General features: G+C 35.3%; 3 protein-coding genes across 7 annotated transcripts in view; 2 read left to right on the top strand and 1 right to left on the bottom strand.

Moving 5' to 3' along the window:
• The first annotated feature begins 18400 nt into the window (after positions 1-18400).
• On the top strand, positions 18401-46699 carry LOC137405961 (putative ferric-chelate reductase 1). Its single transcript, XM_068092447.1, has 12 exons — positions 18401-18545; positions 24353-24499; positions 26364-26503; positions 32118-32312; positions 32903-33127; positions 34923-35018; positions 38586-38772; positions 40211-40330; positions 44025-44146; positions 44827-44913; positions 45782-46073; positions 46203-46699. The coding sequence occupies exons 1-12, from the start codon at positions 18512-18514 to the stop codon at positions 46379-46381; spliced, it is 1824 nt and encodes a 607-aa protein (XP_067948548.1). The 5' UTR covers positions 18401-18511; the 3' UTR covers positions 46382-46699.
• A 1477-nt stretch (positions 46700-48176) lies between these two features.
• Positions 48177-71411, top strand: LOC137406013 (post-GPI attachment to proteins factor 2-like). 5 transcript variants are annotated; one of them, XM_068092518.1, is made up of 9 exons: positions 48177-48272; positions 48722-48927; positions 49870-50021; positions 54709-54815; positions 55029-55135; positions 61326-61434; positions 66847-66956; positions 69940-70047; positions 70252-71411. In XM_068092518.1, exons 2-9 carry the CDS (start codon positions 48784-48786, stop codon positions 70258-70260), a joined length of 846 nt encoding a protein of 281 aa, XP_067948619.1. In that variant the 5' UTR covers positions 48177-48272; positions 48722-48783; the 3' UTR covers positions 70261-71411. The 5 variants fall into 5 exon arrangements, with proteins under 5 accessions (XP_067948619.1, XP_067948620.1, XP_067948618.1 ...); XM_068092519.1 differs by having other exon boundaries at positions 48184-48239; XM_068092517.1 differs by lacking the exon at positions 48177-48272 and adding an exon at positions 48298-48453.
• An 11-nt stretch (positions 71412-71422) lies between these two features.
• Positions 71423-72089, bottom strand: part of LOC137406732 (beta-1,3-galactosyltransferase 5-like) — a 14762-nt gene continuing 14095 nt past the window's right edge. The window contains exon 6 of the mRNA XM_068093349.1: positions 71423-71808. Coding sequence (XP_067949450.1) covers positions 71423-71808 — 386 coding nt within the window. The remainder of the gene's footprint in view (positions 71809-72089) is intronic.

A 72089-nucleotide genomic window follows, 5' to 3' on the forward strand; every position in this document is an offset into this window, starting at 1 on the left:
CAGAAAAAGGCTAAAATTCATGCTATGGTCACGTTTTAGGTCTTTACCATGAGGCTACGGGCAAACTACATCCTCAGTGCCCAGACGGCAAAATTCTTGAATGTTAGTATGCAAGTAATATTGGCGGTCATAGTTTACACCTTCAAGTTTTATCACATTCGGCAGTCCATTGATACCTTCAAGTCTTACATCATGGCAGGGGAGTCTAGATACGTCCGAACTTTTACTTTTCCTAAACAAAGCAAAAGCATGGCTGTGCTTCAAAGTGACCCTGGTAGCGTGGTTAGCAAACGGTACACACAACAATCTATGAGAATAACCTGTCATCGTACCAGGGTAAGCTTGGCTGAATGAAAACTCGTGAAAGCTTAATTCCGTTAATATAGAATTAAATCCTTAAATTCCTTTAAATTAAAATTAAATTCCTTTAATTTAGAATTTCTTTTAATTCCTAATTAATTTAGAAAAAAATCTAAAGAATGAGCTAATGAGGTGATTGACAACGGATTCTGATTCTGAGACACTTTTACGAGTAATAGTCTTAGTGGCCTAGTGATCGTGTGACCAAGGGAATGATTGCTCATGTCATAGGGTTAATGTCAGCAGGCAAAAAAATAAATACACAAGCATCGACACATTGAATTGAAGTCATGTGGCAACTGGCAATCAATTATGAGTGAAGACACACTTAACTCAGGCCAGTGAGTACGACTGATCACTGAGTCATGTATTGTATGATCTAATTTTATTATTTTATATTATTTTATATATATATATATGTATATTTATGTATATGTATATTTATGTATATATATATTTATATATATATACAATGTATATATATATAGTCCAACGTGATTGAAATAGTCCAACATGATTGAATTGTTTATTAGGCAACATATTTCATCGACCATTGATTTAGTTTCAATATTTGAGGCTCAGCGACCAGTTTTTAATAGAAACAACAGTATTGGTTGTTGAATTTACTGAAAAAGCTTATCCCGGCTCTTCATATTTTGTGAATAAAGAGACTAGCGACCATTAAAATTTTATAAAACCAATTACAAATTTTACTGTTGGCCACTGTTTCACACTCGGAACCCTAACCCCCCCCCCTCCCCCGCGCCTCCCCCTTCCCCATAAAACAACATTTTGTTTGTTCTTTAGGTGATCCTACTACAAGGATGTTTCAAGATTAAAATCGATAACACTAGGCTGCAGTTAAAATGCTCAGGAGAAGAAGGCGTGCCCAGACTTATTCCATAATGGCATCAGCTGTTGCCTGACTGCAGGTCCCTCTCATTAATGGCATCGGATATTTTGTGTTGATTGCGCAGTGTTTCGTATCTCCTGTTCGCATATATTTTATTTTGCATTTGCTCATGATTGTTGAAATGGCGCTATAAATATAGCCTCAGATACAATACTACGATTTCCATTAGGTTGGTCATAATTTGTTTCAGTGTTTTTCTTATAATAGTGAGCAAACATATGAGTAAAATATTTTTTCCTTTGAGTGTTTTAACTGCTTGTTGATAGATCTTTGTAAATTTTAATCTTGAAACATTCTGGTTGTCAGGTCACAAATAAATAACAAGGTAAGTCACAGGTAACAAGAAAGATAACTTCAAATGATAGAAAAAAATCTATTCTTTTTAATAAAATATTCTAGAATTTGATGTGATCACATCTTTAAACCATTTCTGTGTATCTCAACTTTTGCTTCTTCAAATGTCACTTGTGATGCGACAGTTTTAGGATCAACTGTAGTTCAAGGATTAGGGTACTGACTTGTGATCAATAGGTCAGTGGAGCAAGTCGCATAGGAACCAATGGTGGTGTTAGCAAAGGCATTCAACTACAATTTCTTCTGTACCAAATTGAGCCATCAGCAACTGGATGAGCAACTGGATCAGCACTCCAGCCTGGATGAGGAGGCTGGCTTGCAATCCCACAAAGGCGCTCCACTGTGAGCTAGCTAGATTTGGTGTCTCAATAAAAACACCCAACAAAAGGCAATGGTAAACCATTGTTAAAACCTGCTAGGAAAAGTCATGGTTACAGGAAAGGAGGGTTGGGAAGAACCATTATCCCCTACGCCCTCACAAGACATGGCATTTAGAGAGAGAGAAATAGTTTTAGCTGTGAAAAGTTTACCACATGGTTGATAAGTAACATTTGATATGATTTCCATTGGGAGTATTTAACTCAAAGACAAGCCTACAAAAGATTCTCAGTAGGTGTACCGTAATCCATACTTGTATAGGCTATTTGAAATCAATCGGACTATAATAAACTGCCAAAATTTAAGATAAAGTTGCTGAATCACGTTAGTTTGTCATCAAATTTCAGTGAGTTAAACAAAAAAGGAATTTTCAAACCATTACTAAAAGTTCTGATACTATTAACAACATCCTACAGAAGAGCCAAGAATGTAGATTGTACATATTACCAATAATCAGTAAATATATGCAGTCTAGCAGCTATCAGAATATTTGCATTCAAGGGTTTAACATTTGTGTTTTCAACACAAGCAAGAGATAATGCTCAAAATTGGCGGTTAACTATCATTGATATTAGAACTGTTTAAAAACACAATTGAGTCTAGTTTTATTTTTACATCGAAAAAGTTATGAGCTGTTCTTGGTTTTCATATTCTGCACACAAAGTGCCATACCCTGGGTTCACCATTAGTCGAAATATGATAAAACCAAAATAAATTCACAGAGGCCCAAGAAAAAAGGTCAATCAAACTAGAGTAAGAATTGTCTGCACATGTATATTTACCATAGAAAACACAATTGAGTACTGCTGATATGATTTGAGACACTTATGCTTATGCTGTTTTGAAATTTCCTTAATTGCAAGCAGAATAATTTGTTTCCTGATTTAATTCTGAAAAAGATTCACTACGGTAGGTGCTTGTAAATAGGCATGTTTGATAAAAACTTGGGCTGACTTTTTTGTTAAGAAGGCAGTGTTTTATATGTCTGTTATCTAACCATTGCAATTATACAACATGTAACAAAAAATATTGACCAGTACTGAAACCACCGCAAATAGCATTGACTCAGTTTGCATATGGTTATTTCTAAAAATCTGCAGTTTTTGTTGCATATAAAATGTGCAGTTGTTTATTATAGATATAAAATATTTACTAATGTAGATAATTTCTACACCCAAAATAGCTATAGCATTGTGTTTAAATTTTATTTGACTCTTTTTGACTCCTTTGAAATTAAATACAACTTTATAACCTATTGCATGCATCTTCTTCGTCTGTGTAACCACTGTATCATTTGTTGCAATATTCTTTAGCATGGCTCTTCCGATGCATTGGCTTTTTAAAGTATTCTAAAAGGTGTTGTTTCTTTTTTCAACATAACTTTTATAAATAAACTCTTACTGAAAGCAACCAAACATACATATCTTTACTGTCCTGGCTGTATCAGAATTATAGAGTCATTAATAAATACATATTGCTCAAGTATACAATTCCTAAACTTGTGGTTGTCTTATCTAAAGAGGGGATAACTCCTGAATCGATAATTTTGCTCTCATAACACTACTCTTCATCAATTATGTAAAACAAATGCTGGTGAATTCCATACGACTACTAATTTTAGCTTATTAGGAATTTTAAAATTGGTGAAACAAAAATATAAAACTTTTTTCAAGTTTTTAAATAATTATAAATAAGTCTTCTCCCAAGAACACAAATAGAATATGTACAGAACAATCTTAGCATTGAGCATAAATTGAGAAGAGTGTTAGGTAATTTAGATGAGCAAACATTTATTTTTTTTGATAGTTACGCGTCTTGTATCTACAGTTTAAAATTAAACCTTTTAGAGTTCATTTGGCAGAACTAGCCTATTAGGGTTGGTACCAAAGGTTGCTGTCTTTCAATGTGTCCAATCAACCACTGTCTAAAATTCAATTTAATAGACATTCGAAAACATCTAACTTTTTAAATTGCATAATTATCAATAAGGCATCATAAGGTTGTCTTCAACCAAACCCCTGGTGACTCATTCTAGTCTCTAATAAAACCTTCAAATCAAAACTGTAGTAGCTCCACAGGCCTTGTGTCAAGGTCATTTGCCTGAAGATCATACTTCAGATGTTGCATACTTTCATTTTGTCCCTACATTTATTAAAATGTTATCATTTACCGAAGTTCTTTTTTACAAGAAATACCTTATCACATTGTAACGGTAGCAAGAGACATGGGAATAAAAATTTTGTATGAGCTCTGCGTAAAGAGGTTAGACTTTCTCATCAAACCACATAAGCTTGCCTAAGGACAGATGTATAGATTTAATCAACAGAAAATGCATTATCATTCATAACTGTCAATCTATTTGTGATAATAACTTAATATTCTTAGATGCTTGAGCTGAACACCTGGCAGTAAACCACCTGATGCGGTGCTCAGAAATAACTCATTTCTAAATAACTAAAACTATTCCAAACAACTATTTCAAAACCTGTTCTCATGACCAACGTCGTGAGATGGCATGGAATAGTAGAAACAACCTACTCTACATATTTATTAAAGATCGAACTTATCCAATCTTTTTGATGACATAAATATTTACGCTAAACAATCATTAACTTAAAACTTTGAAGCCAGTAAATGTTCAGGGATGTTTTCCTATCTTGTCGGTCTTCCGAGTAAATTTGTTCGGTAGTTTTGCTTACTTTTATGCACTTCTGAACCAAATAGGATAATAAAATTTTAATATCTTTGTGCATAACGCTATTTCATTAAAATCGCAAGGTTTGAGATTGAATGGACGTTCGGTTCTTGAGATAATATCTCAATTTTAGTGATATTATCGCTAAAATACCTAGGTCACTTCTAATCATCAGAGTAATGGAAAATGGCTGCTAACAGAGCATTAGTTTCTAGTGACCCGCTGATTGAAATTCTTAGTAATGAAGGATAGAAAAGAAACAAAACTAGAAAGTTTCTTCTTCTCAATGACGAGAGCTTTTTTACACTAAAACCATTCGTTGTTCTATTCATAAAAACTATCATTATCTGCAATCGTTATGTTTTTTTCAGTTACCCTAGGACACTTAAGTATTCGCGGCATCTAACTTTCGCGTTTTCGCGGAGTCATCATCACGCGAAAAATTCATGCGCGAAACTAAACTATCATAACGAACTAGCGAAAATTCGAAATTAAATAGCTATGTTCTACACAGGCCTGTATTCACTGGTTGCAAGTTGGGGGGCTAATGTTAGACGACTAGTTATGAACATCTGGGGTGTGGAGAAGGAGGAGGGGGGGTGCTGTAAGCTCCCAACAGGTTTCTCTTATGTAGGGCCTCAGCCGGGCCTCTCACGTGAAGTTTTAAAAAATTTTATTGGCAAGTATCAACATTTTTCTATTTTTTGAGATTTGCTTTGTTTTAGCTGATGTGACTGACAAAACATTTTAAAATTAAAACAGGCAAAACTTGTATGCAGTTAAAAAGCTCAGAAAGAAGACATCTTTTTCTTTTAAGCGTTTTAACAAAGATCATTTTTGCCGATTTTATTTCAAGTTCATTAAGTAGGATATGGGCAAGCAGATGTTTGCTAAAACTTGATATTTTGCAAACCTTTATAAAAGTCGTTAACAAGAATATTTTGCCGCTGATGAAGATAATAATGACGCCTAAGAACTACTAAAAGTTGATGTTTGTATCTATGGCTTCGAATAAAGTGATATTCTACAGCGATAAAAACCTTTCTATAGCCGTTGGACTATGAAATTCCTAAAAAGTTGGGGCGTCTTAGCCGGCCAGCTGTCCAAGGGAATACGGCCCTGTAGTTCATTGATATCCACAACAAAATCGTGATATTAGAAATGCAGATAATTTTGTGTGTGATTGAGCTCATTGGGAAATTTCTAGTAAATTCGTTAATACACCGAATGAGCAGCATGGCAAAGCAAATTAAGATAACAAGTTTTTTTGGAAAAGCCAAGACAAACGAAGAAGATGATGATATCAGTTTAGTCACCGAATTTGTAACTGATGAGGATGAAAGTCTGGTAGGTGAAGTCATACAATTAAATAATACTTATTGTAGTGATGAATTTTACTGCCAACCAAAAACGATAACAACCCTCACCAGGTCCAACCATGTTATACAGTTCTGGTTGTGATGTTGGTTGTTATCTATTTTCTTTTTTATGAGACATGTACTGTATTTGATTTTTTTTAAATTTGAAATATTGTGAACTCAAAACGTGCCATGGCCATCGCTTGCTATAAATACTTGAGGTCTGATATCGGTACCATATCGGTCACGACGGAAAGGACCGAGACGTCATTGATAGTCCAAGAAACAAATGGCAGCAAGCGATCACGTTGAATTATCGATTTCTGCCATACATTTATACCTGCGGGTTACAAATACAAACTAGTCGCAAATATAAAAACTTTTTTTACTAGAGGACCGGACCTGAGGAATCTAATTTGTTTGTTCCACTGTATTTATTTTCACATCACTATATTTTCGCACTCATCAGAGCTGCGAAATTAAGTTGCAGCGAAATTTTAGTCTGTGTGCTACTCACGAAACTAAATACTAGCGAAATATAAGTGTCCTAGGGTACTTCCAAATCATCACATAATTTAAAGAGTGTGAAAAAAATTTACTCTATTTGATTTATGTTTTTTCATTGAGTTTTACAAGCTCATAACTTCGATATGATATTCAGTTAAAAAGAATTGTGCTATTTTCAGTGCTTATACAGTCAATTGAAAGTTGTTAATGCGGTCTATGATCAGGAAACCGACCCGCTTGTATATACACAATGTTGGGCTTCATATCATAAATTACAATTGTTTTAATCAAATTGTAGCCATATATTCTAATTAAAGATGACCAAACTTTTATTGAATTTTATCAAAAAATATCGGTATTTTTCTATCATTTACAATTGTTTTGGATGTTTGCGGTGATCAGACTGCCAGGATGTTTCAAGATTAAAATTGACAAAACTTGGTCGCAGCTAAAACACTCTGAAGAAAAATACATGTGAAATGACATCACTAATTGCTATAATTGCGATAGTTGTAATCGGTTATTGCATTTAAGCTATTCCATCAGTCTGTTTACAAATATAGACGCCCTAATCGCACTTTTGCTTGCGTTGAGCATTTTAACAGTGATCAAGTTTTATCATTTTCAATCTTCAAAATAACAGTATTCTAACTATACCTTGCCTTACATTTAAACATACGTAATTAAATAAAACATTGTGTGTAGTAGAAGCTAAACTTATATTCTGTTTAGCAAATAGAGCTCATTGCCAGTCAAACTAAGATTTTAGTCTACACCCAATGAATTGAGTTGCTGATAAGAAGAGCCCCATCTTGATTGCTACAGGCATGCTCGTGATGTGGTCAGCAGCAGAATGCTGTTGGCTGTCATATGTGCTTGTATGCAAGGTATGCTGGATACCTGTATGTTAAGCCTGGTAGCCATCTACGCCGCAAAGCACCGGCGACAGCACCGCAAGCTATCAGCGGTGAAATGAGAACCTACGCGTCGGATACCGCCGAGTAACACCGAGTACTGCTGGTAGTTGCCGGTGGTCAACGCAAGAGTTTAGTGCTGCTCAAATTTCGCGATGAGCCACAGGCAAAACCTTCCTGAAATGCACTGTACAAGTGAAGGTCAGCATTATCGAAACGGCATGGCAAGCGAACATTTTTTTGTGGTTATTAGCTATGCAGTTTTATGGGAACACAAGCCACCGGGCCTAGCATCGCAAGCGTTTTGCTGCGCAAGATTAGTAGATTACCGCGGGGCCTCGCAATCGATATGGGAACCAGGCTTTAAGTAAAGCTAGGTTATATTGCAACGTTAATAGACACAGGAGCAAGGGGCAGCATCAGCATGTTTGAGAATGGACTAGTACCAAGTTTTCATACCATAATAGCATAGTCACACACCAACATATGTCGCTGCACTGCCAGCAAGAAAACTGCCATGTCACGTTTGGAAGTTAAATATTGGTGTGATGTGAAATTTTAGTGCCATGTAAGTGGTCTTAGGTACCAACTCAGTTGCACTTGTGACTAGAGGTGGAACGAGACAGGTTTTTTAAGCTCGAGACGAGACTCGAGACACTGTCTTGTAAAAATTCGAGACTCGAGACAGTAAAATAATGAGCATTTGGTGATGATTTTACTACACAAGTACTAGCTACTTGGTATATATAAAATTAATAAAACTCTTTTTAAATTGAATTTTCACCTGGTGTAAACGATTTAAATACAACATTTTAATAGTGATATGCATGTAGTTTTTGTAAACAAAAGTGACACAAACAGCTCTAAAATACCGAAGTTATATATTCTAAGAATTTTGAGCTTGATTGATCATAATTATTATAAACATATTGCTTTGTACATGTATATTTTTACCATCTATTGAATACTTCTTACTTTTTAATGTAATGTGTAATGAAACCGATAGCCGATAGAATGTGATGTGTAATGAAACCGATAGAAATGGTGAAAATGGGATGGCAAACACTTGCAGAGAGAAGACGCATCAAGGACGAAAGCACACTGCAAAAAATTTTAAGCCAAGACCTAATGGTCGATTTTAATAGATTTGTAATTAAGAACTCATCCTATTTTACTCGAGGCTCCAATATCAGACACACAATCAATACAAGTGCAATGAAACACTCTTTTTTTAACCGTGCGATGAAATTTTAACATCTGATTCTCTTATAACTAGACCAAGCGATCTTATACTTTTATCCTTCAGACTTAGATAAATAAGTCTATGCTTATTTGTGATCTTATTTTTATGCCTAATGCACCATTTTATTTCTACAGGCCTAGCGGCCACTTGAAATATTTTACAGAGATAGATAGATAGATAGCCGTCACTCTACAAAGAAATATCGCAACTAAAAGAACACACGATAACACTTTCATTCTTATCGTTTCATTAAAGTTTGCTTTGTGTATTAGCTGTAGTATGTGAATTATATTTAAATTGTACTCATGAAATTATATTAATTACTGTATACATGTATATTCTTACATTGAGCTAACAAAACGTCATTGTTAACCGAGCACGGACTATGGTCGACACAGCCTTTCGTTCGTTTCTCCGTGTCGGGGCAAGTTTTACCCGCGATTGGTAGTATATACGTAAAAGAGGCCCGAATTTTATGAAGGGCAGTTGGTGTTTAGACACGATACGATAAAATACAGACATTTTACCCGCAAAAGTCTTATTTATTAAATTGGAATATCCGAAGAGTAATTAGATACGACCCGGTATCTGTTTTAACGACACAGAACCGAACTAAAAAATAACAGGGCCGTTGTCCGGACTACATGATTAGACTCAGTGGCCAACATAATCAGTAGCAACAGGTAGTAACGGACCGGGTATAACTTTAAAGGCAGTTGCCCGCAATCCATTACAATATATGGAGTTGTTGCTATCGCAAGAAGCCATGTTTTAACAACCGTGCGCAGGCGCTTTAGTTCTACTTCCTGTCTCGAGTTTGGCAATAGTTAACTCGAGACGAGACCGATACGAGACGAGACAGGTCGATACTCGAGACGTCTCGTGTCTCGTTCCACCTCTACTTGTGACCTCTTAAAGGTACAACCTTGACATTAGGCCTCGCACAACCATCACTGTACTAAAGCGTTCTTTGAAAACTTTATCTGCTTGTCGACCTAGCGTAGCATGTTGGTACTGGCTCACCCAGGTATAGCTGGTCTATCGCTGAATGAAAACTCACTAAAGATTTGTCATGCTGCAGCAACCAATCCAAAGTGTCTGTTATTCCTAATAGGCAAAATTCTGTTGAGCTATTTAGTATACCCTTAACTGCCAAATTCAAGGCCATCTGCATCGCAGAGGGTCCATATAACTGTCTGTGATTGAAACAGGTATTGTGCTAGTTTATATGATAGGCTGTATTATGAGGTGTAGCTGATCTGCTTGTTGATGCAGAACCAGTTATTCAGACATAAATTACATCAAATTCTACTACTAAATTAACTTCATCACATGGCACTAACCTTGAAAGGACTAAAAAAAGATTGATAGTTTTAGTTTGATTCAACTACATTCCTTCAACACTGATCAGCATCCTGTGGGTTTTTATCACCATCCATCCCACGTTCCACTGCAGCTACAATGGCCTAATGCCAAAAGGATTATTCATATATTTCAACTATAGCGGCTCTGAGAATTCATTACCTGATAAAAATAGAGAAAGTGTGTCAAAGACTGGTAAATGATATTTTAAGCTATTTTTGGGAAGTTAGTATCTGGGAATCAAACAGAAAAAAATGTCAGTTATTGATCACGATTTGTGAATATCTAGCTTTAGTGATAACACTGTAACACCTTAAGCAATACTTTTAACTATTATTTGAATTATACCCTAGAAATTGATAAATTTGAATATTATTATTTGTGACACAGTCAAATCTTCGTGTAAGAAGCTTGACTTCTCACACGAAGATTCAAGAAATATCTATTCCGATATTTATTTTGTATACCACAACTGACCTATGATGTCATAGGTACTATTATAAGAATGAACTGTTTTCTATTTTAATTGTTTTACAGTTGAAAAACTTAAAAATAAATACTTCAGATAATTATATACAGCTTTAAAACAATTAACTCATTTATGCCTATGTAAAAATCTAAGATATATATATCTAAATAAATACAACAAATATCAGTAAAAAAGGTCCTTAGAAAAATTATTTCAGCTTTGTATTACTACAACTAATATTCCTATTATCAACATTGTTAAGGTGCATTTATACCAACATAATATTTAACACATGAAAGGAGTAAATTTCCTCTTTTCAAAACAATAAGAAAATTACTATGAAGTAAATTAGAGGAATATCTGGTTCTATTAGTATTTCTACCACGGTTATCATTATTATAATATTACAGCTACTATATATCATTCTTGTTATTATTGTTATGGTTATCCAATGATAGCAGCTGTTAACTCATTCGCAACCAATCAACTTTCATGCAGCCCACCTCAAATACCAGTCATTTTTCAGAAAATGCTATAATTTAATACATTCAGATATATGACAGGCAGCTTCTTTTGCTTATAAGAAGCTATTAGGTTTTTAAAGTTTGAATGACATTGTACACGTATATGACTTTGGAGAAACTGTCAATATATCTTTGTTTTATGTGTGCCCCTCAACTCTCAATATTTTATGAGTGTCATAATTATGACAACTTCACTATAGCAATAAGGTCAATGTCAACTAAAGGTACTTTCAAAATTCTTAATCAATTCTCATAGAGTAACCCTCGTTATCGCAAAAAAATTCTGGTGAATTTCTATATGATATATATCTATATATATATATATATATATATATATATATATATATATATATATATATAATAGGAGGATACAACTGGGTCGTGTAGATTTTGTTGGCAGTAATAATAACAGTGTCACCAAAGTATTGTAAATACTTATGATTAAGTGGTTTCAACGGTTTCACTAGTGGGTCATGTCCTAAAGGATAGAGTGATAATCGTATTAGCCATGTCAGTACAAGTTTCTTAGAGAGGATAACTCCAAAGCTGTTAGAAGCGTAACTCCCAGTAAAGCATTTTCAGGGATCTGAGCTAAAAATAGGTTAAAGATTAACTCAAGCAAAATTTTAGTTGAGTTTATCGTAAAAACTCTGTTTATGTTATTATTATTTGCAATTGTCTTTGTTGTTTGAGGTTGTCTGATTAGCAGGATGGTTTGAGATTAAAATCGACAAAACTAGATTATGGTTATAACACTCAGATTCAAAAGTGTGTGATTATGAGGTCTATGAATGCGAAGAAATTAGTAGAATAGAGACACGTAACGCTACAACTTGAACGCAATAGCTGGCATCAATAACAATAGTGACAGGCGCCAAGCAACGAGTGGAGTCATTTCCGCCAGTACTTTTCTTCTAAGCGTTTTGAATGCAATCAAGTTTAGTTGATTTTAATCTTAAACCATCCTGGCAGCCAGATCACCTCAAACATCAAAAACAATCTCAAATGATAAAATATCGATACTTTATAAAAAAATCAACTGAAACTTTGTGCAAGTTTATCTCTCAAATAAAAGTTAAAACAAATGAAAGCTCACAACCTATAGATATCTATTTTTGGTCTTTCAGCTCTAATTTTTGTCGCGATGAAACATTTCAATAGATTTGGTTTCACAAAAATTTATTTCCTGCCAAGACATTTTTGGAGGAGACTAAAAAATGCAGACAGAAAATTAAATTCTAAGGAGGCCTGATATTTTCATGGTTTTTAAATGTAGAGATTTTAAACATTGGAAAAAAAACCTTTTGCTTTGGAAACAATGATTTTGGATATTTGCTAACTGAGCTTACAGTCCTTGTCTACTGCCCCCTATTCACTTTAACTTACCCACTGTTGTCACAAGATTGGGTTTGGGTCTTTCCACATAAACATAATACAAATGATGAATTACTCGGTGTGGTGCGTGTTGCCACTGTTTTGCTCAGTAAACAAACAACAACTCGCTGAGCTGCAAAATGCCAGACTAGTAATTATGGATAAATCAGGTCTGATTTGCTCATCAGTTGACACTGAAGTATTCCATTCATGGTAGCGATGAATAGGACACCACTGATGAGAGAGCAAGTGGTGTATCGTTACAGAGTATAGAAAAAACAAACAAGCTAAGTATGATACATCTCATTTTAAGTAATTGTTCAAAACCTGCACTTGAGTCGCCTCTAAGTAATTTGCATATTCGGAAAGCTTGTAAATCTGTAAACACATTTATAGGGTTTCATAGCATATACAGTAGGCTGTCGTACAACATAAATAATCCGTTTCAGTAACATTTTGGTTATAGAGATTTTACGTTATACGAACAGTAAAATGCATGTACATGTACATGTAAATTTACCATAAAAAGCGGTAGTACCTGTTTTTCATCTAGATTATATGTATCCATGCGTCAAAGGTAGAATAAAAGATAACTTTTGACGATTATCCAACTGGTGACATTCAGATTGGTATACTGGCGCTGTAACACCTGCATCACTTGATTGCTTTCAAACATCTATGAGCAATTGCCCAGCTACGGTACTCTCTGTTTTTTTCAAAACATCTGACAATATATCACAACGAACTAGAATGTCACAAAAGTTGTATATATAGTAGGTATAACGCTATAAGCACGTCATATTATCTCGTGCAAGTGTGGTGAGATAAATCACCGCACTTGCACGAGTGCAGTGATTTATCAAGTTGAATTTGAGAACTCACTTACTTGACACCTGACGTTATATGGAATTTTTTATGTAGTACGGAGCAAAAACTTCACAGAAATTCTTTACGTTTTCTCGAATTTACTTTATAGGAGTTTCTAACGTATTTTAAACCATTTGTCATCTCCTCTTCGGCTTTGCATGATGAAGAACATCAGACTTGCTGCATGGAGCACTTGCATTCATCTTGTGCCAAGGTAGTATTCTATTTGGTTTTTCACTAAACTCAGGCCCAAACAAGAATTAATCTTTAAGGAAACCATATGAGTGTGTTCACATGCCCCGGCAATCAAGCGATATTAGGTTCACAAATGTGCTAGAGGAGAGCTTCAGTATGATTGAATAGTTAAATGCTTTTTGGCTTTTGGCTCTTTAGACCGCTCGGCCATCCTGACATTCTTCTCATTATTTACTGAAGCTAGCTCTACAATGTATGCTTGTGGTAAACTGTTTGGGAAAATAATTTTCAGGCTGTATATACTCTATGCTATAGAGTATAGCTTGTACTATCATTGACTGGATCAGTGAATCACATAAAGTCGGCCAGAAGAATTTTTTTGAGGTGTGATCAATCAGCCGAAGTTAAAGTTTTGTTTGTGTGAATCTAATATTTCACACAAGTATGTTTTACAATGAAACTAGTCCTCGTTGGAGAACCATATTTGTGTGAACTGTACATTGGAATGTAACCCACATGTGTCATCTCTGAATTGTAGCCTTTAGCTCACTGAAATATCCTTTTAATCGCTTATTTCACAGTTGCTAGTAAACAACATGCAGAAGGCTGTAGTTGCCAATCACTGTGATCAGTTTCACAGCGCATAATGTCTGCGACATATCCTGCATCTTAAAGGATCACATACCCAAAGTGGTTTCATCCTGATACAGTTTGACTTCAGTTTCTGACTAAAGTCTGTTCCAGAAAACTGTTTAAAAAGCTACTTGTTCAAATTCTTAAACGATCTTCTATTCAAATAATCATAATCTACTATATGACTAATTACAATTTCAAACACTTTCACATTATTTAATACCAAAAACTGTATCTTAATCTTTCAAAGAATTTCTTACAACTACTCTTTCAACAGAATAGGCTAGGCTGGGGGATGGTTTGCGGTATTTACAGAAACTCATACTATAGCTTTATTTTCACAAGTTTTTGTGTAAAATAGAAGCACAGAAATTACTTGTGATTTAATAATACATAAAGCTAAAATAATACACAACACAAAGCACTCAACACAGTCAGTGTGTCATGAACTACACCAAGTACATCCGCATACAGTGTTTGCATACAGAAAATGACAAACCACAGAGCATCAGCAGGCAACCAAACTGTGTTTTGGTTCTTCTTCAGCTTCTCTAGTAAAGATGTTCAAGTCTTGAACTTTGGTTGATTTCTAAAGCAGAACTCTCATAATTCTTTTTTTTCAAAGTTGGATTTGTTAAAGACTTGGGACACCAAGCATGTACGTACATGTAATGTAGGACTATGTATACCTAAACATGTTCAATGAAAGTCGAAGTTGTCCTCTCTTTACTTAAAAACTGAATAATTGCTGTAGCTAATTCAATCGTCACATTTCTAATACCCAGGGATCCAGGTTACTGAGTGGTAAAACAGAAAAATGTGGTATACCTAATGTTGCTAGAAGGTAGTTTGTTAGCCAGTATCTATCTTGCTATCCCTCATTACCATAAACTTCTATTAGTCAGATAAAAAGGCAATGATTATGCACATAATAAGGATAATGTAAGCTCTCCTATATGCAGATAACTGTTATTTGAATATAATTGTTTAACTAGATAACCTAATCTAAATAATGTTTTGTTCACATGCAGGTTTGTTTAGTCAGAGAATAGCAACCAATGTAGACTTACTATCTTACTACCAATCATAAAAAACAATGATATATCTATAGTATATATAGATCTCAAAGTTTGTGTTTGTGTGTGTTCTGGTTTGTCCAGCTATAGCTGTTAAATTTAGGAATGGAATATCTGTTTTATGCTGGGTTTGATTTGAGGACTTCTTGTTTGCCAGGCAAATATTTTACCAATTAGGCTATGCAAGATGCATTGAATTCTGAGGTTATATTATGTGGGTGGAAACTGTTTGCCAGGAAAATATTTTTACCAGTTAGGCTATGCACAATGCATTGAATTCTGAGGTTACATTATGTGGGTGGAAACAGCATACCGCTCTGGTACGCAACTTCATTTAATGCTTGCTCTCACGGTTCTTATTAATAAGCACTCAAAGTATGAGCTTATTCAAATTTGCCATTGGCAATGTGCCAATGGCAAGTGGTAGGCAACTACACTACCTGTCATTGTTTACATACTGATTTTAATACCCTTGAAACAGCAAGCATTCCCCTAGTTTTTATTCAAAATGAGGTTTTTTGTAGACTTCCAAATTGTTTTTAAAGCTATGTCTATAAAAGCCTGTTGAACAAATCTATGAGGTGTGCTGAGAAATCTCTTTTTATTCCAATCTGAACAAAATTTGCTCAGAAATACTAACCATTTGGCTGGGAAAAAGCCCGGCAAAAACGCCCAAAAGTCTTGTAATTTATTTTTCAAAATTCAATAAAATCGATGTTTTATGAACATGCATAGCTGAAATCTTAAATTTATTTCTATGAACAAAATTTTTTGTACTTGAAAATTTATTTACATATCTACTACTACAAAAAAATACAACCATGTGCAATTGTCATTGTATGAAATGCTTGGAAGCATTTTTGTCAATAGAGTCAAACGCTATAACGTAGCCGTGCGAGTCACCATAACGATCGTTTTTCTTTGTATTTTCCAAGTATATTAAAAGTCCAAAAAATTCACATCACTTCTATTATCTGAATTATTTTTATTCTGATCAGACAAAAAATCACTAACGATCGCAGGATCAAATAATCTTTTATTTTACTGTTTTGAAAGTTGAGCCGATGTTGACTGGTTTTTCCAACTTTTATTCTTTTCCAAGGAGGCGCGATTTGTTTAGCTTTTAGCACTAAGCAACGTCTCTCAGATAATGGTTCCATATTGTTAATCATTGACTGATATCTTGTTGAAGATATTTAAAACTTACTAGTGTTTATATCCTTGGTTTAACTTACTAGGTTACAGCTTTATAAACGTCTACCGAAAGTGACATAAATGTAGTTTACCCACGCAACCGGTAAACGACATTTTGGTCGTTTCCCCAGCCAAAGAGTTAATCAATTTTGAAGACAAAAAATTTATTTTTGTATTGTTATGTTATGAGGATAATAAAAGTTCATGTAATTACATACTGTATGACATTGAGTGTGTATGGCACAGAGGTTTTTAACCTGAGTTCTATCAAACCCTAGTAAGTCGATCGGTCTCTGTATCTCCCTTTATACAACCTTGGTAGCACAAACTCACAATAAACTGGAGTTATGCATTATTTTGGTTGTATTGGTTTTGTGCTTTGAGCACAATGATGTTAATAAGTGCACAGCTTGTTTTGTACCCGAGTGAAACATAAATGAAGGGCCTACCTACCTTGAATGTGAAAAAAATCTTATTTTATTTTTTAATAAAGAATGACTCGGTGAAAGCACATGAAAACTGTGGGCTTCAGTACAGCTAACAAGAACAAGTTTAAACGTTGACTTGCGAAAAAATTAACATTACAGTTATTTGGTATCAAAAGGTTTACCATGTCTTACTCTGTTGTGTTGTAGGTGCAAAATATATGGAAAGGTGATTACAAGTTCTTAAAAGCTAAAAAACAAACAGTTAATGGCAGCCATCACGAAAACGTCGTAGGTTGGAAAACGGCTCAAATGAGAACACGATTGAACACGATGTGCTTCTGTTTACACTTTCATGGTACCTCATTCCTCCAAAAATTTTCACAAATATATTTCATGCATTCAATAAAACCATGTCTATTGTCCTTAGGCATCTATTTCATCATCATTGTAATGCTGTCAATTTGAGCCCTGATATCTCAAAAGCTAGCCTGAAAATTAGTTTAATTTTTTTAGCTTCAGCTCGAAGGAGTGCATATCATCCTCTGATAAACATGAGAAGCCTGCTGGTCACCTGTGATAGCCAAAAAATGCTGCAGAAATAGTTAGCACCATTTGGCAGGAAGTATGGGTTACATGATCAGATTATGGCTAGATGATTAGACCAAACTTAAACGAAACTGTAAAGTAGCGCGTATCTATATTTGATAAGGGGTTCCGGTAGAACCCGAAGTGTTTGTCATAAACTGGTGCTACGACACTTTTAATATTTAGCCTTTCAATTCACGTGATAAACTCACATGTCTAAACAATAATCACAGCGAGTTGAGTACTTCATCGAAACAAATGGATTCCAAATGGATGTTGTGATGGCTGCGATCACAAAAACGCTTTGTTTTTGAGCTTTTAAGAACTTGTAATCCCATTTCCACATATTTGGCACCTACAACACAACAGAGTAAGACATGGTAAACCTTTTGATACCCAACAACTGTTATGTGAATTTTGTTGCAAGCCAACCTTTAAAGCGTGGTTCCCATATCAAATGCGAGACCCCAGCGGTAATCTCTCACAACGAAACACTTGCGGCGCTAGGATCGGCTGGTAATGTTCACATAAACATGGCTGCTAGCCATGCCGTCTCGAAAGTTCGAACCTTCAACTGTACAGTGCATTTTGAGGAGATTTTGCCTGCGGCTCTTTGTGCGAAACTTCAACAGAGCTAAATACTTGCATCGACTGCCGGTAGTTGCGGTGGTAGGCTACTACCAGTGATACTCGAGGGTACTTGGTGCGCAGGTTCACATTTCACTGCTGATAGCCCAGCTGCGCTGTCGCCGCTGCTGACAGTGTATATGGGAACCAGGCTGATATAGCGGATCTTGTTTCTGAATCACCGGTGTTAGCTCATCAAGGTCAAAGGTCATTATGTGGGCCAAATACATGTAATTGAGTACAGGGAGCTAGTACATAGTCAGCTGCTGTTAGAATGATAACAGTCTACTGGTGACTAGTTACGCTTGAGTGGAAAGCCTATCAGGACTCTGCTGTGATTGGGTGGTCCTCACTGTACAACTGCTCACTCATTGCCTAGACTTATCATTCTGTTTAATTCTCACTTCACGGCTGCATCGCTTAAACATTTTCATCACTCTAACATTCTCGCTGCAATGCTGCCAAGTTTGCTTGCGTTGCTGTTTCTAGGTAGGTGGCACAACACTGATAGCCTTCTTGCCTGCTTTATTGAATAACTTCTAGCAGTAATCATATATTTGTCAGCGGTATTGGTAGGTGATTGTTTATTTTTGTTTTGCTCTTCAATGTTGTTTGCTACATTTATAGCCATCTCATATCTACCAATGCCAAACTATCAGTAATTGTTACCTGCAGTATATGCTTAGCAAATACAAGCTAATATTGTTTAAATGTGCTATGAAATTACTCAGAAAGCATGGGCTCTATATTATATTAAAAAACTATTAAATTATCTGTGTTGGTATGCATTGTTGAATATGCAAATCTATGATTATTTTAACTGAGCCGCAATATGTCGAATGACTTATCAAACTACATGCAAATGTCATGCACAAAATCAATAAGCTCTTTTATATAGCATGCACACCCCAGGTAAAAGCTGATAAATGGTCATGAACCGGAACGTGTGGAACTCAGTCTTATAATTGATTACAAATGTGAAATATTTTGTCTATCTATAAGTCTTTAGATATAATATTTTTGTAAGTCAGCTGCATACCAAGTATTTCTTGCTTCATGACTAAATTCTACTGCATCCATTAATAAGCTTTTCAAAAGAATTACGAGGAAATTTCTTTGGTGAATTAAATTTTGTAATATTTATGAAATGATTTTTAAAGGCATCAATAGTTTATTATAAGTGGTAAGAGTTTAAAAATTGTTTCAGAAGTTAGAAATGAGTTGACATAATTTTATTTAAGGTTTTTGCTGCTTTAGTTTATATTTTCCACGAGTCTGCTCCCTGAACACTAAAAATATTTTTGTAATTGAAATTTCCGATTTCCTTTGAATAAAAACTGCTGAAACAAAATGCTGACAGTAAATTGATAAACATGAATCAATGTGTTATTTAGAAGTAATGAAGATGACATTATTTAGATGAGTTGTGTTAAAAAAGCCAATCATGAAGAACTAGATCTAAGTGTACAAATAACGAGCTCTAGTTGCCTACCACTCTGTTATTTACTAAAAATTTCAGAAACCTAGCTAAGTAGGCATATATACTCATCAGCAGTGTTGATGAAGCCGTTATCATAATATTTGGATATTTAAGTTCTCATAGAGATGCTATCAATGATCCAAACTAGGTGCTGTTTGCTGAACTCATCTCCTTCAGGTAAAGAGATAACTGAAATGCCGCATCTTTAGAATATCAAACGTATCAAGGGCCGCTTGAGGATCAGCACTACTTAGGATAAGCTAAGACTGTTGTTGAATAATCAATAATTGCCATGAACTTTTGTTAAAGTTAAGAATAATATTTCAATAACAAGAGTCGCATCTGTCTGTCCCAAGCTATGGTTTGACTTTGGGAAAAAGAACACATTGTATGGGATTCAAACCTGCCACAACAGGCTTACGTACCTGGTGAGCTACCTTCCGCTCCAGTCTCTTGCCTACCATAATTTAGAATAACTGTGTGTTTAGTTATTCTCAGTACTCGATTGACTCACCTGATGGTCTCTCATGGCACATCAGACTGCTAGGATACAAATGCTAAAGAGCAAAGCATAAGGACGCTTGAATTCGTTTTGTTGCAATCAGTAAAGCAACAACTTAATTGCTTCGAAAATATTATTTAATACATTATATTGCCTTGACGATTGCTCTACTCATGAAGACAGTCAATAGGTATTAAAACCACAAATTGAAGTTAAGTATTCATAGGCCACTTAAATGCTCTTAGCAAAATGAACACCATAGTGAAAGCTAGGACTAACAGCATCACAGTGTCTCCTACAAACCAGGCTTGAGGCAGAAACCAGGATTAGAATCTTCACTCTGCTAGTTCTAACTTACTAATCTTGCAAAATAGGTTGCTACAGAATAGTTATATTTTTTATTTTAATTTTATATTTTAATTATTCTATATTTAACAATTATATATTAATGTTGGATTTTATTTTAAACCAATCAGCCATTTACTCCTAAAAAGCTAGCGAAGAGAGGAGGGGCGGCAATCTCACAAACACCTAATCTACCCAAATTCTTGCAGCATCAATATCAGTCAGCTAATTTGCCCAATAAAGATAAAGTTATATAATCATGCACTATGTAATTATGTTGGACTATTGTCTTGTCTCCTACCGAACCATAGAGTAGATAACAACCTGAGGCTAAGGTTTATTATAGTTAATGTTGCCACAACATTGATAATGCGGTTGATAACATTAAATACAACTTTAAAAGCCGGATATTCCCTAAGGCGACTGACGCACATGACAAAGTTTCATGCTTGTCAAAACCAAACGTCCCATCCTTACTGTGTTTGTTAAGGATATGCCACGCTCACTTAATCTGTCCGACCACTCACCTCATCAAACCGTGCCTCTATGAATAATGACATCTTACTGTCAGATTTACTGCAGCCATATTGAACAGCTTTATAGAGCCTCAAGTGTTAAATCTAACTGCCATCTTTTATTTACACTAATAACTTCTACAGTATTGAAGTCATAAGCCGATTCAACCGTGCTATATTCGTTCAATTTCCTCATCAGTGACATGAAAGCGTTAACTTCACACGGTTCTCCTGGCTGCCGTAGTCAGTGAATGGTAGTCGAACTAACGGTCTAACGCTATTATATGCAGTTGTTTGACGCTTGAGTGAAATGTACTGTATCTGCCTTTTCCTTGTCCTTAGCCTTCCTTGACAAGAATATATGACTGGAGGTTTTTGCATAATGTCAGTCATTTTTCAATGATTTGAATCACACTCCAGTAACAAATCACTTTCCATAGTTTTCAGGTAGTGCTGAATAACAGTGTAGTGCAGAAAGGTTGATCATTTCTGGGTCAATTATGCTGCTTGGTAAGACTACTTAGTCTAGAACTAGAACAAGTGCTTTTAGTGCAACTAGGTCCCATGCAACTAGGTCACATGCAACATAATGCAGTCAGACCTCAACATACGAGCTTAAGGCGTTCCAGGACTGAGCTAGAATGTCAGGGTTCTCATGTCTCAATGCAATGTTTTCTGTATAAAATAACTAAATGCAAATTAGTCTGTTTCCATACTATGGAAGAACAAATTGAACAAGATATCACTATGGAAAACGTGTATTAAATTGTTATAAGTCACCACCTACACTCAAAAAGTAACAAATACCTATTTAGTACATGCAATCTTCAATAAAATGTATCATTACCATGTAGAGTACTGCATGGAGTTCTTACCTTTAAGACAGACGTAGTGGCTAACAGCAGTGTGAGAGAGACTTCACAGCAATGAGTTTGATACACTTAACGTTTTTGATGCTAGGGAACATAACATAAACTCTGAATTTAACTCAAATGAATTTAACTTGCTAATCACACACTTTAGATAAGTGTCAATTTTTGACTAAACTTACTTTTAATTTGGGTCGCGGTCACAGAAACCATGGTTAAGTCGCAAATCACGAAGTTGAGTTATTCGACTTTAAAGTTGCACTAACTGAGTTTATAATTTTGGTAAGGATTTTTGTAACACGTGCTTCTGGACCAATCAAAGATTGATCTTTCTGAATCTGAAGTAAGTTTCGATAATAAATGTCTTAAAACCTCAGAAAAAACCCTTAAAACCGTTGCTATGCTAAACAGGAAGTACTAAAAATGGCATCCGAAAAACGAAATCGTTTCTTTTTTGCCGATTTGAAGGATAGTTCTGACATTTTGGACACTTATAATGAATACTTTGGTATTCCAACTGATGCCAAAAGCAGTGTAAGTAAAGGGAATGACCATGATATGTTCCTAACCATTCTTATAAGATTTTTACAATATTTAATTATAAGAACAATTATTCGATTTTATAAGATTTGATTATAAGAAAAATTATTCGAATTTGCAAGATCAAAGTATAGAGTGACCGATGATGTGCAATATGTTGCTGCTATTATTTTTTTAAACATTTTGTTGATCATACTACGGTTGTGCTCAATATCGCGGCACTGCCAAGCCGTTTTTAATATCTGCAAAATTAGGTAATACATTTTTTATAGATATACAGCCATTTCTATGACAACCAGCAAAAATCTGTTTAGATTTTTAAATTCAGCATAATGTTTTTGATATACAGACAGAAATCTAAATAAATATCACAACCTTTTAATATTGGTTGTTATGACGTTTTGAAATGTAAACAATACTGTGCATCGGTTTTGGTTTCTCAGACTTTACCACCAGTTTTCTCGGAACTACATGTATGTTTTCGCACTGATGGTAAACATGCATTCAGTTTATTGACCATAAAATCTGCTGTATTTAAGCTAGAATCAAAATTTTTTTTGCAAAATAATTGTGAGAATTTACTCCTTCTGTTAATGCAGATAACTTAAAATCTTATAATAATGACTTGACCATGGTTTCTGTGATCATGACACATTTGGTCTTCCTTTTAATTTTTTTATTATCTGTTTTCCGACTAGGTCCTACTCTTTGCCTCACTTTCACCATAACCTTCAGTAGGCCTTATAAAGCTTCTTCTGAAACTTATTTGAAGATACATACCGAGCTATTCTCAGAAGTAGGCTTCTCACATAGGCATACTTGGCTATTTAATGGCCATCGAGAACAGACTCCTATGATTATATCTCAAAAGGTTTCCATATGTAATGATGCAAGACCGATATATTTTCTTTGGAATTGCTGAGGCTGTCACTCAGACCTGTTACTAATGACCCATTTTGACAATACGGACCCTTCCAGGCTATGCATAATAAAATATTTAATAAATATCATGAAATGGAATATCTAATAACGGTATCCATAAACTAACTTGGAGTTTTTACTTTATCGACTACATACCAACAAATTCAATAAACCACTTTAACCTACACTAAATCAGTCTTTCATAAAGCAGCTGTCAAGTCATATCGTCCTAAAAATTAAAGCATTTATTAAAATCGCAAGCTATGAGTTTTAATGAGTCGTTTCTACACATGCTCCCTAAATTGTCAGCAAAACCTACTCTACTCAGTTGTCATCTAACATCATTTAACCCAGCCAGGATAAAAACTGTCATATTTCACCTGAAGTTTTGAGTGGTATGTGATTAGAACATTTCACGTTCCACGTATACATTTCACATTTCACAGTTCACATGTCATGTGAACATTTCACATGTACACGGGCTCATATAGAATCTGAAAGTACCCTATAGTAATAGCCAAACTACACCTCAAAATATATGTTATTGATAAGAGTCATTATTCTACAAAACAGTATTATTTTCAGAAGTATACATATATACTGGCTAACATTTAGAGAAAATCGCTTAAAGATTCAAAATCATCCATCTAGTAAAATGAAAAAACATTGGTTTTCTATTTTACATCATGAGTAAAAAAATTCTGTAAAGTTAATAAGCCCGCTCTCTTTATGGCGCTATTATCTTTCACCTCTGTCGCAGCTGATATAGGCCTATGTTGATGAGATGGAAATGGTATGTGTTGCGTGGTCACTCATATAATAATGGCGCTATGTCTACACATAAAATCATCATAATGTATACGATTTTTCCTCTATACTGCTTTGAACAGCGCACAAGTGCATCATTTTTCACATCACATCCACCTAAAGTCGAAAGCTTCTTTACGCTGCTGTTGCTACTTTTACACTGCTGCTTTTTGCGCTGCTTCGTGCAAAGCAGTTGCATAACAGCTTATATAACGGGCATAATTAAATTAAGGATTCCCACATCCACCCTGGGCATAACTTGATTTCTGTTGCCGCGTCTGTAGTTTCATCAACACATTGTTCTGGTTTACCTGTAGGCAGCGTTACTGCGTATCAGAGAGGTGCTCCAATAACCCTCTGCTATGACCCATATCCCCATCACCATGCCTTCCGATCAGAGGAGCCCTTACCTTACACCATACAGCTAGATAAACAGACGTACAACCCTGGTGACATGATCAAAGGTCAGTTGCTCAAACTCGCTAGGTTTATCTGGATGCCCCAGATTTCATCTTTTGATAGGTTGTCATGCTCAATTAGCCTGTTTGCTGGTAAACAATTGGATAGCAGATAGTTGTTTAAATATTGACCAAAGGCAGCTGTTTTGAATATTATATCTTTTTTAGGTATTGGTGATGCTTTAAAGATGGAAAGAAATTGTAATGGTTCTATATAGTGATTGTATCTTCATAGTGGCAACCGAATAGTAGAGTCACCTCGCTTAGTAGCTTAGTCGGTCTTTCGTGTGTTAGACTATTGAAACACTGGCTGTTATGCTTGCTAATTGTTGAGTATGCATTACACCATTAAGGTCTGTATAGCAAAGATCGGAAAGAAAATGGATTTTCATACAAATGAAATCGTTTTTGCTTTTAAAATACTTAAATAAGTTTAATAAAAAAGAAACTAACTCATAAGCTAGTATAAACTCTTTGACAGGCACAGCGACATTTATGATGCCTATGTTTTGCTATCTCCCACGCCAGAGTTTTTTTTCAAACAGTTTTTCATACACATCAAAGTATCAGACCGAGCTGAACAAGAAACTACTTTATACAAAATATATTCGACTGATAGAATGATTACTTATTTTAAATGAGTTGCTTTCAACGCGTTGAGACAAAACTGAAACATTTTGGAGTTAGAAATTAGACTTCTCCACACCGTAATAATGGTGGCTTCTGGTGCTAGTACAATGCTCCTAATGAGCTTTCTGATCACTCATCTAAGGATTTTAAAGCCTTTAGATCAGGTATTTAAATCACCTTATAGATGAATCTAAAAACCATGGATTAGATTTATACCTTAGTGACTTCAAATCAAAGTGTAGCTCCGGTGGTTCTCACAATCACTCTTCTCAGGTTACTAAAACCATGGCAATCACTACAGCAACAATGAAATAATTTATGAATATTGTCGTAATATAGTCATCACTACTGCCATTTTTTGGAGAGTTTTTTACTGATCATGTTTTATCTTTAGTTGAAAAAGATCAAACAAACAGATTTTGACTCTGAATACAGAATGTAAATCACAATGATAAGGTTTTTGGTATTAACTTGCCCATAGACGAAGAAACTCCAAACATATATTTTCTCATCAAATGCTGCTACTGATTACAACACAGATATGTCTGACGCTGAAAGCTATTTTTCAATCAGTTTTGGCTGGAAACACAAACTTTTTGTAATCAAAAAGTTGGTAAAAACTACTGCCACTCCTTCATTGTGAATAAAAAGGCTCTGACCAGCAAGCCCAGTGTCTGTGGTCAGAAAAGCTATTTGTTATTCTATCATTTTATTTGGCTAGATGGAAATGGAACAGACAGCTGATTTTACTTTTCCTTTGATACAGCTTTTTACAAAAATTGTGGGATTCTGCACCATTCTTGGACTCTATTAAATAGGTAAACTTGGCTCCATCTGATAATCTGCAGATTGAATAAAGCTAATAAATTACGATGTGTCATCTATTCCCACTACAGACAGGCTACTGCAACATCACTTCATGTTTAATGAGGCATGAAGTAGATTTTGTGTGGCATTGATCGAAATTACAAATTCTGAGTGCTTTTAAATTTTAAAAAGATGACATACGGCAGCGAAAAGAAATGAGTCATGTGATGTCTTCACTTACTTTTTCAGGTTTTATATATATACACACACGTATTTATCTTGTAGCCTGACATCCAGGACATTAGCATTCAGGGTATTATTCAATTGCAGGTAATGAGTGTAAGGAAGTGTGGTTTGAAGTTTTTAGTGAGCTGAGTGTGCCCATGTGGTTTGAAGGAATCACTTTTTAGATGATAATGTTTCCTTATTGCAGTGACTGTGTCTGGTACAGAGCCATTTAATGGCCTTCAGATTGCTGTGCACACCTTGAATGGAGACTGGAATACACTCTTTGGTGAATTCATGAACTACAGTCAAGCCCTACAAGCATACCCATACTATGACAATGTCATGGTAAATATCTATTACTCGTGACAAGTACTGTCAGGTGCTGTTTATGTTGTTTAGCAACTCAGACAGTAATTGGGTTAGCTAGCAAACAACTACTTGCAAAAACTTTGGATCTGAAAACCATTCTGTGTTCGCAAGATCAATGATGCTAACACCATGTGGTGCCATATCAGCTGGATTCTAGTTAGTTGGTAGATACCCACACCTTCTAAACCAACAAATTTGGCATATGTACCAACTAAGCAACATTTAATGCGTGGTGTGAAAAATTGCATAGCAGTTACTTGTCTCGCTGTGAAAAATTGCATAGCAGTTACTTGTCTCGCTTGCTGTACCCACAATCTTTGGTACACACTCTAGCAGTAGCTTCAAGAGTGGTAGAATAATGACCCTTGCATTACCAATTTGAAGTCGTAGCAAGGAGTAGCGTAGCAGGGAGTAGTGCTATAGAAGCTGTTGAATGGTAATCAGGTCATGATCATGCCTGGGATATAAAAATGTAAGTTCTTGTTCAAATTGTTCAAATTATCGCTAGATAAAAGGTTACTTCATTTGAAGTACTGCACTATGATCTCTCCAAGATTGATGAATTAGCATCAGCAAGCCACTGACCTCTAGCTCAGGGAATCTAACGCAAAGCATTTTAAACTATACTGAAAGCTGTTTCACACTACAATGCAGTATGCGGGCGTTAGTCTCAGAAGACATTGGTGATCGCTTGTGATAACAGTGTTCGCACTATCGCAAACGCATCATCTTTTAAATTGCCGAGTTGTCGACGGCATAGTTTTCTCATTACACAATGGTGAAAGATTGATGAAATGCTTGCCCCGCAGAAACTATCATTAAGAAAAATACGGGTTACGCAATCTGTGACAGCCAATTGCGATTGTCAAATGAACAGACACTGCGCAGACTGTCATGGATGCTCGGTGAAGTATTACAAAAGTTTGACAACTCCAACGGTTATTGACATACTCGTGTTGCCTCGCAGATGTTGTCAGTTTACAGTACAAATAGTTGACAGATAATTAGCAAGAGGACAACCCTAACATACGATGATTAGTGTGATAAAGCTAATATATCTCAAATTTATTAATGGATATAAATCCTGTCAAATTAAACTTTTTCTTCTGATCGAATAGGTTTGAAACTTGTTACAAATATAGCATATCCCTTCACAGAACACAGATTTGAGTTTTTAGAATATTAAGAGACTCTAAATAGTAAATATGATTTACTCTAATTATTTATCAAAACTATTCGCGTAAAGGTTTGCTGTTCCTAGTTGAGTCTGCTGCTCGTATAGGTGATTTCTACTGTAGCCTAATTAGGATTATGGCTCCGTATTTAGGAAAAACCTTTCCGATTTCTTACTCTCCTGATGAACTTTTTCAATCTCTTCCCACTGTTACTTTTCTCAATAATAAATTCAGATTTAAGTTTCTTTTTGCTTAGAAACAAATGCCTTCCTTGTAAGGTTTCACAAATGTTAAAGTGGAACCTACTCACCAGACGCAAACATGTTCTGCATCAAGAGTTAACTTTTAGCTGATTGATTATTGCAACGTGGCATTAGAATGGTTTATAATCTTGTTAAGGAAACAAGTATAACTCATTTAATATGCCATTTTTTTACATTCGGCTGATCCCTTCAAAATTCAACGACTTGGTTTGTTTTTAACCATTTTCAAAATTAATTCGTTTCCAAGATGCTCAAGTGGATATAAATCTAATAGTAAATCTACTGATTGTATCTTATGAGAAATGGGGCCATAATTAGACAGTGGTTAGTATCTGCAGTTCTGTTACAGCGCTTTTGGGTTCTATAAATTTGGTAGTAAGCAACTGGGGTGTTCGAATCACAGACACAAATGTCAGGTAGTTTTAATAGAAGTACTGTAGTGTTTGCCTTTATTGTGGTACATAGTTCTACATGATAATTAGTTTTGGTTAGGTCTATTGTTAGTAGGCCAGGTGTGATGATGCTTGGGCAAAACTCGAAACCAATTCAATGCAATTATATTAATGTTTTTAGTCTGCAGTAACTGAATGTCTGCTTTAAAATAGCGTTTGCTAAAAGCATTGGTAGGTCATCAACAAACTAATTACTGCGTCGATCGTGCATCACTAAAAGTGACATAGAAAAGATAACTCCATGTTTCAAAATATGTGCAGTACTAAATGGTTGCCATATCATGTATGCATTTGAACCAAACTACCCAATTGATAGGTATTTTTTCAATATTTTGATGTGTGAACCCCTAGAGGAATCCAAAACTACCCATAAAAGAGCTACAGCACGCTTGTTCTATCGGTTTTCAACCAATCCAAATATGATTTGATAGAAAAAGAGATGTGACAAAGTAAAAGTTTCTCATTTTGCATACATTAATTCTAGGTGATATGACTTTAGTTTAGTCAAATGTACATGTCAACTGCTTTGTATAACAACTTGAAGTCATTTGGCATACTTGAGCAGCTGCGTAAGCCATTAATAAACACGTTTCATCGCTGCTGTTTTGATTGTTCTTCAGTTATGTAGCCACTTAACTAAAGAGATTACTGTATTAGGAAATGCATTGTTATTGCCATCCAATTGTTTGTCAAAAAATAGGAATCTTTGTCCAAGGTAGCCTAGTTTTCATCAACAGTAGATCAACCCTTGCTATAGATGAATTGTTATGGTTTCTAAACTTTTGGAGGCCCCTTGCTAAAAACTATAAATCTACTGCTTACCGCTCTGATGACATTAAATGCATCACTATTGTAATAATTTAAAAGTCATCAAAGTTTGATATTACATAAGCTGTTACTTTTTCCTCTCTAGCTTGTTTAAATATGGCAAACCAGAAAATGTTGGATCTCCTAGTCTAGCTGCACTAAAAATAACCGTAGCCAATCATTTGTCAGTTTTTGCTATATAGATGTCTGCTGTAACACACAACAAACATTGGTTATAAAATGCTGCTGTCAAGCCCGGTCAATAAAGCTACATCGATATTTTTAGCAGCTGACTTGCTGGCCAAACTTGGATTGATAACTTGGCATAAATGTTGACCACAAATTCCTATTTTTTGTAGCAACATTCTTCATCTGGGTTATTTACTATCTCTACAGGGTACCAGTTCAGAGGGCAGCTAATTATATCCTAACGACATCCTCTTTTAAAGTCGATGATGAAAGTATTGCTGTCAGTATAAAACCAGAGTTGACCTGAATTTTACATTTTAATTAATGCTGTATCACCCCTGCACACTAATGACAATTTGGTTTGTGGTTTTTTAAATTATGCAGGATATTGCCAGAATGGAATGTTGTTTGTTTTCGTTACTGACGGCAAGAGCTCAGGGTGCAATGATGCGAATAACATTTTTGTCAGTTACTCAAAACAGGCTAGCCATGCGTAGGACTCTTGTGGACTGGTTCAGTACAGTCACTCCCTTAACTGAAGGCTTAGTTTATCTTTGACCTAGGTACCATTTGTACTTGACCTGCATCAAATGCTAAAAAACTTGGTACTTAGTGCACATAGAGGAAATATAGTCACTTGAAACTGTTCCAATGACTACATAGACTTCTCCCTATTTTTAACTGATTAGCTACTTTCGTGTCCGCTAGTGCTGACATTTTTATGCTAACTACAGTAATTATGGTAACCAGGGTAACTAGTCTTTTTTAAATGTATAAAAGTTCTGAGAAAAAATGAAACTTTAAAATCTTTTTGGTCAGTAAAAAATGGTTTGTTAACATTATGGCAGGCATGTTTATTTACTGCACACGCATAGGTTAAATGATATACATAGTTTGTGTGGCAAGTGGGATTTATTTTAAACCTTATTTATCATGCCATTTTTAAAGTTTAGAGTCATGAAAGCCAAAAGGATTTGGAGTTGGAAAATGGACTTCAATATGCTTTAACAATGATGTTAATAAGCTGTAAAAACACTCCACAGACCAAAAGAGTATTGCAATCATCTATCTTAAGTCATTCATATCATGCTGTAAACCATCTCATAAATAATATGAAGATGGTGGATATGATTTAGACCATTTTGACTTTGAATTAGAGTGCAGTCCTGATGATTCTGATGACCAATGCTCTCAAGCGCTCTGGGCACTAAAACCACAGCAACCACGAAATAATTTATCGGTATTAATGTAATCTAGTCATCATTAATACCATTTTGTAGAAAAGCTCATTTAGGTTCATAAAGATCAAACAAATGGCCTTTGATTTGTGACCAAAACAGTGGATTTGAGTGAAACATATATCGACAATCTTTTCCTAAAGTAATTCGCCCGCAGAGGAGAAAACTCTAAAAATTAATTCTCTAAAAAGCTAATGATACTAAAAATCACACATTCCGTTTTACAAAAAAAGTTGTAGAGTTTTTTATACCGAGTAAGCTGCCAAGCTGGCTGTTAATAAAAAAACTACTTTTCTCATAAACCGTCAGCACATTTCAGAATCCATTTTAATAAAGAACACATTTTTGTTACATCGGCAGATGCAGTTCAAACCTACAGTAGTACATGTAACTTAATTTATAAATTTGCAATATCTCCAATATTTTTTGCTACTTTTACAATGAACAAAACATGTATTGGACTAGTTCTGGTCATAGTTAATCCTAATTCTAATGACTTGCAGCTAAGTCCTTTATAAGGCTCGTTCTATTGAATCTGCTGTTCTTTTTAAAACTTCAAGATAAGAATCTTGGAATATCAGTACAAAATAATTTGCTCATCCGCATTTCACTTATCAAATAGTGCTATTCAATTTTTTAAATAAAACCTACGTAATTTGTGGTTTTTTAAATTACGCAGAGCATCAGAAAATCAGCTTAGTAAAATTGCACAAACCTAATGACGCCATGAAAAACTCTGAAACAGTTGTTTTTAAATGATAGTTGCTTTGTAATGGTTCAGTAGTTAATAGGATTGCATAACCAAACTATCATACATCTTATATCCATACTTTCAGACAATGAAGAGTGTATACGCTTTTTACTTATCAATAGAGCAGGTGACTCATATACCTGATCATATCTTTGGAGTTTCATATATCAATGAGATCAAAGTTTCATTTCTAATCAAATATATAATCTCTAATACATGATAGGATATTCATTTGTATTGCTCTTTCATTTTGAACTGGCAAAAGTATATTTTAAACTTTTAACCTTTAGAAAAATGTGCTAACGCTTAAAAAGGTTTATTTAAAGGTTTAACAGCAGTTCATAGAAAATAATAAAATTCCCATTATAAATGGTGTAGTGGTTTGTTATAGCACAGTGTTGTTTTAATTTTTAAATGTTATAGTGTTAAGCAATATACCACAAAAGTTTGTTGCAGATAGCACAATTTTAACACTGCCTAAAGTCAAGAGAAGAAAACTCTTAATTCAAGATCATTTTTGTGATAAAATAATAAGAACTTCTTTACATGAATCAAACTAGAATAGGAACCTAATTTAAGAACCTAATTTTAATTAAACGTAATACTCCACTTAGAATAAGACCTTAATTCTATTTATGAAGCTAAGTATAGTTAAAAAACTTGGTATGTATTCTAAAACTGGTATATCCATGAGAAATGTGTCTTTGTCTTTTAGAATTGCCTTACTCACAGCGAAAAGTCAGTCAACACAAACTCTGAAGTTTTCTACTGGAAAGCTCCTGCTGTAAATTATGGAGATTTAATCTTTTCTGCAACACTTGTCAAAAGCTTTGAAGTGTTCTGGGTCAATGTTACTGCGGAGATTCGTGCAGCAAGTATAGCAAACGTGATTACTCCTCCTCAATCAACGGTGAGAGACTCTTTGAGGCAAACACTACGATTATCCGACTTAAACTAGAGCTTACCGTTTATACATGCCACATGATTTTGTAATATGCAACGTTGGACAAGCTCTCTGCGGATAATCTCATTGTTTAATCATCCTTGAAGTGTTTCATAAAGATAACAAATGATTTGGAGAAAGATTGCAATTGGGAAAGAACCAAATTTAAGTTCAGATACAGGTTGATGGTTTCAAATAATTTGACAGTTTACTAGCATAGAGCTGCGACTCTGAAGATTTATTGTATAGTTTATATACGATAAATAGGATTAGTATAAAGTAACTAACGTATTCTGTTTAAAGACATAAAAGTATCCATGATTGCTTGAACTAAGAACCACTACTTTTTTGCACAAAGTAGCGCAAAGGTAATTTTCTGTTCATTTGGCAAAAGGTTGCATCATTTAGTATTTAGAAAACAAGCGTATTGAACAAACTTTTTTCATTACACTCTTTCTGTTTATAATCAATGGCACAATTATAAAAAAAACGGTAAATTCACCTGCTCTTTTTTGCAGTTTCGGAGAAAATTAAAGCTTAACATTTTTTTACCGTAGATTGGATATGGAAGCTTTGACTCAAAACTAGACTTGAGTGAGTGTGGGAAAGAAAGTGGATGTATCACCCATCCAGCCAACTGCAAGGAAGGTATTGATGGAGACTGCATGTTTGCCGTTGCATATATGCCAGTGAGCGGTGGAGTGAGGTTTCGACTCACACACTACAAGACCGAAGAGCAGAGTAGTTACATGGCTCTCGGCATATCTGAAGATGAGTTTATGGTAGGTGATGACTTGTGGCAGCTACTGCTGCTCAGAGTATTAAGATGCTTTAATCATTTTTAATTCCAGGCTTTTTTTATCAAGTGATATTTCTGACTCGGCTGTTTAATGGCACTGTTAAACAAATGTCAAGTGCTGTTTTAACTTTTATCAGTACCAAACTGAAAAACATAAAATAACACCAGTAGAAGTTTTGGAATGACTTGTTTTGCTCAAATTTAGATATGCTGCAGCATGAATAATTCTGTTTTCAACAAAGCAATTCAAACTATTCAAATTACAACAAAACTGTGGCAGCTTTTGTTATAAAAAACACTGCTAACCGGGTGTCTGCTAATAATATGCAATATCAGTACAAAATAATTTGCTCATCCGCATTTTACTTATCAAATATTGCTACTCATTCTTTAAAAAAAATCCACGTGATTTGTGGTTTTTTAAATTACGCAGAGCATCAGAAAATCAGCTTAGCGAAACTGTACAAACCTAATGACGCCATAAAAAATTCTGAAACGGTTGTTTTTAAATGATAGTTGCTTTGTGATGACTCAGTAGTTAATAGGATTGCATCACCAAACTAGCATACATCTTATATCCATACTTTTAGTTGACAATGTAGAGTGTATACAATTTTTACTTATCAAAAGAGCAGGTGACTCATATACCTGATCATAGCTTTAGAGTTTCATATATCAATCAGATGAAAGTTTCATTCCTAATAGAAAATATAACGTCTAATACATGATAGGATATTCATTTGTAAAGTCTCGCGAGTTCTTGATAAACCGCATAGTATGTGGTTTATCGAGAACTGTTTATCAAGAAAAAGGTCGATTGATTTCTTAAATTGCTCAATTAAAAAATTATTTTGTAATTGAGCTATTTAAGTAATCAATCGACCTTTAAATATATATTTAAAGGTCAATTGATTACTTAAATAGCTCAATTAAAAAATTTCAATTACAATTTTTAGAGCTATAATTTTCACAATTTAATGGTGTTTGTAAAAACTTTGGTACATAACTTACCTACACACACGATTGCAACTATAGACATTGCTGAGTCATCTCTATCTTGTCTTATTATGAAATTTCAAAATAAATCCCTCTCAATGCGGTAATTCTTAAATGGATTAACTGTACGTCAGAATGAAATGGCAATTGGCAGGTTCTTCTCACCTCAAGTAATCTGGAAGCTGTTTGTCAATGCCAATGTCACAAAAAAGAAGCTTCTCGATGTTTAATTAGTTCTGTCCTTCTTAGCGGTTGACGTTGGCCGATGTTTACACTAATAGAGCTTTCAATTACCGGTCTTAGACAAACTGTTTGAAGGGAAAAAAGGTGTGTATCATTGAAAGGGCCGGATAAAAAAGTTGCTTTTCAATGCTTTATGATTTCAGTAGGCATTAGCGCATGCCAAATTCAGGGTACCATCAGTTGGTCAATTCATGTGAGAGCAATATTTTCACAACCATGAACTTATTGGTCTTACAGTTATAAATGGTATCCGCTAAAATTTAAATTGAAGCAAAACATTGCAGTATATTTGTTTTCTATACAAAAATAAGGAAGAAAATTTTAGAAGTACTACTTTGGCTCTATTAAACTTTTCTTTGTTCTAATTCTATTTTATCTTACATTTAATAGGTCAGAGTTTCTGATCAGTGATAAAACACTCATATTTTAATCTTCTGATTCATTGCTGACGCGTATTGTGATATTTAATCAAATATTTTGTGTGTGAAAGTAATGAATTCAATTGTACTGTCATTATACGAGCTCGCCTATTGTCGCAGGACCATGATGAGACATTCACATGCAGCCAAGATGGTACATCTGTTGACCTAGCGCATGGCTACAACCCAGCCATGTACAACATCAAGGTACAATCGGTGAGTAAAAAAACTACATGTATTCACACCTCTCTAGTAGCTATGGTCAAATTAGTATTTACTAAGTAGTGCAGATTGTATTTTAATATTTGTTTTATATTTTAATATTGTTGCTGGCTTTGGTAAATAAAATTCTTAAACAAATTTTTATTTCATAATTGACCGTCTCCAATGAACGACATACCTTAGCGATGTTGCGCACGCTCGTCATGGACTGCAAGCTGCGTAGTACGGCTCGATCGAAGCATTTTCATATGACCAAAAGCCACGCGGTGCAGCTTTAGGAGGCTTTGTACAAAACGCTTCGGATTACTGATTAGTTAATTAACTAACCTATTGAGTCTGTACTTAGATAAAAATAACTTTTATCTCCATGAGCTGAGCCAATAGAAACATGTCTACAGTTTATGCTGAGCAAAGTATTGCTTTGCAAAAATATTAATAGTTTATTACAGTTTCTTCTTTGCAATTACCAGTCATGGCAAAGCTATTATAGCAACTGCGGTTTTACAAATGTTAGATTTAAACATTTCTGTTGATTATTTGTTGAGTAATAGTACTATAGAAAGTGATTATTTTATTTTAACAGTAATATTAAAGCCGTAAGCTATGGCAATAGTGATAAACCTTCAAACTCGGAGCATGCCCATGTTGTTAGTTACAGTAGCAGAGAAAAACGCTGAAGAAGTGTCTGGCCTAATTCTGCAACACATTTGTAGACTTTTTTATGGCAAAAATTCATGTAAAAGTTATACTGAACTATTTGGTATTAAAGCTTTTTTCATAGATCTTGTGCTTCAAAATTTAAGACAACTGATATGTACCATTGTCAAATATCAGGTTTTACCGAGCATTTACTATGTCACCGAAAAAAACTTCAGTAGAAAAAGGTTAATACCATTGAAACATTATTCGGCATTGATGAACCGAACAGACAGACACAGCTTTGAACCAAATGCATTTGAAGACCTTGCTGAAAGTGTAGAACTTATGAATGTGATGTTTGAGCAAGATCAGCTGCAACAATAGTGAACTGCATTGTGTTTACTCAAACGGACACATACACAGCACTGTACCTGTGTATGTCCCAGAAAAGCTCAGCAAATTCTCTTTTTATTGCAAATGCTCTGTCCTACACTCACGTAGGGGTCAGAGCATTTGCAATAAAAAGTGAGACTTATTAAAATATAATAAATAACACACAAGGAAAAGCAGCTCAAAATCAAAGCTGAGCATGTTCGATTTTCCCAATCAAGGTTGCTGACATTTTACGCAACTATCATTTTTTTTTCGTTTTTTAGAATGAGAGCTGATTGAAAAGGGCTGATCTTATTCAGTGCATTAGACCAATGACAAACATCGTAGCTTTAAGTTTTTGTCAAATTCATTTTTCAGAAGATTGACCTAGTTTTGTTAGGCGGGTAGTTGTAAGTAAAAAGGTCAAGGTGTCGTTGGATATGAAAAATCTTGTGAAATGGTTAAAAATTGATAATAATGGAGTTAACAAAGCGCTGGCAACTTCCTGATGGCCTTCAGCTCAGGGTCAGTATGAAGCCGGCCCCACGCGTAGTCCCTGAGGCATAGTCAATGTTGCTATACAGCTAAAAGTAGGAAAGATTAGTTTGGCAACATTTAAATTAGTATTTAGAATTTTTTAGGTGATTATTTATATTTTTAGCCAATGCCTCTTTTTGGCTGCTGGCAAAAAATGACTTTTTAATAACCTGCATGCCGACAGGCATGTGCAGCTTACATATTGTATGCAATAAAATAACATTTTCGGGTGACAAACGCCTGGCCGGGTGACAAACGCCTGGCCGAGTTGTTAATAGCTTATGAGATATCACTAATAAAAGTACTGTCTGTGATGGTGGCATTTGGCTTACAAATAGTTTTAGCCACGCGAGCAGTAATTAAACACCCCATGATGACAGTAATCCTACATTACATTGCATGTCACTACCCGGAACGGAGGCTCTTGCAACATACTCCGGTCCAGTTTGCCAGAATCTTTTATGTAGGTGTTTTCTCTTCATTAAAATGCTAATCTGTAAAATGCCACCTTAGGTAAGTAGGCTAACACTTTGAGTTTTTTGTAATTAGAGGCCTGATAATTAGCATTAATGTGTTTACTGGTAGAGTTTTCTCCTCCTGCTGCTTATTTTATATTATTGAGATAGCAACACTCTGGCGTCTCTATTGGGATGCAATATTATTGCTTATATTGAAAGTATTTTAGCTATGCTGTACTTTGTATACAATTTTTTCTGACTATTCATTATATAACATATAATAATTTACTGAGTGGTCGAACGTAGTGTTTGGATTTGTATGCGGTACCGCACATTATTATACCACAGAGGGTTGCATCGATGATGATATACACTGCCTACAATTTGTACTTTTAATAGTAAAAGTTCGAAAAAAATAATATTTTGATTTTTGACTGATAAAATAGACACACATTCAAAAATAAAATGGTACAAATAGTTTTTTAGATGTATGCCATGACACATTCAGATGCTCTCAATAAAAAATTGAAGTTATTGGCTTTATCACTAAACATTTACTAAAATAATAGTCTCTAGCTGACTTTTAAATTTATTTATTTAAATTGATATTTAGAATTTAAATTTAAATTATTTTAATTGAGCTCTACAAAAATGTGACTGATAAGCATAGAGTAGACATTGTCTAAGTTTCCATGCAATGATAGTGCTATGCAGGTTATGTTTCCTTGAGGCGCTTTAGTAGGGGCTGATTGCCCGACGCCTTATGTTTCACCAACAAATTTTTTTAAATGAATTAACAGGGAGGCAAGACCTATTTCCACACACAAATGTGACGTCGCCTGTTGCAATGGCCGATGCCATGGCACAAAGATAAGGCATCGCATGGATGTTTTGCTCCCAACAGCGACACTTATGATGGAATAATCATGACAGGCGCAGACACGGCTGTTTTGATAATAGCATTTCAGTACCATGTGAGAGTGTGTCGCTGCTTTAGCTTTGTTGTTGTATAAAAACCGAGTAAATGGTAAAACATCTACGAACAGCTCATTTCAATTTGCTACAAATTTTGAACAACATGAGTTAATTTTATTATTTTTATTATCATAATTTTTGTTAATAAAGTCTGTATCAACAGTAATTAGGTGCTTTCTGAATTATTTAAAAAAATTTCTGAAATAGGCTGTTGTACATTTTCTTTATAGTATTATTTCTTATGATGCTAAGATTTTTGTTGAAGATAATTTGCAAGTCTTCCTGAAATCTAAAGTGAGACTCAAACCATTAGTTGAGATTTCCACTCAAAGATGATAAATGGCATAGATTTGCTATCTATAAGGTTGCTATAAATTTGCATCAAGAAAAAGAATTGGAGTAAAAATTTACTTGATTTTGTTCCGGACATAACAATCTTTTCAAGCATTTCCCCATTAGCAAACTACTCCGAAAAAGTTAATAATAAATTACAAAAAATTCTCACCTAGGGTCAACATCTTGCCCGTGTATTTTTTTTATACACACCTGTATGTAATTAGGATTGTCGTTTTCTCTGCAGAATACAACAACAAATATTGCTGTGGAGGTAGTTGATGATTCACTAGTTTGTGAGTTTACCCGACCTGAGACGTCATCATTTAATTATTATGGCCATACTGGTTTGGACACCCACAAAATAGACTACATGAATGGCATCAGAACTCCTGAGCATCACCTGTATGTAGCCTTTGGAGAAAGATATGCAGGTATTTTTATAGCTGTTCTATGTTGTTATGCTTTTGTGTTGTTATAGATTACATGGCGTTTACAGCAGTAATCCCATGGAACGTATTAAGCTGTCCCTGAGTCAACTCACAGATCAGCAACCGCATTTAAAACATTACACTCTATCTTGCTTGATATACATATTAATAAGAATGGTTAGAGTATCATGTTATAGCTGAGATTATATACAGACCAGCAATTATAAATAGAGTATGGTGTTATAGCTTAGATGTATACATACCAGAGTATGGCGTTATAGCTTAGATGTATACATACCAGAGTATGGCGTTATAGCTTAGATGTATACATACCAGAGTATGGCGTTATAGCTTAGACGTATACATACCAGAGTATGGTGTTATAGCTTAGATGTATACATATTGGTAATTATAGGTAGAGTATTATGCTATAGCTGATAGAGTATGCATACCTGTAACTCAAGGTAGCGTATCACGTTATAACTTAGATGATAAACATACTAGTAATGATAACTATTAGTCATCACAAATAGATTATACATGTAAATGGTACTATGATATAGAAATTACCTGCATAGACTTCTAACTATAATAGTTTTCATAGATATATGTAACTAAAACTTATTATAAGCTAAATCAAGTGACAATGGTCTACTTAATTTGTTGAATATATTATTGTATCTAAAACAGGTTATATAAAACAACAGAAAAGTCAAAAGATAGTGAAATTTATTTAAAAACTGTTGATGTGTAAAGTTCCTCTTTTGTAAAATGTTGGTGGGTGATATGTAGTAATAGATTATTTAGGACTTATGGCGTGTTTTCAACACAATCATATACAGGCAGTACCTAATATTGCGATTATTTTGTCTTAAAAAGCGTTAGTTGACATTAGAATCATGCCTTTTATAATCTCATATTTTATAATCTAACCTTTCATCTCTCATCTTTTTACTGCACATTTTAATAACCTGAATTGCTGCAAAAATGATGACAATTGGAATTTGACTGTCTTGAGTTGCCAAACAATGTCATTTTATGGCCAAAACTGTAAATTTCATCGTGTCGTTCAATATATGCTTCAGCCTGATAAAAATAAATAAATCCCTTTCTATAATTATATGTACCAAACTGTTGAGATATATTACTTTTTTATATTCCGTCGATAGGAATCCGGTTGCTTCATAGCTGATGGTTATTATTTATTAACTTTCTTGCGGCTTTTAATATGCCAGTCATCTTCCTGCCGACATGCTGAAACTGAGGGCTCAGCTCAAAAATACTTCTTGGGCTTCAACTCATGTTTCTATAGCAACAATCAACTTGAGTTTTAGGAAACTGCGCAACAACGCTTCTTCAAATGGATATTGAGATGATATGATTGTCAATTCAAATATGCTTAAGTGGAGCTAATAACCAAATCATGCGTATTTTGTTTCAGGGTCTCATTCCAGTGTCGTAAAGCATCACATCTTGCCAATCGTTTCTACAAGCAAAGTGTCATTTGGAGACAACTCAAGACATAGCTTCTATACCCTGGCTCTTGGCGTAAAAGCACACAGTGAGTAGGCTATATATAATATGTTAAAATGACTTGTGGATAGTCTGATCCGAATCTGCTACCGATAGTACGTATAATCCCCTACAGCTTGCACATGGGCCGAGGATGGAAATGCGAGAATGCCTTGACTTGCTAGATACCATGTCCCTTATGTCAAGAGAGTGAATCTGGTCCGCAAAAGCCAAAAGTCACTTCAACTTTAGCTTGTAGCTTTATGGAATAAATGGCAAATATAACAGCCACAACAAGAGACAGTCTTATTCGTCTCAACTGACTTCTAGAGAGAAAGTGATAGTGCAAGTTACAAAAAACAATCATATCTCATCTCTGTTCAAGAATCTTTTGTCAATATCTCTTTCAGTGTATCTTCAGCGTTTTCAGTGCATCTCTTTCTGTCAAAAACAGTCTTTATTACAAAGATTTTAGTACTTGAACGGTTAAAAAGTTAGTTATGTCAAATGTTAGCATCTTCATATACTGACAAATCTTAAAGTTATTCAGACTTAGCAAGTGTTTGAAAAGGTTAGTAGACAAATTTGCAATGTCAGAAGCAGTAGCGGAGCATTTAGAGCTTTTTAAGATGCTAATTATTAATTAGCATCTCAATGCTTAGTCATTAAAAAGTAATTAACTAGTCATAGCTTGATTGATTTTGCAATTTTTAGCAATTAACAATGCTTTTGGGTTCTTTAAACATCCCGCAAAAAGCCTGTCATAGCGAGGAGTGAGCATTAGGTATTCATTTACCACTGATCTGTAGGCTTAGAGTTGTCCTTCTTTTCACGTTACTTTCATCAGTATGTGACTGAAATCTCAAATACATGTAGCATAACTTCAATAAAGGTTTTTTCACACACACTAAAGACACATTTATTACAAGCAAATGTTTTTGAGTTGCTTCAGAAGAGTTTGCCTTGTCTTGGTATCTTCTTAGTCAGAAGAAAAGTACGGCCATTACATATGAAGAAAATTTCAGGTGCATGAGTATCTGGAAGTGTACCTGGTGCCTGCCAAAAAAACCTGTCATGGTTTCTGCCACGAAACCTTGTTAACCAGAACCTTCTATGACATGTTCTCATGTTTTGGTTTCATGAGAACATTTCAGAGAAGGTTCTCATGATTTCTCACAAAATCATGAGGACCTTCTATGGTAACCTTTTATGGCAATCGTGAGAAACCAAAGAAAGTTGCGATAGGCAAAACCTACCATGCAGGTAGTGCAAGGCTTTAATAGGTGTTCAACCTTATGTTATGTTGAAACACAGAAGCAATTTGAAACGTGAAGTCTTTTCTGACATCTTTTAGAAGAGACTTGACCTCCTAACCTGCTACTTGGTAGTTTAGAGTGCTAACCCCTACACCACTGCTCTCTACAATGTACCTGTTAAAGGAGAGACATACAATTGGAATCTAAATACTTTAAATGTAACTCAAGCCCGTATGAACTGGGAAACTGAAAGTAACTCAGTACTTCCTTGCAATTAGCATTTGCTTTCTCTTTCACGAACGAAATTTGATCCTGTTGGTTCACCTGCTTCTTTACATTTGATTTATAGGCTTTGTTTAATATTTTGTGTGTGTATTTGAGAATGCCTACGGGAGTACAGTCAAACCTTTACATGCAATTTATTTATTACTCTATTAGCTTTAGTTATCAATGATAGAATAAGTAAAAGTAAACACACTTACAAATACAAAAATGTGTACGTTACTCCAATGATATACAGCCCCCACAAGGATAGGTGACGGCATCCTGTGGGCGGGGCTTAATGATCGAGCCCTGTTGGTATGAACCTGAACACGGCACCCAAACAAACAAATATGCTGGATAAAGCCTCTTGTAAATTTACAAATATTATGAGAAATAGTGATTATTTTACTGATCTGTTGGTTTAATTTTGTTGTCAAATACATATAGTTGCCCAATATTGTCAGCGTTATGATCAGTCAGTTGCCATTCACAAGCATTCACGATATTAATAGTCGCAATCATAAAATAGCCCAAATTCGGTTTTATATTTAGATTTTGAGTATGAAAACTACACTCCACAGCTTTGCTTACTGTCCCACCTTATTGGCCGGGTAAAACAATGTGACAGCAATGAAAGACTTTGTCATTTTATATTAGGGGTGGCAAAATATTAATCAAAAACTAAGAAAAAAAGGCCGTTGCTCGGGTGATTTTGGGTAAATTATGTTTAATTTTAGGCATACACTACGACACCTACCAGTTTAAAAATAAGTAAAAGTAGATAATTTGAAATATTTTATTTTCCATGGATCTAATTTTTTTAGTTAGGTGTTACCCCTACATTGTAGAAATTCAATGTTTGCTATTGTGAATTGCGGGGCCTACTGATTGAATGAGCTAATGACACAATAACAGCGAGTCGTGTTTTCCAAAACCTAACGAGGCAACCCTAGAGAATTGTGTTAGCTCTGAAAACCGGGCTAGCACAATCCCAACAGAGCTCGATCATTAAACCTCGCCCATATGATAGCCGTCGCCTATCCTTGGGGGTCATTATATCATTGGTTACTCAGATTCTTAAAATGCAATACTAAATACTTCAAATAATTGATGGTAGCATTAAAACTAACACATTATTTAAAATGAGTAAAAAACTAAATTAGAAAACTTGAATTATGTATCAAATGTAAATAAGATAGATTAATGTCAGTATAAAGAGTTGTTATAGTTACTTTAGCTCAGAGACTTGCAAACTGTAGTGTAGACTTAGTGATGCATCAGCCCGCTAACTCCACTAGTGGTGAAAATACACAGGGCAGGATATTCTAGCCTAAATTTGCATAGCTAAAATTAACATGAAACAATTCTTTTATTCACATTTTCTTTTGTTTCTACCAGCTTTTTTTTTTGAATTTTGCTTATAAAACTAGAATATTGAAAAAAATTGCATTTTGGAAATTACATTGTGTCAAGGCCAATATTTTTTAAAATTTCATACTATATTGACAAAATTCCTGTGATTGCTTCAGTCATTGCTTAATAGTGGATGTATTTGAACTCTCTCCAAATATGGTGCGCGTAACCAGGTACAAGTAAAACAATCGGATTCCAATCTATAAACACTCATGGTTTTAGGCCAAGTATGGCATTTTTGTTTTAATTGGGTTACACAAAAGTATACAATAATAGATTGAGGTTGAGATTCTAGATTTTTATAACTATTTTAATGTTCCTAGGCTGATACTTGAATGCTTGACTGACATCAAGTCCTAAAACTGTTTTATCGAAATCATTTCCGGACCATCAAGTTACCATTTTGATCTCAAATCTTTGAAAGCGGCATTAGAAGATAACTCCAATTTTATAGATGCATGAACTAACAATTAATTCTTATGGATTACTCCATTTCATGAAATAATTTTATTTTGTCACATGTGCTCATTATGGTGGGCCTGCGCATTGATTGACATTATTTCAGAAAAAATAAAATAGAACATGATTCAGAAAATAAAAATGATTCACCGGGACGTTATCTCACTTTATGTAATTCTTCCTATTATGATTGCTTTCTGGTTCACCTATTTTAGATATCTATTTTGTTTGATGTCAGTTTTTGTCAAGGTTTTTATGAAAATGTAAGTATTCTGTTCTGCGATGAACAGATGGTGATAGTATATTAGTTCAAAGTATTGGCAAAAGGTTATTCATTTGTGATTCTTGCAGTAATATTGATGGCCATCTCATGGGCTGCAGTTGCTGGTGTTGCCATGGTTGTGGCTCGCTACTACAAGGATGGTTTCTTAAACTCAACTGACCGACTTTGGGGCTTAAAACCTTGGTTTCAGGTAAGTAAACTAATTATCTCAACTCGCTAATAGTTACCTCAATTCATTATTTATCACATCAACTCATCAATTATTGTATCAAATTATTAATTAGTACCTCAACTCACTAGTTATTATCTCAATTCATTATTCAATTCATTATTTATCATAACAACTCATTATTAATTTCAACTCATTATTTATCATATCAACTCATTATTTATCATAACAACTCATTATTTATCATAACAACTCATTATTTATCATAACTACTCATTATTTGTATCAACTCATTATTTATATCAACTCATTATTTATATCAACTCATTATTTATTAGATCAGCTAATTTTTTATCATACCAAATCATTAACTAATACCTTAACTAATTATGTATTATCTCAACTAATTAATTATTTCTTCATAGCAATAAGGACATCCGTAACCATCTCATTTATGGCAATACTTAATTTTTGACAGTGATCAGAATCATCATACCAAGTCATCGAATACTCTTTAGTGTTTATTATTTAAAGTGTCAATTTTGTTTCATCACACTGTTACTAAATATATATGTTATAGTGTGTGGCTAACTAAAGTATTTTCAACCTCAGAATAATACTTTGTCAGCTAGAAAGTTTGAATAGTCATAAATCATCTGAGCTTGGTAACATGCATGAGAATTGTGCTGTGCTATTTTTAGGTGCACAGAATTCTTATATCAACTCTTGGCATACTTACTGGAGTGGCTTTCATAGTCATATTTGTTCATTATGGCAAAATCAACCAAGTAAGTAGAGACATAAATTCAGTCTTAGGTTTTGATTCGCTGTCACTATTTATTTATTCTTGTGCAGCTAATTCGAGGTCTGAGCAATGAGCTTCTCTGCATTTACTTTCCATCCAACTGTTTAATTGTGAGTTTACCATAAACCGTGTAGTGTGGCTAGATATAGCATTTGAGCATGATCCAGAGCAGTGTGGTGAAGATTTAGTTGACTTCTTGCAAATTTTTCTGATTTGTGAATAGTTCCTTAGTTTAGTAGCCTTTTTATAGCATCAACTGATGTGAAACTTCATGCTCATTAATTTGGTATCAAAATCTTTTTCATTGACTTACTGATTCAAAGTTTATGTCATTTTATATGCGCCATTATCAAATATTAAGTTTTTGCCAAAAATTACTTATACTTATCACTCTGCAAAAAAACCTTATTTTCTAGCAAAAGAGTTGATTATCGTTCAATAGAGAAATAACTGTCTATATTCTGAAGTGTAGCCAATTAAAGCTCTATGAGAGAATAGTTCTATTTTATCCTCAACGTTATCAAATTTTGCAATAATTAACAAGGACAGTTAGCAAAAAGACTTGGTTATTATTTTCAATTAACAATGTTTGCAACCTTTTTGATGGTTTACTTCAGAGTAAGTAGTCAATTATTTTTAATGCTTTATAAAAAATCAAGTTTTTTCAATTTAAAAAGTGTAAAAATTTTGTAACAATTTTTGTCATCTACAAGTGTGTAGATTTATTATGGTGCCTTTTTTAAATCTGTGGCAGTACTGGACTCGCCTTTGCTCACTATTGAGAGGATGGTATCCATAACTCACATGACTAGGGTTATAAGCAGTTGAATTTGAAAATTTAAATTTTGCAGCTCGTCCATGCCGCATGTGGTATTGTTGTGGTCGGCCTAACTACTCTCCAGATTATTGTCGGCATTGCTCGACCTGACCCAGGCACTATCAAGAGAACGGTGTTCAACTGGTTCCACAGGCTGACTGCCATCAGCGCATACATTCTAGCCGCAGCCACAATGCTAATTGGCGCAAAGATTGAGTACATGAACCAAACAATGCAGACTTCTGTATTTGGTCTCCTGTTTGCGATGGTTCTGCTTCCAGTGGTGATCCTCATCATTCTTGAAATAATTGGTTGCCAAAAAGACGGTAAGTAAAATATAGACCTGTTTATTTTTATTACATAATCAGTAGCTATTGATAGATACGCTTGTGGCAGCCCAGATCCTGATAAACTTACATTAGGTTTTAATTAGCTTTCCTTGTGCTTGCTTGTAGAGTCCTCCCCAGAAACTCAAGCGAAGTCAACCAATGGCATGCAAGTAGAAGAAAAAGAAGCAGCGGACCCAAAAGGAGTACCATCCAGTCATAAAACCTCTTTCGCTATTTTCATAACTTTTGTAGTAGCTATGACTGCCCTGCTGATAGCATTTATCATTGTCGTGGCGATTTTATAATTTTTCTGTTATATTTGAAATGAGATTTCATTCATTTTATGCTCCAGTATTTTAGAGGTGTATTAGTTTTTCATGTGCTGATGATATCAAGTTTTGTGCAGAGCCCACATCTTCAAAGATCACTTTAATTTAAAATTAGTTATGACAGTATTTAAAAAGAATGCTATTATTACACCCAAAACGATGTCTATATCAAGTTAGTGAGCACACAATAAATATATCGACTGATGTTTCTATTTGATATAGTCTGAGAACTGATGGTTCTAGTTGATATAGTCTGAGAACTGATGGTTCCAGCTGATATAATCTGAGAACTGATGGTTCCAGTTGATATAGTCTGAGAACTGATGGTTCCAGCTGATATAATCTGAGAACTGATGGTTCCAGTTGATATAGTCTGAGAACTTATGGTTCCAGCTGATATAGTCTGAGAACTGATGGTTTCAGCTGATATAGCCTGTCTGAGAACTGATGGTTCTAGTTGATATAGTCTGAGAACTGATGGTTCCAGCTGATATAGTCTGAGAACTGATGGTTCCAGTTGATATAGTCTGAAAACTGATGGTTCCAGCTGATATAGTCTGTCTGAGAACTGATGGTTCTAGTTGATATAGTCTGAGAACTGATGGTTCTAGTTGATATAGTCTGAGAACTAATGGTTCCAGCTGATATAGTCTGAGAACTGATGGTTCTAGTTGATAGTCTGAAAACTGATGGTTCTAGTTGATATAGTCTGAAAACTTATGGTTCCAGCTGATATAGTCTGAGAACTGATGATTCCAGTTGATATAGTCTGAGAACTGATGGTTCTAGTTGATATAGTCTGAGAACTGATGGTTCTAGTTGATATAGTCTGAGAACTTATGGTTCCAGCTGATATAGTCTGAGAACTTATGGTTCCAGCTGATATAGTCTGAGAACTGATGGTTCTAGTTGATATAGTCTGTCTGAGAACTGATGGTTCCAGTTGATATAGTCTGAGAACTGATGGTTCTAGTTGATATGCAAGAAAGTGTCATAAGTGTCAAATAGTGGCAACCTCCTTGTCTGGACTTACATACTAGGCTAGATTGTAAATTGTGACTATTAACCACTTGAACATATTACATTAATAGAAGGTTTGTGTAACCCTTACGCCTCGTCTTGCAAAGTGCATAATGCGGGATTTGCTGAGATCTACTCAAGTCAAAAATTCGCCGCTTCATTATTTACAGTTGATATATCATATCTGACAATTCTTGGCTCATCACATTTGAAAACAAGCAGAAAGCTTTGCAAAAACAAGCTGCTGAATGGAATTGTTGCACGCATGTGCTTTGTTTTTGTAATTTTCATAAATACGTGTAGGCTACTATTGTTCAGCGACCAACTAAAGCGGTCGAGTTGGTTTTAATTCCACTTTTAGCTGTGTTAATCTGTATTGGTTGAGTTTGATAAGTTTTGATACCGATACAATGCTAGCATTAGCCACGATTAAAACATTTTGGATGTTAACTCTGTAATCTCACATCAACAATATTGGCAGAATCCATAAGTTGTAGTTATCTACTCTTTAGCGTCGGAAGCGAACAACATTAGTTGTATCGAAATGCTAGTGGGTCGTCACTGCGCTCGACAGATTGTTGAGAACTAAACGCTCTGGGATAAACGAGCAGCGATAAACGACGCAAAACCTCCATCAGCTTATTGCGCTCACTAACTTTAACAAACAACTAACTCGCCTAAAGTACTTCAAACCAGTCGACATGTACTGGTTAGAATTTTGCGAGCGTCGCTCACTTAGTATCCGGTATACGTAATGCAGAAGATAAGTCGGTTTCGCTAAGAGTTTGACTCTGTCGTAGTGGAATGAGCATAAGTATTATAAGCTGCTGGGCCGTTTGTAATTTTGGTTTGTGTGTCGACCGTTTGCTCCTCATTTGTTTCGGCCTTGGCAGAACATTAGTTAAAAAATAGTTTGTGACTGGAGTTTGAGTTGTTTGGTGAACTAGCGAATCGTTACGGAACGTTTCACTGTTTGTGGTTATTTAGTTATCGGATGCAACGTGGAACGTAGTGTATGTTGGAAACCTGTAAGTTATGATTGGTATAGTTGTTCAGATTTTTGTAGCTTCATTAGCTTTTTAAAACACGAATAGACAATATGTCTAGACAGTTTTTACCACCGTCAATACTGCGATTGGTAGGCTGGATTGGCGGTAACGAAGTCTATTTGTGAATTAAATTGTGCTTCGTTCCATGTTTGTTGTTCAAATCCTGTTTGGTAGAGATTTAAGGATGGAATTTTATTTAATCCGTTGATATCAGCTTTTTTTAAAAATAAATTTCATCTGCGTGTAGGAGGTGGAAAAATATGAGCATATGATCAAGTCTTATGCCATGTCCTTACGCCAAAGGAACTCATGGCACGCTTCCTTTGTGAAACCTTACCTTGGACAAAGTTTGGGACTGTGGTAGTATCATTGCCGGTGATTGGGTTGGCATTCTGTGTCATTTATTCGATCCTCTACGACTTTAAAGAAACAACAATAACTCATGGCTGCTCAGTGAGTATTGTAACATTCCCTTTCTGTCAACATTTTTACGAAAGTGTTTTGTGGTGTTCTTGTAGCGAAAATGCCACGAATTGAGATGACAGCAGGTTTTGCGGTGGTTTAAACTGAACTGATCGTATTCTGGTAGATATGACTGTTTATTTTACTGATAGCCAGAATAGACCGTGAAGTCTACAAAAGTACATGTCACAATAAAACTACAGTGTAAAGCATAATAACGTAAAACAAACATTATATAATTGACATGAAAGTCACATTAAAACAAAAGCAATCAATTTAGTAAAATAAAATACATATAAGTATATATAATAAAACTGACCTTTTGCCTCCATAGGCCTGCTAGTCTCTCACTTATAATTTTGTCTTTTTATTGATATTAAAACTTTCTGTGCTGGGTTACATGCTGCCCACAGCACTAAAACTGCTACTGTCTGGCTAATCTGAAACTGGCATATATATATATGTAAAGGCAAATGTGAGTCAGCAAACAATGTCACCATTAAGGAAACCAGTGGAAGTCGTTTAGAAAAAACGTTTCCAGTGTGCGCAGCATGAGTATGTTTTGATAAGCAGTGTAATTATGGCATAACTGCAATTTTAATGTGTTTTGGCAAGGTTAATGTGTTTCATGCATGGCCCAGTGGTGGCAGCGAACTATAGACATTACAATGAACTGTAGTTTGTGAGTACATAGGAAATGGTACTAGCTGACTTTACACTTCACAGTTCTTTCACATAGTCTGCTACAAAATGTTTTGTGGTGTTCTCATACTTACTGTGGTAAGGATGTATAGTATTATGGAAGAGGTAATCTTTATTCTATCCAGTCTCCCTTGACATTTTTGTACAATTTCAATCTCTTGTGAACCATGCCGTAGTATGGATAACGAACTGCTTACTCTTTACATTGTTTATACACTGATGTTTCTATAGGCATACAACTTTCTACCATCTATAAGCGCTGCTTCTGGTGAAAAGGAGCCACAGATATCTGTGTGGTGGTGGTCTATTGTCCTGCATACACCTGGGAGATATTTTATAAGTCTCTGTTACCTCAACTATTACTCCACCATTGCTTCCTCGGGGTAGGTGCTTTGTCTATATCCATGTTCAGAAAAATGGTATGTAACTGTCTTGTGCCGGTTCACAGAACATTTTTTCATCAAAAGGGCGATTCTTCTGCTGCTAAGCTTTAGTCTAAACAGATATGTAACAAAAGACCCGCAAATAACTGTTAAGTTTGCTTTTTTATTGAAGATGATGATTAAAATCAAGTGCAGATAAATGTCGATCACAGTAAGAGATAATGGATTGTTTGCCACTTTATAATAAATATGCTAGCGTGACGTTTACCAGAATTCTTTTTCGTGTGACCAACTGAATCGTCGAAGATTTTTTGTCTTGTAGATTGCTGTAGATATCAGGTTGTCTTTGAAATAAGTAGCTATTATCATATATTCTGCTGTAGATATCATGACAACTTTTAAATAAGTAGCTTTAGTTTTGTTCTGTCGTCTCTACATCATGTGTCTTTGAAATTCTAGCTCGCACACAAATAATATGTAGAGTTAATTCATCATAGTTATAAAATAATTTGCATTATTAAAAATTATACTGCATGTATTGCCATTGATTTCTAGCAAAAGAAAACCGCTAAGATTGGCACTTGATCTTTTTAAGTTTGTCAGTTGTTTTTGAATTGGTAAGATCTTTCTGTATAAAAAGATTATAAAATATCAAATGAAAGATAAAATAGTTCAAAAAAAATAATCAAACACCATAATTTACTAATTGATACATTTATTAACAACCCTCTCCTTTAAATACCGAAGTGTCAATAATAGACTGTCATTTGATAACCATACAGATAACATAGCAAAGAAGGCTTTCACTTTCCTCTGAACATATAATCTCTCAAAATACTCTGAAATTACTGGCATCATGTCTTAGCGATGCTGACCTCTTCTACAAAATCGACAGAAAACTGCTGATGTCAACTTTTTAAAATAATTGACAGGTCGAAAATTGCGTAAGGATTGTTAACTACAAAAATAAAAACATTGCATAATACATGATTTGATGTCAAAATGGGTCATACAACAACAGATGTTAAAAAATGTTCTTTCTTTTATCAAACACTAAGCAACAGGTAATCTTAACCCAAGTGATCTGTGTTTATACATTTTTTTTGAGAGGGAAAGCTTTTGCACATTACTATAATGCACCTTAAATGCGAATGTGATTATTTAGTATAGATACTCAATACCTTTGGTACCAGCAACATGAAAATGCATCAGAGTTCATCGAGTCTATTTTAAAGTTTAGATTATAAAATTAAAACAATGGCATGCTTTATATTCACTAAAGTTACATAGTCTTATGATTTTAGTCGTAATTGACATGCGATGTAAACTGATTTTCAGTGTCAAGTTATACTTTCTGTTGTAACTTTGGTATATGTAAAGCATCAAAAATAGTACATAGCATTATCGTACACTTCATGAGTTATCGTACACTTCCTGAGTTATCGTACACTTCCTGAGTTATCGTACACTTCCTGAGTTATCGTTCACTTCCTGAGTTATCGTTCACTTCCTGAGTTATCGTACACTTCCTGAGTTATCATACACTTCCTCAGTTATCATACACTTCCTGAGTTATCATATACTTCCTGAGTTATCATATACTTCCTGAGTTATCATATACTTCCTGAGTTATCATACACTTCCTGAGCTATCGTTCACTTCCTGAGTTATCGATCACTTCCTGAGTTATCGTTCACTTCCAGAGTCATCGTTCACTTCCTGAGTTATCATATACTTCCTGAGTTATCATACACTTCCTGAGTTATCGTACACTTCCTGAGTTATCGTTCACTTCCTGAGTTATCGTACACTTCCTGGGTTATCATACACTTCCTGAATTACCGTTCACTTCCTGAGTTATCGTTCACTTCTTGAGTTATCATATACTTCCTGAGTTATCGTACACTTCCTGAGTTATCGTACACTTCCTGAGTTATCGTACACTTCCTGAGTTATCATACACTTCCAGAGTTACCGTTCACTTCCTGAGTTATCGTTCACTTCTTGAGTTATCATATACTTCCTGAGTTATCATACACTTCCTGAGTTATCGTTCACTTCCTGAGTTATCGTTCGTTTCCTGAGTTATCGTACACTTCCTGAGTTATCGTACACTTCCTGAGTTATCGTACACTTTCTGAGTTATCGTACACTTCTTGAGTTATCGTAAACTTCCTGAGTTATCAAACACTTACTGAGCTGCTGTTAATGTACCGTTTAAATCTCACTTTTTCTTATTAAAGGTCTGAAGCAAGAATTGTCTAGCTTCTTACACTCGTGGCTTTTTTATATTTAGTTTATGTAATTACTAAATTTAGACTTCACTCTCTCTCTCTCTGTTTGCACTTTATGTGACACTATGTTTAAATATCTCTGATTTTGCAGCTTTACTGCTATTTATCTAGTACATTAGTACAAATCATGCAAATATTAACAGTGAAAAATTGGGCTATTTCCATATGGATTGTGCAGTAGAGTAAGGACTTTGTGTAAATTGTTCACATTACATTGAGAGTTGTGTCCAGGTAGTCCTCACAGAATGACGAGTTACGTTCTGAGGACCCTGTCAGTCAGCGATTCGGCTGATAAATGTACCCCAACCATCTTTGAGCTTCTATCGCATATGTACAGGCTATTCACGCTGTAATATACTTCTTCAACTTTTCTCTTTCTACACTTTTTATTAGCTTTTTAATAATTATTGTAAACCTTTAACATGAACATTAAATTGTAACGTTTTCTTTTTCATTTACCCTTTACTTTAACATGTAGAGGTGGAACGAGACAGGAGACAGTAAAATAATGAGCATTTGGTGATGATTTCACTACACAAGTACTAGCTACTTGGTATATATAAAATTAATAAAATTATTTTTAAATTGAATTTTCACCTGGTGTAAACGATTTAAATACAACATTTTAATAGTGATATGCATGTAGTTTTTGTAAACAAAAGTGACACAAACAGCTCTAAAATACCGAAGTTATATATTCTAAGAATTTTGAGCTTGATCGATCATAATTATTATAAACATATTGCTTTGTACATGTATATTTTTACCATCTATTGAATAGTTCTTACTTTTTAATGTAATGTGTAATGAAACCGATAGCCGTCGCTCTACAAAGAAATACCGCAACTAAAAGAACACACGATAACACTTTCATTCTTATCGTTTCATTAATGCTAAGTTTTGTTTGTGTATTAACTGTAGTATGTGAATTATATTTAAATTGTACTCATGAAATTATATTAATTACTGTATACATGCACATGTATATTCTTATATTGAGCTAACAAAACGTCATTGTTAACCGAACACGGACTATGGTCGACACGGCCTTTCGTTCGTTTCTCCGTGTCCGGACAAGTTTTACCCGCGATTGGTAGTATATACGTAAAAGAGGCCCGAATTTTATGAAGGGCAGTTGGTGTTTAGACACGATACGATAAAATACAGACATTTTACCCGCAAAAGTGTTATTTATTAAATTGGATTATCCGAAGAGTAATTAGATACGACCCGGTATCTGTTTTAAGGACACAGAACCGAACTAAAATGTAACAGGGCCGTTGTCCCGACTACATGATTAGACTCAGTGGCCAACATAATCAATAGCAACAGGTAGTAACGGACCGGGTATAACTTTAAAGGCAGTTGCCCGCAATCCATTACAATATATGGAGTTGTTGCTACCGCAAGAAGCCATGTTTTAACAACCATGCGCAGGCGCTTTAGTTCTATTTCCTGTCTCGAGTTTGGCAATAGTTAAGTCGAGACGAGACCGATACGAGACGAGACAGGTCGATACTCGAGACGTCTCGTGTCTCGTTTCACCTCTATTAACATGTATTATAAATAAATGTTAGGCTACCATAGAGTACTTTGTGGCAAATGATACGTGTTTTGTTTATTCATGCTTACTATTTTGGCATTTCACTTTTCATTTAGCATTTGTATGTGCCGTAGGTCTTTTTTATTAGGCTTCAAATACTACAGATATTAGCCTAACCCCTGGTACCGTACGTACATACAAACAGTGTCAAGGCTGGCATACGTGTTTCTATACATTCACAGTTACTTTAATGATTTAAGAAATGTATTTTCTTTTAACTTTCATTTAGCTTATTCAAGCATGTTTTTTGGCCATTTTCACAGGTTTAACAGGGTGCCACAACTCTTGATCATCGTTGAGTAAGGACGATTGGTAGTTATAAACTTCTACTGTCATTTGAAATTTTGTACATGTGTTAGTGATGCAATTTGACTCATGGTAGACAATGGCTGATAATAGATTTAACTTCTTCTGGAGCACTCAGGCTCAACTATACTAGTAGTAGTTGGTTTACTAAGTAGTACTAGGCTCTCTAACTTCTACAGAAATGGTGTATTTAAAAATGCTGTCGTAATATATCAGGAATTACATAACATGTTTCAGTCAGCCGAGTTGATGATTGGCTACATAGCTACGGTTACGGCAGCAATTCAGGTTATTCATTGGCATGCGGTACTGCCGAGGTGAAAAAAAACTATCAAAGTGATTATAAGAATATATTACCTAGAATTAAAGTAATACTCAATGCGCTATTATAATTTGTGCAAAATGTGTAGGACTAGCAGTTGTCGCACCCCTTCAATGGTCTGTCATTTTGGTTGTACTAACTTGAGTATTATGGCTATTGTAGGTGGAAAGGAAATTATGAGCCACTCGCTATAGCCTGTGTTATGGTGAACCTGGTTGAAGTGACTGCCCTGCTCATGCTGACGCTCTACAGCTCTAGAGATTACTTTGGTAAACTATTTAGACATTGTCTTGTGTTAGTGATGAAGATGTCTTGGTGCAAGTAGTTTTTTATATCGAGTGAAAACTTGCCTTTGGTGGTTTCTATTCGTGGTGGTTGATGGGCAATTGCAGTTTTGCTAAATAATCTAGTGAAATCTTAGTGAAAATAGTCAAGTCACATATGGACATATATATGTCACTATCTCGCACCTATATTTGTAGAGATTCACTCAACTGCCTTTGGAATCTTTTTGGCTTTCTCAATAATTTATATGCTGTCAGTAATAGCCATACAGAAGACCCTTTATGAGGACACGAGGCTGTCTAAGGTACAGTGTATGTTGCGATATTTGAATCTAGTGGTAAAAAGCTCTGGTGAAAGTCGCTAGCTGAGCTTGAGGCATGTATGAAAAATAGATTGCTAAGTGGTTTTGACCGCTTACTGAAGGAAACCCTCAGATAGGAGTTAGGCCCAGTTGGCACATCATTGTTTGTTCCTAGTTGTATTTCAATTGTGCCAAAAGATAGGCAAAGGGAGTCAGATTGGTAGCTCTTTCATTGGCTGACCGATCAACCTGGCAATGTCAGGGCTGCAAATCATGGTTATACAGCTGACACATTTTTAACTGTTGTATCCATTTTTCATTGATTAATTAGTACAGTATTACTTCAACTTACGAGTGCTCTAACGTACGAGAAACTTGAGATACGAGCCAGCTTTTAAGCAAGTTTTAGCACTACCACACGAGCAATGTTTGAGATACGAGCACGTGAGTCAGTTGCAAAGTATGCCGGAGGTGTTTTATGAGAACAGCATCACTCTGTATTTTTCAACTACTCAGGTTATACTTTTGTACTGTGTTTTCTGTGCGCAATTTTCAGTGCAGAACTATGTGAATTAAAAGTACGGTGCGTAGACCGAAAGTTTGCCAGTAAAATGAAAGATAATGGAAAGAAAAAGCAAATGATAACAATTGATATTAAACGGAAAATTATTGTAAAATATGCGAAATGTGTATGCGTGATTGATCTAGCTCAGCAATATGACAGAAATACATCTACAATTATCAAACCGAAGGGTTATTTTCAGGGCATTTAGTTTGCAAAAGGACTAACCATAATGCGTTTCTAAACGACGCAGCGATCTTCACGACCGCTGATGAAGAGACTGCTCAGGCATTGGAAAACATAAAAGATAAACAATTGGCCGGTGACAGCGTAACTGAAACGATGTTTCAATAAGGGCGAAAAGGCCTACGTGAAAAGGCCGGTGCTATCTATAAAAATAGACTTTCGGACAAGTTGGCTAGTGGTCGTGCATTAACCCTTTGTGGCGACACCAGTGTTCGTTCTAATCGCAACACGTTGAAAGAGCGACAAAGGCAAACGTCCTTAGATAGGTTTATCTTAAAACGGCCGGCTAGTCGTGAAAGCGAAAACAACGGAAAAATTAGCTAACCAGCGAGAAACTTCCAATTATGAACGCCGAAGAAATTTTAATTACGAAAAATGAAAGTTTGCTTTTAGGTTTGCTTTTAAGTTAGTTTTTTAAGACTTTGATAAAATCCAAATTTATCAAATTCAACTGTTGTAATGCAGAATAACACTTATATCTCCTTCCCTGGCAAATGCTAGCGTTAGCTGCTACTGTATGTATTTAATTTTACCTTTTTAATTAATCACATTTTCATGCATTGTTTTTTATTTGTTGCTTTTTGAAAGCATGTGGTAAGTTAGGTCAATAACCAACATGCCTTTTCTGTTACAATATCTTGTTTTGAGTGTTTTATTTGCATTTTTTAGAGTATAGAAACCAATTAATATATATTTAATTGTTCTATATATAAGTAAATTGCACCAACATGCGAGTAAATTGACATACGAGCTCAGTCTCGGAACGCATTAAGCTCGTAAGTCGAAGTATGACTGTAATGAATTAACAATTTATATGCGATTAACACAAAAAGTCATGAGGCTTAGACCCACGGCCCACGAGACACTGTTAGCTTCAAGCTAACAGTCATGTAACCCTTTTTCTTTAAGCTAATCGAACCATTATTGCACCTCATTTATCGTCACTTATGGGCATACTTACAGGTTGATTTGCAACAAAATTCACATTACAGTTATTTGGTATCAAAAGGTTCACCATTTCTTACTCTACTGTGTTGTAGGTGCAAAATATGTGGAAATGTGATTACAAGCTCTTTTAAGCTCAAAAATGCAGCCATTACGAAAACGCCATAGTTTGGAATCTCTTTATTTCGATGACGTACTCAAACTCAAAATTGTGGTTATTGTTTTGACACACGATGTTATCACGTAAAATAAAAGGCTCAATATAAAACGTCTCTTAGCACTAGTTTATGACAAACATTTCGGGTTCTACCGGAAACCCTTATCACATAGAGATGCTCGCTACTTTACAGTTTTGTTTCAGTCTAATCTAACCATTTAGTCGTAATCTGATCATGTGACCCACACTTCCTTCCAAATAGCGCGAATAATTTCTGCAGCATTTTTCGACTATCAGTGGTGACCAATAGGCTCCTCATGTTTATCAAAGGATGATATGTACTCCTTCGAGCTAAGGTTAAGAAATTAAACTAATCTTTAGGCTAGGTTTTGAGATATCAGTGCTCAAAGTGCCAGCATTACAATGATAATGAAATAAACGCGTAAAGACAATAGACATGGTTTTATTGAATGCAAAAGGTATATTTGTGAAAATATTTCGATGAATGAGGTTGCATGAAAGTGTGAACAGAAGCCATCGTGTTCAACTACGTCCCATTTGAGTTCCGTTTGGAAAGGGATTCAACCGATTTTTCTGATGGCTGCGATTAACTGTTAGTTTTTGAGCTCCTAAGAGCTTGTAATCATATTTCCACATATTTGGCACTTACCACACAACGGAGTAAGACATGGTGAATCTTTTGATACCAAATAACTGTAATGTGAATTTTGTTGCAAGTCAACCTTTAAGGCTGGTTCACACTACTACATCACATATATGTCGGCGTTAATCCCCCAATGCATCAGTCTGTGATAACATTTTTTATACTATTAGAAACTCATTTGTATCGTCGAGTAGTCTGCAACACAGTGTTCTCATCGAACAATGCAGTTGCTGAAACGATCAAATACTAGTCCTGCAGCAACTATCATGAAGGAAAATATAGATTCCTTGACACAATCCGTGACAGCCAATCACCATCACCGAAGTGGTACACATCGTACAGACTAGTGGATACTCAGTAAAATATTGAGAATGTTTGACAGCTGCAATGTTTCTTGACATCCGTGTTGCCTTGGCAATATTATCGTTTTACGACGCACATAGTCAATGAGTAATAACATGGAAGGCAACCCCGACATGCAGTGATATAGTGTGAACCAGCCTTGCAGATGAGCTTATGCAAAATTTGTGTAGATTTTATCAGAAAGTATCGATATTTTTTTATTATTTGCGATTGCTTTTGATGTTTGAGGTGATCTGATTGTCAGGATGTTTCTAGATTAACATGGAAAAAACTTGATCACGATTAAAATGCTCAGATCAATCGAAAGTGCAATATTGGCATCTATAGTTGCAAAGAGACCGATCGAATAGAGAATGCGGCAAGTTGAACACAATAACTGATATCAACTATAGCAATTACAACAACTAGTGGCATCATTTTATACCTTTTTAGAGTGTTATAATCATGATCTAGTTTTATCGATTCTAATCCAGAAACGTCCTGGCAAACAGATCACCTCAAACATCAAGAACTGTTGCAAATGATAGAAAAATACTGATACTTTCTGATAAAATCTACATAAAAATTGTGCAAGTTAACCTTTAACCCTTTCGCGGGTGAATTTTCAAAACTAAATCAGACTCCCATGGGCGAATTAATTTTCCAAAAAATCAATCTTTTTTAAAAGGTTCATACACTTTTCTGTGGGTTATTATGTGCATATATCTATGTTTAAAGGTGCATATGTATACATGTATATGTCCATAGGCATATATATATATATATATATATATATATATATATATATATATATATATATACATTATAAACAAATAAAAATGTATAACAGAAAATATATGCTTTTCATAATAATTGTCTATTTACGAATGATATGTCCGGAAGCATTCTCCTTTACAAAGGCCCACATCACAGTCTTTGCACCATGTACTTATTCGTGTAACAAAGAGCTCCCACAAAGATGTACTTCCTGGACTGACAGGCTCAAAAAACTTTTCAAAATACTCTACTGGTTGAGCATCTACTGGAGTAAATACTGGGCCTGTCACTGCTATAAACTGCTGAATTGTAGGAGATTTATCTGTTTATGTTGGTTATATTCTTCCAGGCACTGGCGTCACTCCTACTCACATCCTCATCATTACTGCTACCAGCCTTTTCATCACTGTCACTTCCAGATGTAAAGTCATTCCAATCCCAATCCAAACCTGATTCGCTGTCATCGTTTGCTACTAAATCTAAAAAGTCACTGTCAGCTCTGAATCTCTTAGTAATTTCGGTACTAGTACTTGCTTTATTAGAATAATCTCGGGAGGTTCTTTTAGAAGTCGCCATGACGGTAAACTAAAGTCAAACTCTCAAAAGATTCGGTAAATAAAAGCTAAAACCGAAGCAAGAAAAATAAAAGTTGATAAATTATATAGAACAATTTTCTAATTTTTTTCGAAAGTTTATTTATTCATCACTGCTAAAAACGATCGTTTTTTTCAACCTTAAAGTCAATTTTTGAGGCTAACCGAAACTACTATATCGTAGCTTGCTATTGGTAAAAAAAGTAAACAAAAAACGGCATTTAGCTAACCAGAAACTGCAATAATAAAATACGTTACCGAAACGACAAAAACGTTGCACTGCCCATTAGCAGCCGTATCGCAAAGCGACAAAAACGTCGCTCTGCCCGCGAAAGGGTTAAGACAAGCCCACAAGCTGGGCATGTGTTGCTATGAGCTAGCAAACAGACTATCATATGATGGCAGCTCGCGGTTTAATTGTTAGCCATTTGCTAAATGCTATAAAAGTGATCCCAGTCTCTGTGTAGCTTTTGCCAAGTCCCTTCTCCGATTATTGATATGTTGAGCTGATGACAATTGATAGCTTGATGAGTTTATTTTTGGTAATAATATTCAGTATTATTAGTTTAAAATATTTATTTAAATTTATTTTGTCTTTTTGTTTATAATTTGTTTTCCCTGACATTCAGAGGTAATGGAAGTCAGCCAGTGATTAAGCTCACCATCTGGATTTATCGGCTCAAGGTTCAACGTAGTGAACGACGAGCAGATAGGAGTTGTTTACTTTTTCTCAGACTACTGATCACGTGACTCCTGGTGCATGACATCACTTTGCACTCGCTAATCTGCTAACTGTAGCTACGACCAACACTGCTTAGCCATGCGGTCTCCACTCAAACCTGCTGATCTCATTTTTTCATTATAGTTCCAGTGTTGTCTTTTGCTCATTTCTGCTGCTAATATCAGCATGTGGTAGCCTACATATCAGGTATGAACATACACAGCCAGCGATATGGAGTATGATAGCATATGGTAGCCTACATAGCAGGTATGAAGATACACAGCCAGTGATATGTAGTATGGTAGCATGTGGCAGCCTACATAGCAGGTATGCAGATACACAGCCAGTGATATGTAGTACGGTAGCATGTGGTAGCCTACGTAGCAGGTATGAAGATACACAGTCAGTGATATGTAGTATGGTAGCATGTAGTAGCCTACATAGCAGGTATGAGGATACACAGCCAGTGATATGTAGTATGGTAGCATGTGGTAGCCTACGTAGCAGGTATGAGGATACACAGTCAGTAATATGTAGTATGGTAGCATGTGGTAGCCTACATAGCAAGTATGAGGATACACAGCCAGCGATATGTAGTACGGATTCTTTGCCGTTTCGCCGAAGCATATCAGGAGCCAACTGATAGCCTGTGCTCCTATTTAATGTTGGTAAAGGCTTGCCCTGCACATCATTTCATGTTGTATGTACTGGTGGAGATGAACTTATACAAGGAATAGTCATTTTACTAGTAGAATACAACTGGGTGCAATTATGTATAATGACAAGTCGCTCACCGCTGCTCTCTGCTTATCAACAAATGTTTCCCACAAGCATGCGGGCAGTTACTTTACTCAACAAAAAATTTGCTCGGTTCAACTCTTAATGATATAGTAGTTAATTTATTTGAAGAAGACGGCTGTTTGCTTACATTTTGCTCGAGTACATGCTTTGTGTCATTTGTATTGCTGTCATTGTTCCTTACGTCTGAAATGTGTGTGGAGGATGCTTGAAGTGTAACAGTGTATGCGTTCGTTCGCAACTTGTCTTATTCATGATTGGACGCAAGTTTTTGAAGAGAGAAGAATTGCATGCTAAACAAATTCTCACAGTATTTTGTGAGAGAGCATTTTAAAAGAAAAAGTCAGCTGACATTTCTTGCAAAGAAATACTCTTTTGTTTTTTGTAGTTGTCTTCTTCCATAAGGTACAAGAAGCTGTTGTTTGCTGCATATTGCTGCCTGGTGACATCGGCTATGTATCTCTACTACAGACACAGTGCCTACTGCGAGGCTATAGGTTGGTTCATTGAATGCACAGAGCGCCTTGTAGTGCAGAGCTACTTCTATCATATACCTTGTTACATCAGCGGTGTTATACACTAAAACCTCTATTTGAACCCCATTTTTCTCACCCCTTCCTGTATAGTGGTGGTCAAATGGAGTTGGTGTTCAAATAGAGACTGGCATTACATTTTTCAAATAGCTCATCAGAATTTTGGGAAGAAAAGTTTCACTCTTTTACTGGTGAAGCGAATGTCGCTTTTATTTTGCACTCTCCTTCGAGCGGAGTGACATTAACCATTCAGATACAAGAGATTTGCTAACTTACCTCTGACTTGTCGTAGATCTCTAAATAAATATGCATTGGGTAGCCGAGAAATATCTCTATCAGTTGATATCTATTGCTTGCAATTACCCTGCAATGATATTATAGTCTGTGCTCTGCTTTGCAACCTCTTGAAGCTTTTAATTTTGTATTTTAATCTAAATTTACTAATGTATTTTCATTTAGTAACGATATTTAACAAAGTTACATAAAAGCTCATTGCACTCATCGATATGTTTTCTGCAGTTTTCAGCTGCAACTGCCTTTTTATGTGCAATAGAAGAGGAGGTATGAGCGTCGATCTATCGTAAGCTTTATATAGCCGCAATTTATGCCATCAAATAATATGCTGTAAATCTGTAAATTTATAAGTTATATAATAATATTAATCTATCAAAGGCTACAATTAGATATTCAAGAACAAGTGACATGAACAAATCATACTTATAATACATGCAAAAACAAAAATTAACATTTTTGAAACAAAAAGCTTTGCATCATTCACTCGGCGTGTTGCGTTCTGATTGTGTCTTTTGTTTGAACGATTTTGTTTTCTTTTGGCGGTTCAATACCTTCCACAATGTCTTCCGACTTCAGCTCTTCTTCTGCACTGCTGAACTAGTCATTTATATACCATCGTAAATGTAAACTGTCTTTCACATACTTTGAAGTATCAAGACTGTGTTAAACAAGGAACTACTATTATCTTGATACAGTTATTAATTATTTCTATGGTGTTGCTTTCAAAGTTTTAACGAAAAAACCAAAAAATCTTTGGAGTTGGAAAACAGACTTTGATACAAACAGAAACAATGAAAGAGTTAATTGTTTTTATATGTAACCGAGTTATTATTCGTACGATTTTGTAGACACTTCTCTACTGATCACTTGCTATTATAGGTTTGTATAGATTAAAGAATGTTGAAGTGGCAGTCAACTAGAAGTGGTATTCAATTAAAGGGTGGCGCTCCATTTTTAAACCCTTCTCCCTTAGTGTCGGTAGATAGAGATGGCGTTTAAATAGAGGTGGCGTTTAAATAGAGGGGGCGTTTAACTAGAGGTGGCGTTTAATTAGAGGTGGCATTTAAATAGAGGTGGCGTTTAAATAGAGGTGGCGTTTAAATAGAGGTGGCGTTTAAATAAAGGTGGCGTTTAAATAGAGGTGGCGTTTAAATAGAGGTGGCGTTTAAATAGAGGTGGCTTTTAAATAGAGGTGGCATTTAAAGAGAGGTGGCGTTCAATCACAGGTTTCGTGGTACACTGTTTTTAGTTTCTATTAGCTTGGATGAAGCATTTGAGGCTGAAACAGTGCGCAAGCAAAGCCTCGTGGAAGACATTGTTGATATTCTCAGCCTTTAAAGTCTTTTCTTGCTATGAGTTGAACCAGGCAAATCTCATGCTCTTAGTTAGGAAAATAATTTAGGAATTAATTATTTGAAGAATAATATGGAATAATAATATATATAATAAGATGGTTCCTCCGGAGGGTTTTTGTGCACAGAATCTGTACTATGAATTGATGCACTTTTGGTATTCAAGATTTCTGGTCTTAATTGCTGTCATAGGCATTTATATTAGTTTAATTTATTTTAATATACCTTTATCCGCCAATGATAGCCATCGTACTTACCTTGACAAATGGCTAACTGTATGTAAATAACCTGAAACAGTGTAGCTGCTGTGATATATCTCTAGCTATAAGTAACTCAGTTAGTCAACATTGTACTGTCATACTTCCACACACAAGCTTAATTTGTTCCGGGACTGAGCTGGTATATCAATTTTTAGTATCTCAAAGCAAAGTTTTTTTTATGTATAAATATATATATATACATTCAACTAAATACAAATTAATGCGTTCCCATTCTCTGCAAAAAACACCTAAAACTGGGTATTACGGTTGGAAAACTTGTGTTTATCGTTCTTATTCACTACTTATGCTCATAAAGTAACACAAACCTCTCTAGTGGTTATGATCTGCAATAAAATGTAACATTTTTATCTACAGTACTGTACAGAGCGCTTACTTTTGCGACAGACATAACGGTTAAGAGTGGTAAGAAAGAGGTCTGACGGCTATACGGCTACTCGTTGCGCTACACTTTTTTGATGCTAGGTAATACAACATAACGCTAAACTTGATTCTAATTTTGTCTTTGTTTTCCTTTTTTGGTGTCTTTCAGACGCGCTTTCGCTATCACCTTTTTAAAATTTTCAAATTGATGGTGCAAGAAGACCGAGCGATGCTGTTCTCATAAGCGGCCTTGCACATAGTGAACGAATCGAGAACCGTTTCCTATGCTCCTGTCTAGAATTTTTCTGGTATCTCAAGGCGAAAACTCGCTCTATATTTTGTTTGTATTCTAAAATTCTCATATGTTGGGACATTTGTATTTCAAGGTATGACTGTAATATGTGATCAACCTTTACATGGCCTGGGAGCTAAACATGCCTTTGGTGTGGAAATAATATCTAAATTGGAAGTATTTGCCTGCACAGTATTCGCTTTTCTAGTTTCATCGAATTTTATCCTCGAGCACTTATTTGATGTAATCTATATATTTTTTCTCATATCGGGATTGATGGTTTATCTGTTGAAGTGGCTTACTACTTGACCACAGAGTTACCTCAAACACTTCATTAAAACACATAAATTACATCATTTTTATTATATAGTTCAATACATCAGAGTCTTGGCTTTTGAATGAGCCTATATTCAATACACAGAAGAATAATAGAACTATGAAAAAAAGGGTGTCAAAGGTATGCCCTGCAATAAAAGAACACTTAGTTGCGGTTCCCACAATGTGATGTCACAATTATTATTTAGCCTTAGGTAGTTGATCCCTTTCCTTGCCACTGAGGCTGCACTTTTCGGTTACAATCGGGGTCCTCCCGTGTTTTGTGACGATTCTGACGACCCGACGAAAGGGATATTTAAAAAGTGACAGACGAGACGACCATTTATCAATGTAGGTGACGATGATTGTGTAAGTAGGATTACTAAAGGTACGGCTACACGTAACAAATTTTTCGTTGGTTCGGAGTTCTGGCCGAAATCACGAAAAACGTAGAATTAATCGGTCGAAATTCACAGAATTATTTAGCTGTGCATGCCCACCGAGTTCGTCGACAAAACGCTTTCAACAGATTAAACAAATTATTAGCGAGCACGATTCTAGCAGCTTTAGCAATTAGTATAGTCCAAGACATGTATCGCGACACACAATAAAAGTACGAAAGCAATTCAACATAGAACACACGATGTAACTGTTTAAGTTGCGCTATTGTTGGTTAGCGAGCACGTCTCTAACAAATTTTAAGATATATGTAGTCCGAGAACATAATGCAACACGCAAGAAAAATATTAAGAAAATTCACCATAGTAAATACGATGCAACCGACTTGATTGCGCTAAAGATGGCAACATTTTTTACCACAAAACTTTTGCTGCTAAAAAGGAAATATAATTAAAAAATAAACAATTTGTAGCTATCGCCTCCAAACAATAAATGCATACAATAACGCAATCTAAGCAGTTGCATCGTGTGTACTATGTTGAATTGCACTTATACTTTTATTGTGTGTAATTATACGTCTCTTGGACTATACTAATTGCAAAAGCTGTTGGAGTCGTGCTCGCTAGCACGATTCTAGCAGCACAGCAGAATTCTGTGTGTTTCAATCATTTCGTGATTTCGGTTAGAACCAACGAAAAATTTGTTACGTGTAGCCGTACCTTTACTAACTTATTATTTGTCCAAAAATCAACACGTTCAACCGAAACTACACTAGTTTTGGTTTGAAGCATCTGGCCCAGCATTTATAGACTGCCAAATAATTAAAGTAAACAGCAATGTAACGCCACGACATTGACAGCAAATCCGTTTCCAAGGCTGTGACGGACAGTGATTATTAAAGACAATCTCGGTCTATTTTCAGTACAAGAAATGTAGCCCTAAAAGCCTAAGATGGCTGTCACTCTTTGCGGAGTAATCAGCAACGCTCCCAAACATCACTAATAAGTTTGTGAAGGTCGCTGGTTGAGCCATGCTTTTGGTTAGCAGAAGTTCAAACTGAGCAAGTTTCAGGTTTTTAACGCAACCCAGTGCCACCAGAATGGATACTTGTATTAAAATAACGAATGTGAAGAACGAGGTTGTTTTGGTTACCAACTTGAAAAAGGTGACAGGGATTTTAAAAATGACAAACGTGATTTTAAAAGTGACGACAGTGATTTTAAAAGTGACTATTCTGACGACAACTTTGTGTGGTAGGACCCCCACAATCTGTGCTGTTAAACTCAGAGAGCGCTAATAATAAACTAGGATTCTAGATAATCTACAATGCCCCGGGATCGTGGTAATGCCCGACCAATACAAACACATGTTCTGGGTTAATTATCTATGCTTCAATAAATATACTGTCGTTGATAAAGGTAGTGAGAAATCACATCGATTAAATTGTTGCCTGCGGTTGCGTGGCCCTAGTACTATATGTCAATCGCACTTTCGCGAGATCACGCAATGCTTGAAATTAATTAGTCTCAGTCGTGCCCCTCAACATCACAATAAAAAAGAGGGTTAGTGCGTAATATCATCGGGAAAACATAGTATGGTGCTTGGAATCTGAGTTATCTATCATAGAAATAATCTGTACATGGAGAACTAATGACACTGATTCCTTTATCATCTTCATTGGTTCTCTGGAGTTGTCCTACCTTCGCCTGACATAAGCGTCATTATCGTAGTTGATAAATATAAGCTGTAAGCAATAAAGTGAGCAGTAAGAGCACACAACACCGCATATGAAAATTGTGACATCACAATCTTCGAGTCTATACCATTGAACATTTCTGCGATAGAGCTCTGGGGAAATCCTATAAACACCAACCAACTTCTGTCTCACCAAATCAAACTATGGCTCATTCGAAAGCCAAGACTGATGTATTGAAATATATGATAAAAATTTATGTAATTGGTGCGCTTTAAGAACTAGCTTCATCAATATTTTGTGAATAGTCTAGACATTTGATTCTCTTTTGTTTGAATGTACACCAGAAAGTCATAGATGTATGAACTTTGTCGTATTTTTTCCTTACAGTTTATTCCATGTTTGCTTTCTCGGAGTACCTCATTGTACTGACAAATATTGCCTTTCACTCTACGTTTATGCTGGACTTCACAAGTGCACAGCAGCCCTGCCCTTCTCTAGTAAGTAAAACAAGAAATGTGAGTACCGGTTGTTTAGTAATAACAGGCTACTCAGAATCGACTTGTTCTAGTATTAAGTGTGCTCTTGGTGTGAGGGAGGAAGGACTAACTACTCTTGATGTGAGAGAGGAGAAGTAACTACTATGTTCTCTGCTAACTACTCATGGCGTAAAATAGGTGGAGAAACTACCGCTTGTGTAAGGAAGATAGAAAAGACTCAAACCGTAGTGGTCAGAGAATTGATAATATTTTTCGTAGTATTATCTAAACTATATGTAGGTATCTCGCTGTTCTGAAAAACTATGGCTCCACATTATACCTTTGCCGGTATGCTTAGGCTACAGAGATTTTGACAGTCTTAGTTGTAAAATGATAATATATCTTTGTGGTATTTTTGGGAGAATGAAACTGGTTTTAGGCTAGTGATGTATAGGCCAAATAACGTTGGTTATAATTGCAAAAACCTTGCAAATAGCCCAAGTTATCTTGATTGGCTCAGGAGTTATCTCGATGGTTTGTTTTGGTTGGAGCAGAGCCGTAGAGGAGGTTTTTACCTAAAGAATGATCCTATGAAGCATGGACTTATTAGAGTAACTTGGCCCAAATTTTTAGACTTATTTGTCTATGCTTCACAGACATTGTTTGGCTGTTTTATAGCGGTATGATAAACTCTGGATGGCTCTGTAAGGCCCTGGTGAGTTTGGGTGTTGTAGGTTCAGCATTTCCTGGTTTCACACCTGATATCTTTATTTATTTTTCTTTTGTAGAAAAAAATCCGTTGAATCTGCGGAACTTTTGAAAAAATCTAGTTGTTTTTCAAGTAATGAATGCTGTTTGTGTGATGCTTATTAGAAGTCGTATTCATCCATGCTGATAATGTTTTGTGTAGGTCTGAGCTGCTCTTTTGACCTCCTAGGTCAGACGAGTCAACTCACAGTTTTCCATTCACTGCTGTGTCCATAGCTTGTAGTGCGCTGCCTCCTAATATCATGAGTTGCTGAATGCCTGTCGTTGCACTGCAATAAAAACAGATTATAAACAGTGACAGGTGATGCTAATTTGAGTGACTTCCTAGCTTGAAGCCACTCAAATTAGCCAACTAGGAAGTTGGCTAATTTGAGTGACTTCGGCTAGTAACTTAAGCTTGCTTGTATTGTACTCTTACTAGTAAGAGCTGTGAAGCCGGCTCATGTGATATTGTGGGTTATGCATATTTCAAACGATGTAATGATTGTGACCACAATTATTCCATTGTATAGCGATGTAGCCGCTTGGCCTGGTAGTTTGGCCCACCTGTCTGCAGACGTGGTGATCCTAGTTAAAATTCAGTGTGAAGCGATTTTTTATTCGTAAAACATTTTTGCTATAACTGGACATACGAATGACAGACCAACAAACACTGGTACATGTATTTATAGATAAATTAAATTGTGGTAACCTACTGTTAAAGGAATTTGGAAATTTTAATACAATTGATCATTTGGTTAGTCTGCGGAGAATTATGAGTCGGACGAAGAACGTCCCTAAGGGGCTAGCAGACAGTCGTACTAAATCATGAGAATATACTTCATATCGCGACTGAAGCCAACTTCTATTTATCATGGAACACAAGAATTAAGAAACGAAATTAAGGTTAAGGCGAAGGCATGCCTTCAATGTCAATTTACCTTAAGTTTTTTTATTCTAGACAGCTAAGTCCATATTGAAAAATGAAAACAGTAAACAATTTTTATATGTCTAAAATATAGTAAAACAAAAATATAACTTTACTACCATAAGAGAAGTGTCTATTTGTCTTTCCATCAAAAAGGTTCAACGTTATGACAAAAGATGGCTTTCAACGATACTCCAACTTGTGACTGTCAGATGTGTAGACCGACACTCCAACACCTACACTTTAACATCTACACTAAATAATTGTGTAGCTGCATACTTATTATCTGTGCTTTATTGCCACGCCTGACAGTTTCTCACGGCGAACTGAAAAAACACTAGTGATCATAAAGATAACCCGACACGCCATTTTTTCTCAATTGCGACAACAGTGAAAGAAATACAGTCAAACATGGATAACTCGAACTTCACGGGACCGAGCGAAAGTGTTCGAATTATCAGAGCGTTCAAATTATCAGAGCACTGTCACAAGTCCATGTATTTACTTATTTATTAGCAGATAAATTTACATATACAAACTATAATATAAATCAAAAGCACAAATGGCTTATTTCAAATTAAATGCTTCTAATGTAAAGTTTAAAACGTTTTTATCAAAAAGTATAGATATTTTTCTATCACTTGAGATTGGTTTGTTGTTTGAGGTGATGTTATTGCCAGGACGTTTTTAGATTGACATTGGCAAAACTTGGTCGTTGTTGAAATGCTCAAAAGAAAATACATCCTTTTTTTGAGCGTTTTACCCACGATCAATTTTGCTGATTTTTCTTGAAGTTTATGCAAAGATTACCTCACTTTACCTTGCTTCCGAAGGGCGATCGCTAAGCGGATGTTTGGTATAAATCAAATTTCAACAAACCTTTAGAAAAGTCAATGACAAAAATATTTTGCCTATGGTGGTAATAACGATGCTTATGAATTATGAAAAGTTGAGGTTTACCTCTATGGCTTGGAATAAAGTGATTTTCTAAAGCGATAACAACCGTTTCGGTAGCCGTTGGAAAAAAACAGCTCGAGCTAACAGTGCTGAGTTTGAGTTATCTATAGCAATTTAACATTACGTGGGAACGGACCAAAGAAACCGTTTGAGTTAACCATGTGTTCGAGCTATCCGTGGTCGAGTTATCCATGTTTGACTGTATTTTTAAAACTGTATTAACCTCATTAGCCATATTAACGAGATGAGCGTTATTGGAATCAAATTTGAGAACTTGTGCTGACTTCACACTTTACGATATAAAATTTATTATCTTGGATGAAACAAAAAGTTCACATAAATTCTTTACATTATCTGGAATTTTCGTTACAGAAGCGACAACTGTATTTACCGTTTCATCAAGATGTATACTCAACTAGAATGTCTTATGTAAAAGTGGCGAGTGGTTACAAACTTTATCCGTTTGCTTCTCCCATATCTGTAAGCACAAACATAATCCACACTCATTCGGTGCTTTAGCCCCATTGGAATATGAAGCTGAAATTCATAAACAGTGCTCAAAACTGCTCTATGGTGGCAGTTGCTGTGGCTATTTTGAAACAAACCTACTGGTGAGTTTCATGAAATCATCTGAATACATAGGCTTGATATAGCTCAAGTAATTATATTTTGTGTCATTTTTAGCATATCTGATGCCTGCTGGTCAGCCATATTCGGATTTGGCAGCGGTTACTCCAGCTTCTGATGTCTCAAAGGTGCTCAGACTTTTAATTTAAACTAGTTTTGTGTCTATTTAGTATTATCTTTGGTTTTCAAGGAACATACGCAAGGTCATTTAAAAAATTTATATAATGTTTATATTTATTTTTTTCTCTCTGCAATAATTGTTTTGTTTCTTGTTACTTTATTGATTATAGATTATTATTATTATTGATTATAGAAGTGGTATTAGCGTTCAAATGATTCTTTACTAATCTCCATGTAAATAAACTATTTTGGTTACGTAAACCATTTATTTTTCGTAGAGGTTGGGTTTGGTGCAAGTACGCAGGATTAAGTCATTGTTGCTGTTATTGTTAGAGCGTATCATGAGGTCTATCATCTATCGCAGGCAGGTGTATCTTAGTGTGAGAAGTGTTTCACTCTCTACTTAATGCAGTTTGCCAAATGGTGCTTTGTGACAAGCGACCGGTTGTGGATTCAAATCTTAGTTTTGATTATAATCACAGCACACATTCTGCTACTGATTTCTAGGCGCTTGTCCTTTGCTGAAGTTTCATAAATTTTCACACTGATTAATATTGAACTGAAACCGAATCGATGTGTTCTGTTTAAAAAACCTCAACTTTCAGCTTTAACGATTAGCTGAACTAAGATGTAGCATTGGTGTGTCAGATCCTACATTAAATATGCGATTAATGGTTTGTGCATTGAGATGGCTAGACCTGCTGTCACTTCAAAGTGGAATGAAAATTTAGTTTCTTATTCAATATATTCATTAAATATTTTGAATACATATTCCTCAAAAAAACATTTTCTGCATATGTATTTTTGAAAATGTTTTTGGCCAGTTTTCAACTTTATCTCTGCTCCAGTATTGCTCTTTGTTGTCATCTGGAAATGACAAATGGTTGTGGGTTTAGCCTTTCCTTCGGGTTCTGTATTTAAAATGACTGCGGTAACAAAATAAAATATTTTCTGTTTATTTTATCTAGTACCAAAGTATTTTTTATTGCGAAGTGAACCAAAAGGCATCATCATTTGCTAGATGTGTGCAACTCATATTTCTTCCAGTGTTTTCTGTTATTTATAGTTTTATCTAAATATAATCATACCATTTCTCATCTCATGGTATTTACATATCAAGTATTCTATCATTTTGAATTTTCCATTGAACGATGTGTTTGTATAAGCATTTGGTTCTCTCAAGAGACCATGTAGAGTTTGAGCACCGGTACCGCATTGGATAACCAATAAACTCTGCCGCTTCGTTGAGCTTATTTGACTTCTGCTGCATAAACAGTAGACTCTGAAGCAAATCCTTTCTCCCCCACGAATAAAAATCAAAGCTATGCGTGTTGATGAGCTTGTCATAGTAGTAGAGTTCCCTAACGGCGAAGTCTGCATTGTGAAGGGTGACCATCTCTCGTGCCCAACAATAGTTGTAGTAGTCCCATATCTCCCAGTTTGAGAACCTCAGGTTGCTATAGCCATCAATTCCTGCTTTTTCCGCGCAGATGCCTAAAATTGTCAGTTAAGATCAGTTGAGGATTCTAGCTTATCAACTTGTGCTACAAAGCAACTTATCAAGTGCCTCTTTTCAGTAGCTCAATGCAAAAGGTTCAAATAAACATATGCGATGATAAATATCACCTTTGGAACAAATTTTCAGAAGTAATACTCTAACTTGCAGCTAGTGCGCTATTCCGCAGCACAGGAATGGTTTAACTGAATAATTTTAAAAAGTTTACTGCTATTATAGGCACCTTATAGTTGCACATCGAGCTTTTGCTGGTAACTCA

Source organism: Watersipora subatra, chromosome 10 (genome assembly GCF_963576615.1).
Source record: "Watersipora subatra chromosome 10, tzWatSuba1.1, whole genome shotgun sequence".
In the NCBI taxonomy this organism is placed as follows: Eukaryota; Metazoa; Bryozoa; class Gymnolaemata; order Cheilostomatida; family Watersiporidae; genus Watersipora; species Watersipora subatra.

Excerpts from the sequence above, each read along its gene's own strand:
- LOC137405961 (XM_068092447.1), top strand. The coding sequence starts at position 18,512 with ATGCTGCCAAGTTTGCTTGCGTTGCTGTTTCTAG. Across the intron at positions 38,773-40,210 it reads CTTTGGAGAAAGATATGCAG|GGTCTCATTCCAGTGTCGTA; the intron begins GTATTTTTATAG and ends ATTTTGTTTCAG. Across the intron at positions 44,147-44,826 it reads GCTTAAAACCTTGGTTTCAG|GTGCACAGAATTCTTATATC; the intron begins GTAAGTAAACTA and ends TGCTATTTTTAG.
- LOC137406013 (XM_068092518.1), top strand. The coding sequence starts at position 48,784 with ATGGCACGCTTCCTTTGTGAAACCTTACCTTGGACAAAGTTTGGGACT. Across the intron at positions 50,022-54,708 it reads TCCACCATTGCTTCCTCGGG|GTGGAAAGGAAATTATGAGC; the intron begins GTAGGTGCTTTG and ends TGGCTATTGTAG. Across the intron at positions 55,136-61,325 it reads AGGACACGAGGCTGTCTAAG|TTGTCTTCTTCCATAAGGTA; the intron begins GTACAGTGTATG and ends TGTTTTTTGTAG.